Source organism: Macaca fascicularis, chromosome 4 (genome assembly GCF_037993035.2).
Source record: "Macaca fascicularis isolate 582-1 chromosome 4, T2T-MFA8v1.1".
Classification (NCBI taxonomy): Eukaryota; Metazoa; Chordata; class Mammalia; order Primates; family Cercopithecidae; genus Macaca; species Macaca fascicularis.
Window position 1 is genome coordinate 118,536,407 of NC_088378.1, and position 72,089 is coordinate 118,608,495.

A 72,089-nucleotide genomic window follows, 5' to 3' on the forward strand; every position below is an offset into this window, starting at 1 on the left:
TATTGTTATTTTAAGCCACTAAATTTTGAAGTAATTTGTTCCTCAGTAATGGCTTCTAAGTAGAGGAACTGATTCCTCCACTAACCCCATTTGGGGTTTCCTTATTGCCTCTTCAGTGTACCAGCATGAGAAAGAGCAAGATACTTTGGGCTTCTGACTCAAATGGTAAGAAAACAAAAAAAATTGAATTTCACATAACAAGAATTCAAGAAGAAGAGCATCCAGGGTAGATTAACAAAGCAGCCCAGTGATCTCACTCAGGCCCCAGATGATACTCTTCATTTCTCTGCTCACTCAGCCTGTCAGCTGAGCATTCTCTTTTTCAAAAGATGTTAGCATCATTCCAAGCATCTCATACAGACAGGACAGTGTGAATCTTCCCAGAAACCTCTTAACTGACTTACTCCCTCTGGCCAGAATTGCAGTGTATGGCCATACCTAAGACAATCACTGGTAAGTAGGCTGGGAGAAGGAGTGCATTGATTGGCTTAGACCAATTACCAATGGGAGTGCAGTGATTGGCTTAGACCAACTACCAGTGGGAGCCCAGTGATTGGCTTAGACTGGCTACCAATGGGAGCACAGTGATTGGTTTAGGCCGATGACCAGTGGGCATGCAGTGATTGGCTTAGATGGATTACCAATGGGAGTGCAGTGATTGACTTCAACTGATTACCAATGGGGGCTCAGTGATTGGCTTAGACCAATTACCAATGGGAGCACAGTGATTGGTTTAGACCAATTATCAATGGGAACACTGTGATTGGCTTCCACTGATTGCCAGTGGGAATGCAGTGATTGGCTTTGCTTAGACCGATTACCAATGGGAGAGCAGTTATTGGTTTAGACCAATTATCAATGGGAGTGCAGTGATTGGCTTCCAATTACCAATGGAAGCCTAACGATCAGTTTTTCTTTGGGGATGAAGTTTGGGAGTTCTTCACTTGATCACATAGGGCTGGGGACACCCTTGAACAAAATCCAGGTTCTGGCAACAAGGAAAACCTATGCACAAGGGTTGGGGTGATGAACGACTTAGGTACATTATATTCTATATAAACCATCAAGAAGTCAGCTGCACTAGCGAGAAAGGCAATAGAGGCCCAGAGAAGGTGTCAGGAAAGCAGAAGAAAGAGTCGGGGCAGGTAGGTCGGGGCCAGTTGGAGGGCCTTGGGCTTTACACATAGAACGAATCACCTGAATGAGTCACTCCCTAAACCACTGTTCCTTCACCCCATTCTCCCTCCTGAGGATGTGTTCTGCACCTGCTCACACATGTGACTGTTCTTTCACATCACCAGTGTGAGTCAGGGTGACATGACCCAGCTGCCTCCAGAAGCCTCCCAGCCAACGGACGCAGAGCAGGCTGTGGGCAAATCAGTCAGGTGGTGGCTGCTGATTAGAATTCATCCGCATTCTCAGGGTGGAGGGCAGCAGGAGATGTGTGCAGCCTCCTCCCCTATGGAGGGGATGCAGGATGCTATTTGTTTAAATGGTGGTTGGTTACACCAGAAACACTTGGCCTCCTTTATCTGGATATAGAATAACCCAGCACAAATAGGTCAGTTGTAGTAGTAGTACAACAGCTATAGTAGCCCAACCCTTTTATTTTGTAGATGTAGAAAACCAAGTTCATATTGAAGTGACTTGGCCAGGATCAAAAAGGCCAAGCTGGAACTAAGACTGAGTCTTAAGACTCTTGCTTTGATTCTCTCTCATCATACCTTATAGGAAGAGTTTCTATGCTAAATTCTATGCCAGATCTACAATGTCATTTTTCTGAGACACAAAACTGCTTTAGGTAAGTGATCTAATAGTTCCTCATGTTCATCTGAAATCTACTAATTATGTTTGACATGGAGACTTTTATTTTTAATGTTGTGTAATTAGACTTTCAAGTTCCGCCCTTAAAACTTTTTATCTGTTGTTTACCAAAACAGGCCAAGATTCCAGCTAATAATATTTTCAACCACTTTTGTCATTCTCCAATAAATTATATAGAAAATTGTCAAGAGTAATTCCTGGTCGGGCGTGGTGGCTCATGCCTGTAATCCCAAGACTTTGGGAGGCCAAGGCAGGCGGACCATGAGGTCAGGAGTTCGGGACCAGCCTGACCAATATGGTGATACCCCATCTCTACTAAAAATACAAAAAAAAAAAAAAAAATTAGCTGGGCGTGGTGGTGCGCGCCTGCAATCCCAGCTACTCAGGAGGCTGAGGCAGGAGAATCACTTGAACCCGGGAGGCAGAGGTTGCAGTGAGCCGAGATTGCGCCATTGCACTCCAGCCTGAGCAACAAAGTGAGACTCTGTCTCAAAAAAAAAAAAAAAGTAATTCCTTTCCAGTGATAGCAGAAATCAGAGACTTCAAGTATCCAGTTCAAGTTCACTGGACTCACTACTTCAAAGGCAGTATAATAAGCTCCCTGAGATGATCTTTCTGAAGTAACTCTTTTCTGTCTATCAGCTGACTTGCAGAACTGATTGTGTACTTGACACAGATCCACATGACTCAGTGCAATGGGAGTAGGTCAGCAGTTTTGAATTCTTAGATGATTTTCGCTCTTTGTTTCTTGGTTTGTTTGAAGAGATCAAAAGGGAGCTGTATCGTTGTGTGATAAGTGTGTCTCTATCACTGTTTTCCATAGCTTTCCCTTCCAAGATCCATTATAACTTTGGAAATGTGGTGAAATGTATCTTATAGGACTCTATTAAAAGACTAAATCTGGTAAGGTTTAGTCTAGGGATGTGTGTGTGTGTGTGTGTGCATGCGCACATGCCTGCATGTATGCTAGGAGCAGGCAGAGTGGGGAAAGGAAGTGATGTGGGGGTTGCAATTGTAGCAGTTGCAACAAAACAAGGATGTTTAGCACACATCTACAATAAACATGATCTTCATTATTTTTAGTTAGCCACATTATTGTTATACCCAGAAAAATAATTTTAAAAGCTTTCAAAGTTTAAAGAAATGATTCACAGCAGAAAATCAGAATCCAAGTTGGCAGTCTGTTCAAACCATCATTACTTCTCCCACTAATTTTCAGGTCACTATCAGTAAAACATTTTTAGTCAAGCAAACAATTTAACAATTATTTGTCCTCATCCACTTTTGCACACAGTTGAATAAGCTAATGTGGGCTGGAAACAAAATTAGAAACAAACTCTGATTAAACCATTCATTCATCAAATGTACATTCAACACTAGGTATCTGACAGGTTTTGTATTATGAGAAAAGAAACAGTAAACAGGAATCTGGGTGCAGTCGCTCAGGCCCATAATCCCAGTACTTTGGGAGGCCAAGGTAGGCGAATCACCTGAGGTCAGGAGTTCAAGATCGGCCTAACCAACATGGTGAAACCCTATCTCTACTGAAAATACAAAAATTAGCCAGGGTGTGGTGGCACATGCCTGTAACCCCAGTTACTTGGGAGGCTGAGGCAGGAGAATTGCTTGAACCAGGGAGGTGGAGGCTACAGTGAGCTGAGATCGTACCTCTGCACTCCAGCCTCGGCAACAGAGCGAGACTCTGTCTCAACAACAATAACAACAATAAGAAACAGTAAACAGGAAAAGACAAAGGGTTTCCATTCAATAGAACCCTGTGGTGGAGGCCTGGACAGCATGCATGGGCACACACTGGCGAGGCACCAGTCTTGGTGTGAGCAAGCAGACAGTGCAGGAAAGCCTCCAGGAGGAGGTGATGTCAGAATTAAATGTGGAAGGACAGGTGAGAGTAGACAGACATGGAGGTAAAGGGAACAGGAGAAAGAAAGGCTTGGAGTTGTGAGGAGGGAGCGTGCACGTCAAGGACCTCACAGTTAACATGGGGGGTGGGGTGGTGGGGTCAGCGGGGAGTAAGGGAGTGAGAAGGATGGAGGCATAGGGTGGGGGGTTCATGCGGGGCTGGGTTGGCTTTGCCAGGAGATGAGACTAAATCCTGATAGCCGTGGGAGCTATTGTAGAAATCATTTCAGGCTGATCAGATTTATTTGGGTTTACTGGAGGAGGGAGGAGGCTGTTTGTATGTATTTATTTAATCTTGTTTGGACAAGCCTTAAGCTTAGTAAAGGACAATACGAGGTCCTTAATATTGAAAGAGCCAACATATACCGTCATACATTATTGCAACTTTCTCGTTATTCACGTAGTGCATTCAGATGAATATATTCTCAACAAATATTTCCTTCATTTGTAACATCTAGGCAGAGGTGGGCAAGAGCAGATAAAAGAGATGGCAAACTTTGATGACCTTCTTTATATGCCTCAAGGCCTCACCACTGATATGTCATTGAATATTTCACACTGGCTTCCTCCGACTCTTTTTATCAAGGTCTTAACAATCATTGTGTCAACATGTGACCTTATAAACTGTACACAAGGACCCTTTTTGGGACAACGTGATCATGGGAGAGAAATCTCTCCGTTTGCCTCCCTCTCCCTACCCATCTGTGCTTCTGCCTGAAGTCATCAGCATTTCAGATATTAAAACTGTGTTCTTTAGGTCTTAGCCACCAGTTTTTATTTGCATAAGCCATACCAAGAAAATGAGAAATTCCTTTTGTGGCTTCACTACTTGGAACTTTGAAAAGAATGAACAGTAACATTCTCAGTCAGATTCAGATTTCGTATAAAACCTGCTTTAGAGAACTGAAGGATAAGATATGCTTATTTAAAACTTTTAAATTATCATCCTCTCGATAGAGACAACACCAGGATAAGTGAGAGCCAGACAGAAACTGGGCGACTCTGCCTCACCAAGGAAAAATTACTCAACGTGAGCAAAGGAGATCCTAAGAAGCCAAGAGGCAAAATGTCATCATACGCATTTTTTGTGCAAACTTGTCAGGAGGAGCATAAGAAGAAGCATCCGGATGCTTCAGTCAACTTCTCAGAGTTTTCTAAGAAGTGCCCAGAGAGGTGGAAGACCATGTCTGCTAAAGAGAAAGGAAAATTTGAAGATACAGCAAAGGCGGACAAGGCCCGTAATGAAAGAGAAATGAAAACCTATATGCCTTCTAAAGGGGAGACAAGAAAGAAGTTCAAGGATCCCGAGGCACCCAAGAGGCCTCCTTCAGCCTTTTTTCTGTTCTGTTCTGAGCGTTGCCCAAAACATCCTGGCCTGTCCATTGGTGACGCTGCGAAGAAACCAGGAGAGATGTGGAATGACACCGCTGCAGGTGACAAGCAGCCTTAGGAAAAGAAGGCTGCAAAGCTGAAGGAAAAATGCACAAAGGCTCTTGCTGCATATTGAGCTAAAGGAAAGCCTGATGCAGCAAAAAAGGGACTTGTCAAGGCTGAAAAAAAGCAAGAAAAAGAGGAGGAAGCTGAGGAAAATGAAGAGGGTGAGGAGAGGGAGATGAAGAGATGAAAATGAAGAAGACAATGATCATTAATAAGTTGGTTCTAGCTTTTTTTTCTTGTCTGTAAAGCATTTAGCCTGCCTGTACACAACTCACTCCCTTTAAAGAAAAAAAATGAAATGTAAGGCTGTGTAAAATTTGTTCTTAAACCACACGGTGTCTTCTTTTGTATAATTTAACACACTACCGAAATGTGTCTTTAGATAGCCCTGTCCTGGTGGAATTTTTTCTCTGTTTATATTTTGAGATGGAGTCTCCTCTGTCACCCAGGCTGGAGTGCAGTGGCACCATCTTGGCTCACTCCATCCTCTGCCTCCCGAGTTCAAGTGATTCTCCTGCCTTGGCCTCCTGAGTAGCTGGGATTGCAGGCGCATGCCACCACGCCTGGTGGTATTTTCAATAACCACTAACCTTGCCTGGTAAAGTATGGGGGTTGTAAATTGGCATGGAAATTTCAAACAAGTTCTTTTTGGTACACAGCACAAATTAGTTATATATGGCAATGGTAGTTTTTTTCATCTTCAGTTGTCTCTGATACAGCTTATACCAAATAATTGTTGTTCCATTAACTGAATATCACTCTGTAATTGCAAAAAAAAAAAAAAAAGTTGCAGCTGTTTTCTTGACATTCTGAATGCTTCTAAGTAAATACAATTTTTTTTCTTTTTTTTTTTTTTGAGACTGAGTTTTGCTCTTGTTGCCCAGGCTGGAGTGCAGTGGTGCGATCTCAGCTCATCACAACCTCCGCCTCCCAGTTTCAAGTGATTCTCCTGCCTCAGCCTCCTGAGTAGCTGGGACTACAGGCATGCACCACCACACCCAGCTAATTTTGTGTTTTTAGTAAAGACGGGGTTTCTCCATGTTGGTCAGGCTGGTCTCAAACTCCTGAACTCAGGTGATCCATCTGTCTCAGCCTCCCAAAATGCTGGGATTACAGGTGCGAGCCACCGCACCCGGCCTAAATACAATTATTTTTTATTAAAAAAAAAAAAAAAAGTATTATCCTGTCAAGAGCCACCCTAACCAGACTCAGTACAATGTTAAAACACATCACCCAGAAAAGATGGCACCTTCAGTTCATGCCAGAGAATCTCTCTTGCCGGTAAAAAGTTTAAAAAATAAAATAAAAAACACATCACCCAATTTGGGCAGTGTTAGCAAATGCGCCCATTTTTCATTGCAAGTTTGCAAGTTCTTTTTTTTCCCTTTTTTCCTTATTTATTTCCTTGTTGTCTTTGTTTTTTGTTTGTTTGAGACGGAGTCTTGCCCTGTCACCCAGCCTGGAGTGCAGTGGCGTGATTTCAGCTCACTGCAACCTCTGCCTCCTGGGTTCAAGCGATTATCCTGCCTCAGCCTCCCCAGTAACTGGGATTACAGGCACCTGCCACCATGCCCAGCTAATTTTTGTATTTTTAGTAGACACAGGGTTTCACCATGTTGGCCAGGCTGGTCTTGAATGCCTGACCTCAGGTGGTCTGCCCATCTTGGCCTCCCAAAGTGCTGGAATTACAGGCATGAACCACCATGTCTGGCCAATTTATTTCTTTTTTAAAGAGACAGGATCTTACTATGTTGTTCAGGTTGGTCTCAAACTCCTGGGCTCAAGCCATCCTCCAGCCTCAGCCACTGCCTCCCCTCCCCAGCCCCCAATTGCTGGGATTACAGATGTGCACCACTTAAGGTTTTGCATTTATTTTCAAACTTTTTTTTTTTTGGCTCCTTTCCTGGTCATCATAGTCACATTAAAAAAAAAAAGAAAGAAAGAAAGAAAGAATACATTTAGATAAGTCAACATTAGGAACTACTTATTACTCCCATAGAACATCTATTGTTTTAGGTGCAAATATTTCCAAAATCTAACTATTTGTATGTATTTTTCCTCTTAATTTACCTGAGAGATGCTCACAAGTGTTGAACTTAATGAAGGAAAATTATAATTTTCTCTTTGTGATTTTTTAAAGAGTAGTCAAGGGTAATTTATTATAACAAACCACGAAAGGAGATTACATTTTAACAGTATTTTGTTGATTTATAAGCCAGCAATGACTTCATCAGCCTAGTCAATGAAAGACCACAAGAGTTTTAAATAAACTCCCCACGTGCTGAGCTGTGTGCTTCCCTTATTCTATCCCCCCACCCTCTGCAGTTTAATGACATAAGGTGAGTAATGCTACAATCTGTTGAAGACTCAACAAGGTCACGCTCTGTAGACAGCACAAGAGTTAAACTGAACTTTAATAATAACTTCAGGCTAGGGTGCTGGAGGAGGGAGAGCACCAGGAAAAAGAGCTAGTGCATGTGGGGCTTAATACCTAGGCGATGGGTTGATGGGTGCAGCAAACCACCATAGCACATGCGTACCTATGTAACAAACCTGCACATCCTGCACATGTACCCTGGAACTTAACATAAAGAAAAAAAATAGGCCGGGTGCCGTGGCTCACGTCTGTAATCCCAGCACCTTGGGAGGCCGAGGTGGGCAGATCACGAGGTCGGGAGTTCAAGTCCAACCTGGCCAATATGGTGAAATCCCGTCTCTACTAAAAATACAAAAATTAGCTGGGCATGGTGGCATGCGCCTTTAGTCGCAGCTACTGTGGAGGCTGAGGCAGAAAAGTCACTTGAACCCGGGAGGCGGAGCTTGCAGTGAGCCAAGATCACGCCACTGCACTCCAGCCTGGGTGACAGAGAGAGACTCCATCTCAAAATAAATAAATAAATAATAATAATTACTCAAGGTTTATCTTACAATGCTGCCACCTCCCCCAAACAAGTCTGGAGATTGAATGGACATGATTTTAATAAGAGAGGGGTGGAGGGTAAGGGCTGCATTTGGGGAGATGGGTAGAGGAAGAGGAGGCAGGTTGAAAATAGTTTTTTAAAATCCTGGTCACTGAGTGGAAAGCATGCTCATGTTCCTAGGAGCAGAGGCGGAAAATGGGTTAAACTTGAGGGACACACTAGGAGTTAATCATTCAGGGTTCAGGGTGAATGCAAGTAAGAATTCTAAAAATAACAACTTCTCCTTCAAAACTGAAGCAGTCTGCAAGAAGCAGAATTGGAGAGCTTATTAGCTTGACTCCTTTGCCCTCTGCTGCTGATGCTCCCAGTTTAAATCCTGGCACAATCCTAAAATAAGAGTTAGCTCTGCAAAGGTAAAAAGAATTGAGGACACTGAAGAATATATATCAGGTGAGTTTAGTGGCACAAAACTAGCTCACAATTCCACATTGTGTTAGAGCAGCTCCGACCTCTGCATTCTTGCGTCCACAAAGGTAACTGAAAGGGAAGCGGCCAGGTAAGTCATCGTTGCGAGCCTTTCTCCCGTTCCACCTCTTCTCATTTTGTGGTGTCAGTTGCTTCGGAAAGAACAAGGGCAAAGGAAAGGTTGCTGAAGGAAGGCATTCCCTTGTGTGTACATGTCAGTTTCACATTCTGTGCCCTTTATGCCAAAGAGGCCCTTGCTAGATATCATTTCCTCCTAGTTTGCCACCAAGATGGACAACAGACCTTTTCAACAAACCCTGCAAACTTTTTAAATTAATACTGCTGACACCAGGACAGATGTTACAAGAGAAATCTCTTCCTCCTTTCTTCTCCTCCTTCCCTAGTCATTTCACCCTCAAACATTTTGGGGCCCTGTACTGGATACTGGAGACACAAAGGAGACTAGAACATTCTCTGTCATTGAATTATTCTCAGTCAAGTGAAGACAGAAACTGGGGTCTGAAAATTTGGAATAGTAAAGCCATTTGTGACAGAGACGCACCTCATATTGGAAGTGAAACTTACATTTCCTGGCTCATAATGAAGACCTCTATGCTCAACACCACATACAAAACATGTGCTATGTATAAAATGGGTAAATTCCATTAACAAATACATTTATCATTTTGGGATAGGCTGTGTCAAGACAGCAGACTTTCAAGTACTAACTCATCTTCCCCTTCTACCTTCTTTTTCAATGGCCTTATCTGAATGACTCTGTGCCCACTACTAGATAGGTGGTCTAAGACTTCTTGCCTTTTTTTTTTTTTTTGAGATAGAGTCTTGCTCTGTCACCCAGGCTGGAGTGCAGTGGCATGATCTCGGCTCACTGCAACCTCTGCCTCCCAGGTTCAAGTGATTCTCCTGCCTCAGCCTCCTGAGTAGCTGGGACTACAGGCGCGTGCCACCATGCCTGGCTAATTTTTGTATTTTTAGTAGAGACAGAGTTTCACTATGTTGGCCGGGCTTGTCTCGAACTCCTGACCTCGTGATCTGTCCGCCACAGCCTCTCAAAGTGCTGGGATTACAGGTGTGAGCCACCACGCCTGGCTGACTTCTTGCTTTTTTCACTGAATGGTTTGGAGCACACACAAAGGGCTCACACCTGGCACTGTCACTTATGAGCAGTATAAATTTGGGCAAGATTCTTAACTTTTCTGAACCTCGGGTTTCACATCTAGGACCCAGAGCTAATATTTGTTTCCTCATGGGATTGTTGTTGATATTAAAAATAAAATACTGGGACACAGTAAGCATGCAATAAATAGAAGCAGTTGTTACTAACAAAGAGACTGTCTACCATCTCCTCTTGTTTTAAGCCCCCTTCCTGAGAGAGGTGGAGAAAGAAGGCCTAACTAGCAAGTGTGGTTTTCCGGAGGGAGCAGGACTTGCAGCTGTTGCGACATGATACAGTAGAAGCAGAGCTTCAGCTCTACCAGGACATTCTTCCATTTCCATATGACAGAGTGTCCTGATGCAGTTGGGCTTTTGGGGGTAAGCACCCAGCAACCCCAGGAAATTGGAGTTGAAGTTGTGGGTGCCAGAGACCAGGAGAGGTTCCAGGAATCATAAGAAGTTTCTAAGTTTATAGATAAGCTGGTGACACGAAACCAGGGAATAGATCATGTTATATTTATTTATTCCCTTATGAGCAACTCACATCTTTTTGCTTTCAGATGTTGCAAATTCATCCCACCTCCCACTGCAGCTATGATTCTCAGAGAAAGTAAGTGTTCGTTGCTTGGATAAATAAATCTATTGCCTCTCAACCCTACCCTGCTTTGAGCCATTAGGCTTCTTCCCCTTTCCCCACTCTTCCTTAGAGGTCCAAAAATGCTTCTAGAAAGTATAACTTGAAAACCACTGCCATGATGAAATGTTGGGAACCTTGTTCACATGCTAAAGCTCAGTATCACCTCTACTTCAGCTGAAGATCCCTAAAGCTCAGTATCACCTCCACTCCAGCTGATCACTAAAGCTCAGTATCACCTCCACTCCAGCTGATCACTAAAGCTCAGTAGCACCTCTACTCCAGCTGAAGATCCCTAAAGCTCAGTAGCACCTCTACTCCAGCTGAAGATCACTAAAGCTCAGTATCTCCTCCACTCCAGCTGAAGATCACTAAAGCTCAATAGCACCTCTACTCCAGCTGAAGATCACTAAAGCTCAGTAGCACCTCTACTCCAGCTGAAGATCACTAAAGCTCAGTAGCACCTCTACTCCAGCTGAAGATCACTAAAGTTCAGCATCACCTCCACTCCAGCTGAAGATCACTAAAGCTCAGTATCTCCTCCACTCCAGCTGAAGATCACTAAAGCTCAGTATCTCCTCCACTCCAGCTGAAGATCACTAAAGCTCAGCATCTCCTCCACTCCAGCTGAAGATCACTAAAGCTCAGCATCACCTCCACTCCAGCTGAAGATCACTAAATCTCAGCATCACCTCCACTCCAGCTGAAGATCACTAAAGCTCAGCATCACCTCCACTCCAGCTGAAGATCACTAAAGCTCAGCATCACCTCCACTCCAGCTGAAGATCACTAAAGCTCAGCATCACCTCCACTCCAGCTGAAGATCACTAAAGCTCAGCAGCACCTCCACTCCAGCTGAAGATCACTAAAGCTCAGCATGTCCTCCACTCCAGCTGAAGATCACTAAAGCTCAGCATCTCCTCCACTCCAGCTGAAGATCACTAAAGCTCAGCATCACCTCCACTCCAGCTGAAGATCACTAAATCTCAGCATCACCTCCACTCCAGCTGAAGATCACTAAAGCTCAGCATCACCTCCACTCCAGCTGAAGATCACTAAAGCTCAGCATCACCTCCACTCCAGCTGAAGATCACTAAAGCTCAGCATCACCTTCACTCCAGCTGAAGATCACTAAATCTCAGCATCACCTCCACTCCAGCTGAAGATCACTAAAGCTCAGTAGCACCTCTACTCCAGCTGAAGATCACTAAAGCTCAGCATCACCTCCACTCCAGCTGAAGATCACTAAAGCTCAGTATCTCCTCCACTCCAGCTGAAGATCACTAAAGCTCAGTATCTCCTCCACTCCAGCTGAAGATCACTAAAGCTCAGTATCTCCTCCACTCCAGCTGAAGATCACTTCTCTCATTGCCTCTTTAATGTCTGCTTCACAACATTTTTCACAAGTTAGTTGTGTGATGAGCTGTCTTCCTCACAAGAACCTTATCTCCAGTGACAGCAGGGAATGAGGTGAGTCTGTTTAGATTTGACACTTGTGTCCCCAGTGCCTAGGCCAGTGCCTCAGGCATTGTAGGCTCTGGAAAAAATGCTTGGGACTAGGATAATCAGAGGACTGGGGGAAGTCCAGTCCCATTCTCACTCAGGGGGAGTCAGAATAACATAGTTCACATTGCATAGTTCTTTGGAGGTGAAAAGATGGGACAGTGCACCAAGCCTGTGAAATCATTCTTGTAGGCCAGGCCTGGTGGCTCACACCTATAATCCCAGCACTTTGGGAGGCCAAGGTGGGCAGATAACCTGAGGTCAGGAGTTCCAGACCAGCCTGGCCAACATGGTGAAACCCGTCTCTACTGAAAATTTAAAAATTAGCCGGACATGGTAGCAGGCGCCTGTAATCCCAGCTACTCGGGAGGCTGAGGCAGGAGAATTGTTTGAACCAGGAGGCAGAGGTTGCAGTGAGCCAAGATTGCGCCACTGCACTCCAGCCTGGGCCACAGAGTGAGACTCGTCTCAAAATAAATAAATAATCTTTCTTGATACCAAATCTCTCATTAATCATCTGGAAATCTCATACTTTCTGTCTCGTCTACTATAGAGGAAAGCACCTCGTATGTTCTGCCTAAGCACTCCACTATACTATTCAGAAGTTTCTATCGTCCATTTTTCATTTTTAATTGTGGTAAAATACATATAACATGAATTAACCATCTTAACCGTTTTGCGTGTGTGTGTTTTTGTTTGTTTTGAGACAGGGTCTCTGTCTCCCAGGCTGAAGTGCAGTGGCACCATCTCAGCTCACTGTCACATTCACCTCCCAGGTTCAAGTGATCCTCCTACCTCAGCCTCCTGAGTAGCTGGGACTACAGGCATGCACCATCATAGCCAGCTAATTTTTCTGTTTTTTGTAGAGATGATGTTTTGTCATGTTGCCCAAGCTGGTCTCAAACTCCTAGCCTCAAGCAATCCACCCGCCTCAGCCTCCCAAGGTGTTGGGATTACAGGTGAGAGCCACCATGCCCAGCCTCTTAACCGTTTTTAAATATGCAGTTCGGTAGTGTTAAGTATGTTTACATTGCCATACAACCAATCTTCAGAACTATTTCATCTCACAAAACTGAAAGTCTGTAACATTGAACAATAACTTCCTATTATCTCCTCTCCCCAGTGCCTGGCAACCACCATTCTATGTTCTGTTTATAAATTTGCTCACTTTAGATACCCCATATAAGTGGAATAATACAGTACTTTCTGTGTGACTGGTTTATTTGACTTAGCATAATGTCTTCAAGGTTCATTCATGTTATAGCATGTGACAGGATTTCCTTTTTTTTTTTTTGAGACGGAGTCTGGCTCTGTCACCCAGGCTGGAGGATTTCGTTTCTTTTTAAGGTTAAATAATATTTGGAAGTAATTATATTTCTGAACTATTTTTAAATTTTTAATTGTGAAATTAAGGGCATCTATTCTAAGGATGCCTAAGAGTGACAATGCCTAGGCATCTACCCATCCACACGAGGTAGCCTCATTCTTGAATATGACCACCAACATATTTGTAGTAGCTTCTTTAATTCACCTGAGAACTTTTAAAGTGTGTCAAAATTGATCTGTATGTGGCAGCAAAACACCCGCCTTGAAGATGAGTGCTAACCCATGCTCAGGATCAACCTCATGCAGAGCTGAGTACAAACTGAAAATGCAGGTCCCTGTGTGAGTGCACCGATTTTATGTTCTAGAAGCTAGCACTGCCTGTCTTAAAGTGCTTCTCTGGAAAAAATACTGCCTTGTAATTTCTGCCTATGTCGAAAACCTTGACTTTTTTTTTTTTTCCTACTGCTATCCTTGAAATTTATCAAAGTGGTGTCCTTATATTTTCCTATGAGGAAATCCCCCTTGAGCCCCTGCTCTTGTGAATTATATCTTACCCAGTGGGATGAAATATCACAGGGTTGGTACCTGTACCCTAGCTCCAAGAGTGCCAAGGAGAATTCCCCAAGCATGTTCTGGTTTACTTAGTTTTTTTTTGTTCTATCTGCCAGCTGCATTTACCAAGTGCCTTTTGAGATAGGGTAGCTCTTTCTCTCACCCAAAGTTGGAGTGCAGTGGCATGACCATGGCTTACTGTAGCCTTGAGCTCCTGGGCTCAAGCAATCCTCCCGCCTCAGCCTCCTGAGTAGCTGGGGCTACAGGCGCACATTACCACAACCAGCCAATTTTTTGATAGAGATGGGGTCTGGCTGTGTTGCCTAGGCTGGTCTCAAACTCCTGGGCTCACGCAGTCTTCCAGCCTCAGCTTCCCAAAGTGCTGGGATTACAGGTATGAGTCACTATGCTTGGCCTAAAAGTTTTTTACATGATAGACCTTTTGAGTCTCTTCTCTGATAAATTAGTTTATTCAAGTTATTTTATGTTTCCTCGGGACAAAATTTGAAACGTATTTTTCTAACTGGTGATTTCCTTTAGGTTTTCTCATTAGTTTCTATGAGATTAAATGTTACAGTTGCTTATAATTTCATTCATCAGTGAAGAGTGTGATTATCTCCTTTTTCATCTTAATTCTGTATTTTTGTTTCCTTCTCTCCTTTTTAAAAAAATCTAGCTCGGGAAAAGTTTCTCTTACTATTTTTTCAAAGAATCAACTTTAAAATTTTTCTTATTTTTTTTTCTACTTACATGTCATTATTTTCAGCTTTTATTTTTATTATTCCCCCCTTCATACTTTTTCAAAGAATATCTTATGAACTTTTCTAATTTATTAAGATTACTATCAGGTTTGTTTTTTATTATAGTCTTTCTTCTCTGGAAATTAATGTGTTTAAGACTAATAGAATGCTGGCCGGGTGCGGTGGCTCACTGCTGTAATCCCAGCACTTTGGGAAGCTGAGGCGGGTGGATCACGAGGTCAGCAGTTCGAGACCAGCCTGGCCAACATGGTGAAACCCCGTCTCTACTAAAAATACAAAAAAATTAGCTGGGCATGGTGGCAGGCGCCTGTAACCCCAGCAATTTGGGAGGTTGAGGCAGGAGAATCACTTGATACCAGAAGGCAAAGGTTGCAGTGAGCCAAGATTGCGCCACTGCACTCTAGCCTGGGCGATAAGAGCAAAACTCTATCTCAAAAAAAAAAAAGACTAATAGAATTCCTTCGGAATGCAACTTTTACTGTGTTCCATTCCCTCCATTTTGCATAAAGTATTTTCCTTTTTCTTGCATTCCATATGTCTAATCTGTTTTGATTTTCTCACTAATCCAAGATTTTTAGAAATATGTTTCCTTTTTTTCTTTCCTTCTTTCTTTCTTTTTTTATTTTTTATTTATTGAGACAAAGTCTTGCTCTGTCACCCAAGCTGGCATGATTATAGCTCACTGTAAACTTGAACTCCTCAAGTGATCTTCCCACCTCAGCCTCCCAAGTAGCTAGGACTACAGGAGGCACCACCATGCCTGGCTAATTTAAAAAAAAAAAAAATTTTTATTGAGACAGGGTCTCACTATGTTACTCAGGCTGATTAAAAACTCGTAGCCTCAAGCAATTCACCTGCTACAGCCTGGCAAAATGCTGGAATTACAGGCATGAGCCATCACACCCAGCCTAGAAATGTGTTAATTTATAGGTATTTAAGTCTTTTTGTTTATCCTTTTTTATACTTATTTCTAATTTTATTATGTTGTAGTCTAAGCTTTTTAAACATTTGATGTGAGATTTTCTTTAAGGCCTGCAAACTTTGTTAAAATTAAAATTTTGTTAGAAGTTTTTCTTTGAGACCAATTACCAAACAATTTTTATAAATAATCCGTGGACATATGGGAAGAAATATACATATATATGTATATATATACACACACACACACTCTCTCACACACACACATATCCTTACTTAAAAGACACAAAGACTGTATCTACTAACTTGAAATTATTGACTATATCATTCAATTTCCCAGTGTCTTTACTTATTTTTTCTTTTAAGATGGAGTCTTGCTTTGTAGTCCAGGCTGGAGTGCAGTGGCTTGATCTCGGCTGAGTGCAACCTCCATCTCCTGGGTTCAATCGATTCTCCTGCCTCAGCCTCCCGAGTAGCTGGGATTACAGGCCTGTGCCACGATGCCAGCTAATTTTTGTATTTTTAGTAGAGACAAGGTTTTACCATGTTGACCGACTGGTCTGGAACTCCTGGCCTCGAGTGGTCCACGCCTTGGCCTACCAGTGTTGGGATTACAGGCATGAGCCACCATGCCGAGCCTTTAATTACTTTTAGACTATTAAGTTTCTCTGATTCTGAAAGATGTATATGAAAATCTTCCATAAAATAAAATCTCCCAATAACAATTTTAGAAATCATTATATTTTATTACCTTTCCTTTCCTTAAATTTAGCTCCATGTTGTTTGATGCATACAGGTTTATGATGTAGTAATACCTGTATATGTTGTAAATCATACACTAACATAATGTCCACCTTTCTATTGTTTTATTTGTATTACTTCAGTGTATCAATTTGTTTTCAAAACTTTATTACCCCATTTTAAATGTCTTATAAATAATATAGAGATGGGGGTTGTTTTCTGTTATATTTTAGAATTTGTTAATAGAAAAATTAATTTACTTCATTTTTAGTAAAATTGACCTTTTAATTTTATTCTTTTTGTCATCATATTTACTATTTATTTAATTTTTCTCTTTTCTTTGTCTTTGCTTTTATGGTTTTGACAAGTTGCTCTTCATTCTCTTTTCTCCCTTCACTAACTTGAAGGTTTTCTTTTTGTTGTTGTTTTTTTTTTTGAGACGGAGTCTCGCTCTGTTGCCCAGGCTAGAGTGCAGTGGCCGGATCTCAGCTCACTGCAAGCTCTGACTCCCGGGTTTACGCCATTCTCCTGCCTCAGCCTCCCGAGTAGCTGGGACTACAGGCGCCCGCCACCTTGCCGGCAAGTTTTTTGTATTTTTTAGTAGAGACGGGGTTTCACCGTATTAGCCAGGATGGTCTCGATCTCCTGACCTCGTGATCCGCCCGTCTCGGCCTCCCAAAGTGCTGGGATTACAGACTGGAGCCACCGCGCCCAGCCATAACTTGAAGGTTTTATTGTAATTTTTTATTTCACTATTGATTACCTTTTATTTTCCCTATAGTTATATGTTTCTACAGTATAATTTTTTCTTTATAATAATAACAAATATTATATAATAAATATATTATTTTAATATAATTTTATATTTAAATAAATATAATAATGGTTATAATAAAAAATAATGACATATTTCTTTAGTATAATAATAGTTATATGGAAACAAGAGAGCACCCTTTTCCTCTTACGGAAATGCTTAATTCTCCCACTGTTTATTCTCTTCCCCTTAAGATAAGACCTTCAGAATGCTTTTAGCTCCTCACTTAGTGCAAATATTAGATCACTTTTACTTTCCCCCATCTATCCAACGTACCTCAACTCCTAGGTTGTTGTTGTTTTGTGTGTGTGTGTGTGTGACAGAATCTCGCTCTGTTGCCCAGGCTGGAGTGCAGTGGTGCAATCTTAGCTCACTGCAACCTCCACCTCCTGGGTTCAAGCGGTTCTCCTATCTCAGCCTCCCAAGTAGCTGGGATTGCAGGCATGCGCCACCACGCCTGGCTAATATTTGTACTTTTATTAGATACAGGGTTTGCCATGTTGGCCAGGCTGGTCTTGAACTCCTGACCTCTGGTGATCCGCCTGCCTTGGCCTCCCAAAGTGCTGGGATTACAGGAGTGCACTACTGTGTCCGGCCAACTCCTAGGCTTTGAAGAGATCGTTTAGTCCTTTGTGTTCCTAGCCATTAGTAGCTTTTCCCACTAATGAATTGCATCTTTTGTTTTTCAAGACACTTTATTTAATATTTAAGTTATACTTTCCTAGGTACTCTATCATTATCCTTTTAACCACATGTCAATGTGAAATAAGTCTTCTGCCACATATTAAATCTCTGTTCCAATAACTTTGTTGTTTGGCAAGAGCTCTTAGTGGCATATGCAAGTGAGAGAGTCTGTGAATTCTTGTTTGTCGGCAAATATCTTTCTTTTACTCTGGCAGGTGAATAATACTTTGGCTGAATGCTAAATCCTTGAGTTTCAGTCCTTTTCTCTCAGTAGTCTGAGGATGTTACGTGAACATATTTTTCCTTCCAGTATTGAAGGTCAGAGGTCACAAGCTAGTTTGTTTCTTTTGTTTTGTTTTGTTTTGTTTGTTTTGTTTTGTTTTGTTTTGAGTATAGTCCCGCGATCTCAGCTCACTGCAAACTCCGCCTCATGGGTTCACATCATTCTCCTGCCTCAGTCTCCTGAGTAGCTGGGACTACAGGCACCTGCCATCACGCCTGGCTAATTTCGTTTTTGTATTTTTAGTAGAGACGGGGTTTCACTGTGTATGCCAAGATGGTCTCAATCTCCTGACCTTGTGATCTGCCCGCCTCAGCCTCCCAAAGTGCTGGGATTACAGGCGTGAGCCACTGTGCCCAGCCTAATTTTTTGTATTTTTGTAGAGACGGGGTTTCACTGTGTTGCCCAGAGTGGTCTTGAACTCCTGAGCTCAGGCAATCCACTTGCCTTGGCCTCCCAAAGTGCTAGGATTATACGCGTGAGCCACCGCATCCAACCATTTGCTTCTTTTTCTTTCTGCCTAGAAATATATAAAATTTCCTCTTTATTTTTCCAGTTTAGAAATTATTTTTGATCAATCTGCCTGGAACTCAGTGTGTCTTCTTTCCCCTTCTTGATATTTCTTTTTTATTTTTCTGTAGCTCCTATTATTTGCATGGGAAGTTTCTTAGATCTGAGTCCTTTATCATTTTCTTCATGATTTTTATCTTTTTATATTTTTGCTCTGGGTTGTGATATATTTCTACCACTTTTAGACTTCCAGGCCACCATTTCAGATCTCAACAATGACCATCCCTTTTAGATTATTTACTAATGTTTCTAGCCCACAAATCAAGATTTTTGTTCCCAGAAATTTTTGTGAGGGGATCGGGGGTATTCCATGAAAGGGGCCATATATGCAAAGTGACCTCCAATGTTGAAGGAGCCAAGAAACCAAAGAATGAGGCAGACAAATTCAGTTTCTCGGCACTGGGTGATTTATAAAGGGAACTTAGAGAGAAGTGTGGTCTTGGGCAGCCAGGATGCAGGTAGAGCTCCGCCCCACAAGGCCCCAGACCCAGGGCTTATATCATGGGAAAAAAGCATAAGGACCCTGGAAAGAACGTGTAGGTGGCTTTGGGGATCACAGCATATGATTTCTGCAATGAAGGTTGTTTTGGAAGAAATGTACAACGAATAGGTGTTCCTACATAAGGAGTAATACATCAACTACATATTTTGGAGGCATTTCTGAACTCAGGCTTATTCAGGCAGATTAGCAGTTAAAATAAAGTCAGTTTTGTCCCCACATGGGGGCTACTAGAGTTCTTTTAAATGCTCTTATTGTTTTTTGGTTCAGGTTGTCATTTATTTTCTCCAACCGTTTCACTTTTGTGGGGACTGCCGACTTTGTGCTTGTTTGCCATTTCTCTGGCTATCGGGTCCCTTCGGTATTCTTTGCTGTTTTCCCTCAGTGGCTCACTGAGGCCTGGGGAGAACTTACAGTGGTAGTATCTTAGTCCATTTGGGCTACTGTAACAAAAATCCTGGCAGGACATGGTGATTCACGTCTGTAATCCCAGCACTTTGGGAGGCCAAGGCAAGAGGATGGCTTGAGCCCAGGAGTTGGAGACCAAACTCCAACTGGAGGCAAAAATTCCATTTCTACAAAAAAATACAAAAATTAGCCAAACATTGTGGAACATGCCTATAAACCCAGATAGTCAGGAAGCTGAGGTGGGAGGACCACTTGAGCCCAGGAGGTCGAGGCTGCAGTGAGAGGTGATTGTTGCGATTGTGCCACTGCACTCCAGCCTGGGTGACAAAGCAAGACCCTGTCTCATTATTAAAAAAAAAAAAAAAAAAAAAAAAATCTCAGGCCTGGCCTAGTGGTTCACGCCTGTAATCCCAACACTTTGGGAGGTTGAGGCGGTTGGATCACCTGAGGTCATGAGTTTGCAACCAGCCTGACCAATATGGTGAAACCCCATCTCTACCAAAAATACAAAAAAATTAGCCAGGCGTGGTGACATGCACCTGTAGTCCCAGCTACTCAGGAGGCTGAGACAGGAGAATAAATTGAACTTGGGAGGGGGAGGTTGCAGTGAGCTGAGATCACACCACTGCACTCCAGCCTAGGCGACAGAGCGAGACTCCGTCCCAAAAAAAAAAAAAAAAAAAAAAAATCCTAAACTAGATGGCTTATAACAGTTTATCTCTTACAGTTCTAGAGGCTGGGAATTTCAAGATCAAGATGTCAACAGATTGAGTGTATGGTGAGGACTCACTCTGTGCTTAATAGAAGGCACTTTCTATCTGTGTCTTCACGTGGCAGAAGGGGTGAATGAGCTCCCTTTGGTGTCTTTTATAAGGGCATTAATTCCATCCATGAGGGCTCCATCGCCTTCCAAGGTCCCACCTCTTAAAACAATTGCATTGGGGATTAGGTTTCAACATATGAATTTGTCAGGGACAGATACAAACATTCAGATCATAGCAGGCAGCAGTACCATGAGTGGTGGAAGGAACACTGCTCTCTCCCCACATGGTTCAGCTGCGCACCCACTGCCCAGCTAACAGAGCCTACCTGAGCACTAGGAGGAGGCGTCTCTCTCCCCAGTCTCCTCAGCTGACTGACTGTAGGCCTTGCGGGTAGAAAGAGCTCAGCTCCCTCACTCCTTGGCATGGGAGAGCAACCTCTAAGGAATTATTGAGTGGACAAGAGTAGCTCCTCCCCCAGGGATCAACAGGTCTTCCCACCTCAAACATCTAGAGTTTGGTCTGATTCTCACCCCAGGGCTTCTCCATGGCTGATCTTCAGTCCTCAGCAGACTCAAGTAAGAAAAGTAACTGTGCCTGCTTTCTCCTGTGGAGGAGGGTCCCAGGCCCCACCATCCTCTGGACTCAGAAGAAGTGCAGTGTTTGGATGGGAGATGTGGACAAAGGCAACCAGTATGAGTTCACGCTGCCATGTGCCTAGCGGCTCACAACTTCATCTATTGCCATTACCAAAACTGTTATTAAAACAGTTGCCTGGGGTCAGGCACGGTGGCTCACACCTGTAATCCCAGCATTTTGGGAGGCTGAGGCAGGCAGATCACCTGAGGTCAGGAGTTCAAGACCAGCCTGGTCAACATGGCTAAACACCGTCTCTACTAAAAACACAAAAATTAGCTAGGCATGAAATGGTGGGTGCCTGTAATCCCAGCTACTAGGGAGGCAGAGGCAGGAGAATCACTTGAACCCGGGAGGCAAAGGTTGCAGTGAGCTGAGATCATACCACTGCACTCTAGCCTGGGCAACAGGGCGAGACTCTGTCTCAAACAAACAAACATAAAAACCAGTTGCCTAAAAAATTTACTGAACTTTTAAATAAATAATAACATTAATTTAAACTTTTCAAAATACACATAAGCCTACAATTCTAACAAAAATATTTTCATTTTTCAATGTCCTTTTCTGATCTTTCTCTGTTTGCATGAGATTTTCACATTGCTGCAATCAGAGTGCATGTCCAGGTGGTCCTGCCTGTCTTTCTACGGCATCCGCTTCTCTGTGCCATTCCGTAGCAGCGTGGTAACATGCTAATGGCTGCATGAACAAGGTTTGGAAGCATTCTATGTGTCTGACAATAGAGGAATACCTAAAAAAAAGCAGTCATACATCCACTGTAGGTGATTATTTTCCAGCCTTTATTTTAACAATTTTGCAAATTTTCTTTTGAATCAACAACAATTATCCCATCCCCCACTCCATCCCACCTAGTGTTCTCATTGACTTACCTCTTTAAAGTAAGTGGGTCAGCATTCATGAGCAACTTCCCTGTTCACTAGCCCTTCTATGATAGACTTCAGAACTACCCTGAGAGCTATTTGACAGTCTCAACTCTGGCCAGGCCATGTTCTCATGATGACAGTCCCGGAGGAAAGATGCTTTAATTTAGCAGAACGAATTCCCTCACTGCATTGCTCAGCCTGGTTCCTCAACTGTGGCTCATCTGCAGCCCTGGATGATAGAAGCCTGGTATATTTTTATGCCTTGTGGAATTTCTCCCTCTACAGCTCATTGGTCTTCTTTTTCTAACTGCAGAAAGGCTGGGCACAGTGGCTCACATCTGTAATCTCAGCACTTTGGGAGGCCAAAGTGGGAGGATCGCTTGAGCCCAAAAGTTCAAGACCAGACTGGGCAATAAAGTGAGAACTCATCTCTACAAAAAAATCAAAAGCTAGCCAAGCATGGTGGCGTATGTGGTCCCAGCTACACAGGAGGCTGAAACAGGTGAAGCACTTGAGCGCAGGAGGTTCAGGCTATAGGGAGCCATGTTTACACCACTGTACTCCAGTCTGAGCAATAGTGAGACCCTGTTTCAAAGAAAACAAAAACAAAAAAAATCGTTTGTGGCTGGGCACAGTGGCGCACACCTGTAATCCCAGCACCTTGGGAGGCTGAGGTGGGTGGGATTACTTCAGGTCAGGAGTTCAAGACCAGCCTGGCCAACATGGTGAAACCCCATCTCTACTAAAAATACAAAAAAAATTAGCCAGGTGTGGTGCTCCACACCTGTAATCCCAGCTAGTCAGGTGGCTGAGACATGAGAATTGCTTGAAGCCGGGAGGCAGAGGTTGCAGTGAGCTGAGATCATGCCACTGCACAGTGGAGCCAACCTGGGCAACAGAGTAGACTCTGTCTTAAAAAAACAAAAACAAAAACAAACCAAAAAAAAAAAAAACCCGAAAAACATTCTGTGGTAGTGAGATGAGTTGCTTGCCAGCAACGTGGATCCATACAGACACCTCTGAGCAGGCTGGGCTGCCTTTCCCACAGCAGCCCTCCATCCCCACTCCACCCCACATTACCCACCCACCAAAATTCACAGCCACATCTGAGAATATCTTTGGTCTCCAGATCTAAGCCATTATCTTCACATTTTCAGGAAGAATAGATTCTTGAGGGTAGTGGAGCTCTCTTGGGCATTTCTGGTCAAAAACATATAGTTTCATCTTCTTTTCTCTATAGGAGAATTTCACCCAATATAATTAAGATTTCTCCCTTGTCAACAGCTGCAGGGTCCAGCATCCCCATCACTCTCCAAGCCTTCCCGGAATCTCTGGTCTAAGGTCTTAGGGCAGGGCAGTCTTTTCCTAGCACAGCTTCTTCAAGCACTCTCAGAACTCGGTCTTGTCTTTTCTTTTTTTTTCCGGAGGAAAGTGTGAACACAGTCCCCCATTACCACAAATTATGCAGTCGAGTTTCCCACATTTGGGGAAATCGCAGGGGTCAGCACATCCGTAGGGCAATGGATAAGCCTCACTCTGGGAAAACCACCTTCGTGATCATGGTATCTCCCCTGCCAGGTAAGTATAGAACTTGGTCTTTTCTTCTCTGGTCCTGGTGCATCTTTGCAGGAAGCAAAGAAGCTGGGTGCAATGTTCCTTCTCAGCAGCTCGAGTGTCCTAGTCCAAGTGCTGATTGTCACTATTATGAATCAAGTTATAGGCTATCTCAGAATCAGATAACATTGTCATCTGGCTGTATTTTAAAATATGGTTTGAGGGTGTGTCTAACTCATGTCAATGCTAAGTAAATTCTTCATTTATGAATCTTGAATTTCAGTCTAGGCGTGAAACTGGACTCCAACTCAAAAGAGTTGACTGTAGTTGATTTATTCACATCCTCAGTCCACTCTTACAAGGCTTTCCATGCCATCCCTCTACTAAACAGCTCTACTGAGGTCATCAGTGACCTACCTATATCTTGCCAAAGTCAATGGTCCATTCTCTGTCGTTACCTTACCTCTCTGTGGGATTTGGCAAGCTGACCACTCCATGCTTCTGGAAGCCCTTTCTTCTCTAGGCTTCAGGGAACCCTCCCTCCTGGAGTCCTGTCTTCCTGCTTTCATTCTTGCCCTCCCAGCAGCCCCTTTTCCAGATGGCAGTCTGAGTGATATTTTAAAAACATTTGCTAGGCAAGGCACAGTGGCTCACACCTATAATCCCAGCACTTTGGGAGAGCAAGGTGGGAGGATTGCTTGAGCCCAGGAGGTCAAGACTGCAGTGAGCCATGATCGTACCACTGAACTCCAGCCTGGGTGATAGAGCAAGACCCTGTCTCAAAAGAAACAAACAAACAAAAGATTTACTTAATCATATCGCTATTCCTCCAAAAGCTTCCAATTATGTGTTGGGTAATAACCCAGCCCCTACCATGATCTATGGTTTGACCCTGCCTTCTTTGCTTAGTCCTCACCCACACTCCCACTCATCTACCAGGCTGCAGCCACACTGACCTCCTTCTACCTGTCAAATTCTCCAGGAGCTTTCAAATTGTTGAGACTTCTTTTTAGAATGGTCTTCCTACGAGTCATCAGGTGGCTGCCTCCTCTTCACTTGGGTCGAAGCCAAACATCAGCTCCTCAAGAGTTTTTCCCTGTCATACTTCTTCAAGTCATTCATTTTTCTCTTCACAGCTCATATTATCTGAAATTGTCTTCATTTGCTTGTTTTCTGGAGTGTGAGTTCATGAAGGTCAGGGACTTTATCTTGTCATATTATACCTAGTACTGAAAACCCCACAGAGCAGGTCCTCAATAAATACTCATAGGCTGGGTGCAGCGGCTCATGCCTTAATCCCAGCACTTTGGGAGGCTGAGGTGGGTGGATCACTTGCAGCCAGGAGTTCGGGACCAGCCTGGCCAACATAGTGAAACCGCCATCTCTACCAAAAATGACAAAAATAACTGGATGTGGTAGTGCACCTGTAGGCCCAGCTACTTGGGAGGCTGAGGTGGGAAAATCACTTGAACCTGGGAGTTGGAGGTTGCGGTGAGCCAAGACCACACCACTGTGGTCCACTCTGGGTAACAGAGTGACACTCTGTCTCAGAATAAATACACACACACATATATACGTACTCATAGACCGGCTTTTAATTATTTTACTATCCAATGTTCAGGAGCCCATTCTGTTTATTATGTAGACACCTCAACTAGACTGCAAAAAAATATATAGCAAATCATTTGGTTTGTAGTTTTTGTTTAACAGGTATTAGAATGCCTCAAGTTTTTTAGATTTCCTACATTAGAAATACTTGCCCATAAGTGAGCTGAAAGAAAAACGTGAATATAATGGTTGGAAGTTTCTTTTTTATATAAATGCTTCTAATTTGTGGTCAATAAGAAGGTAGGTTAAAGATTCAAGAGAAGTACAAGACCTCCCCTAACTAACCTCTGTCAGTATCACTCACTTCAGCTCCCCTCCTAATGCAGGATACCTATCACGGGTCAGCCACTGGGCTAGATGATGGGAAATGAGTAAGACACAGGCTCTGACCTTGACTTTATACTCTGACTAGGGAGACAAGCACATAAATAGGTAATGTCAGCGTAATGTGGACTGTGCTGCCAGAGGGCCACCCATGAGACACGGGGTTGGTCATTTGGTCTGTCTGGAACATGCAGGGGATGTTTTCTCAAGGAGACCACCTCTGTGTTTGGCCCCTACTAAGATGTATCACATTTCCTCACTGTGTTCTTGTGTTTTATACAGTATTTATAAACCACCTATCTGCTTTCTGTTCTTTTGAAACAAGAGGAATTTCTTTAGCTATATTTCCAAAGAAGATATGTTAGTTCTTCTATATATATATGATAAGATATATATGATATATCAAGTGTCTTAGTCCACGTGGATTGCTGGAACAGAATGCCATAGATGAGTGACTTCTAAACAACAGAAATTTATTTCTGGAGTCTGGAAAGTCTAAGATCAAGGCGCTGGCAGATTCGGTGTCTGGTGAGGGCCCACTTCCTGGTTCCTAGAGGAACATCTTCTTGCTGTGTCCTCACATGGCAGAAGGGGCAGGGATCTCTCTTGGGTTATATTTAATAAGAACAAGCATCTCATTCATGAGGACTCTGCTCATGACCTCATCACCTCCCAAAGACCCCACCTCTAATACCATCACATAGAGGATTAGAATTCAACATCTGAACGTTGGTGTGACATAAATATTCAGTCTATATCATCAACATTGGTTTTTTTCTTCTTCATAGCATTGCATTTTTATCTGATATAATTAGATTTTCTGCCCAGAGGCCTTTGTGAAACTTTCTGACAGTTAATTGCTAGAATGTGTTTTAACGTTCTTACCATTGAACTTTCTGGGATGAGTCTTATATTACCCAGATCAGATATGCTCCAGGTCAGCATATTTGGAGATGAAAGTGACCCTTTTAAAATTCCACTGAACCAGTAATGAATATATCAGTCAAAATACGATTTTAATTATTAAACTAGACTAAGATCTTTTTATTAGAACCACCCAAACTGTCAGTCATCAGTGTTGTTCTGTTCCATATTTAATATGCAATATTTAACCATATTTAAATACATTTAAGTTACCTATTTAGAAAAACCTTTAGACTTTTTGTCTTTTCAATTGACACCCAGTCTCGTTTCATTTCATGGTTATTTCCTCTGTTTTAACCATTTAATTCTAGACAATATGGCTTTCTGGTTTCCATCTTTTGCTCCACAGGCCCTCATTTCTTTAAGGTTAATGAAATGCTTCCTGTCAAATAGAAATGTAACTTGTTAGTTCTTCTATAACCAAAGGACACTATGCTTGCCTGACACCGCCCTGAAAGGGGACTTGACTGTAACCATTTTCTTTGTATTGAAACTAATTTTCAGCTTCTGTGATAGTATTAATTCCTAGTTTCCTACCAAACTCACTAAATGCTTTTCAAGTGACAGAACTGTGATGCCCTTGGAGACAGGACTGGGCTAAATGTGCAAAGAAAATAAGGTAGTAGTGGTGGGGAAATTCTGAGGGAGCTGCAGCTTGCAGGAAGCTGGACAAAATGCCAAGAGAAATGAAAATTAGGATGGTTTGGATCTAAGTAATCCCCTGAAAGAGAAAATTATTATCAGGCATAATTTTAGGGAAACATATATAAACATATTCTTGGCTGCAAGACCCTACATGAATAGCTTCTCCTTACATACACACATTCAGGCTCACACAGAATCTCAGACCTCATGTCTCATGACTCATTGTTCACTCTGCTACAATCAAGACAGGCCTTGGCCCCAGTTGAGCCTTTGCTCTGGCTATTCTCTCTTCCTGGAACACCCTCCCCTACAAATACCTAGGGTGAATTCACTGTCTTTGAGTCTTTGTCCAAACACCACATTCTTAAGGAGGCTGTAAGGGAGAAAAAGTAACAACATTTTCTCACCCATCACAAAGTTCTCCCATCACAAAGACCCCTATAACAAAAGCAGACTAACAGGGGAAGCATACAAATATACTTAATGGAAGTTTAACATGGCATGAGAGACTTCAGAAATAAAGACCTAGGGAAACAGGGAAAACTGTATTTTTGTAGAGGGTCATGCAGAAGTATGATTGGAGAGCAAAAGGATATGATTTAATGGTAATTAACTGGGAGGAACTTAGCAAGCCCTATTTGTTCAGATTTTTCTCTGTGTCTTCATTTCCTCTGGGTATTGGGAGGACCCTTCTAGAATGAGGGTTTTATGACCTGCTTTAGAGGAAGATCAGATAGTTCTAATGGCCTGTTTCAGGGGAGAACACTGGGAGGAGGGCAGAGGGACCTTTCTGCTTCTGTTTTTTTCTAAATGCCAAAGTGTCATACTTTGGGGTAGCATGTCCCAAACCCTGTCAAGGCCTTCTTTGATGATTATATTTAAAACTGCGAAGTTTCCCTGTCCAATGCTGGCTTTCAAAAACTATCACAGAAATAACCTATTGATAAGACAAAGCTGACTACATTCATGCTACAATAAGACAGAGTGTGCGCTACCTTGACAGTCTTGGAGCCCACAGGGGGTGAAGTTGGAATGTTTATGAGGTATGCAAGTCAGGTTTAAGGCAGATCTTTCATTGTGGGGCCTTGCTTAGGATTGCATAAAATTACGATATAATTTAGAGTTGGTAGACAGAGCAAGGTGAAGGTTTGAAATGAACCAATATTTGAGATGAGTCAACAGTCTTTGATCAAATCATTCATTTAAGTGGGTATTTTGGGAAGTTCCTGGGATAAATGATAAGGTTATGTGCAACTTGTATCTCTTGGGCAAGAGTTTCCTGGAATAGTAAAATTATATTGATGAAGACAGAATAGAAAAGCTATGTTAGTGAAGACAGCCCAGTGGTAAGAGAATGTTAATATAGATGGGAAACTGTGAGCAGTTCTCACTTCCAGTCCCCTTTACCTTGCTCTCAGCACTTATTCACTTCTTACATACTATACAATTGAATCACTATGATTGTTTATTGGCTGTCTCCCACCATCCCCTCACAGTGTGAGTGTAAACTCCACTAAAAGTACCTGACATACATTATTAATAATAATAGCAAATACTTATAGTACCAACCATGTATTGGATGCTGTTCTAAGGGCTTTATATTTATTTCCTCACATAATCCTCACTAAAACCTTATAAGAAGGTATTAATATTGTCTGCATTTTAGAAGCATAAGCACAGAGTTACTAAATCCATTTGCCCAAGACTACACAGCTAGTAAATGTAGAATCTGGATTAGAATCCAGTGTCTGGCGTCTTTTCAACCTCATTACTAAGAGCCTTCCCTGTGGGTGGACATTTTGGTGAACATTCACACAGGAGGTGTTAAAACAATTAATTGGAGGCCATTAGGCTGAGGTGGCTCCAGCATCCTGGGTTCCTATGAAACAAACTGAAATCCTGCTCAGTATTAATAGTAAAATGAAACTTAAGCTTAACCAATCAGAAACTACCAACTAGCCTTTAGCTAGGGACTTTGCATCAGAATGATCCAAATAAGGCTTGTTCACTTCAGCCAATCAAATGTTTTATCTGCCTTGCTTCTGCCTTCACCTCATAAAAGTCTTCTTCCCTGATCCCACTTTGGTGGCACCTTTGAACCACATGCAATCTGGCACTGCCCAATTCATGCATTGCTATCTGCTCCAATAAAATCTTCAAACAGTTTTAATAAGTTTTATTTTGGCCAGGCACAGTGACTAATGCCTGTAATCCAAGCACTGTGGGAGGCTAAGGTGGGTAGATCACTTGAGGTCAGGAGTTTGAGACCAGCCTGGCCAACAGGGTGAAATCCCACCTTCACTAAAAATACAAAAATTAGCTAGACATGGTGATGGGTGCCTGTAATCCCAGCTATTTGGGAGGTTGAAGCAAGAGAATTGCTTGAACCCAGGAGGTTGCAGTGAGCCAAGATTGCGCCATTGCACTCCAGCCTGGGTGACAAGAGTAAAACTCTGTCTCAAAAAAAAAAAAGTTTTATTTTGTTTTTAATTGGCACCTTATTGTACATATTTATAGGATACAATGCAATGCTTTGATACATATATATATTGTGTAATGATCAAATCAGGATAAATAACATATTCATTACTTCAAACACTTGTCATTCCTTTGCGGTGAGAATATTCAAAATCTTCTCTGCTAAACCCACCAAATGAGAGAAAACATTTGGAAACTACACATCTGACAAAAGATTATTAACCAAAATATATAAGGAGCTCAGACAATGCAATAGAAAAAAATCTAATATTATTTTTAAATGAACAAAATATCTGAATAGACATTTCTCAAAAGAAGACATTACAAATAGTCAGTGGGTATATTAAAAATCCTCATCATTTATCATCAGAGAAATATGCAAGTCAAAACTACATGAGGTATCATCTCACTTCAGTTAAAAGAGCTTTTATCCAAAAGACAGGCAACAACAAATGCTGGTGAGGATGTGGAGAAAAGGGAACCCTTGTACACTGTTGGTGGGAATGGAAATTAGGACAGCCACTGTGGAGAACAGTATGAAGGTTTCTCAAAAAACTGAAGATGGAGCTACCATATGACCCAGCAATCCCACTGCTAGGTGTATATCCCAAAGAAAAAAAAACCAGTATATCAAAGAGATAACTGCACTCCCATGAATCAGCCTAAGTGTCCATGAGGGGATGAGCGGATAAAAAAAAATGTGGTACATATACACAATGAAATATTATTCAGCCATAAAAAAGAGATCCTGTAATTTGCAACAACATGGATGGAACTGAAGGACATTATGTTAAGTGAAGTAAACCAGGCACACAAAGACAAATTTTACACATGTGGGAGTTAAAAATTCAAACAAACTCATGGAGCGAGAGAGTAGAATAATGGTTACCAGAGTCTGGGAAGGGTAGTGGGGAAAGGGGTGGATAAAGTGGGGATGATTAATGGATACAAAATAATAGAATTAATAAGATCTAGTATTTGATAGCACAGTGGGGTAACTACAGTCAATATTTTTTTGTATATTTTTAAATAGCTGGCTTGGCACTGTAACTCACACCTATAATCCCAGCACTTTGGGAGGCCAAGGAGGGTGGATTATTTGAGGCCAGGAGTTTGAGACCAGCCTGGCCAACATGGTGAAACCCTGTCTGTAGTCCCAGCTACTCAAGTGATTCTCCCGTCTCAGACTCCTGAGTAGCTAGGACTACAGACTTGTGCCACTACACCCAGCTAATTTTTGTATTTTTGGTAGAGACAGCTTTCACCATGTTCACCAGGCTGGTCTCGAACTCCTGGCCTCAAGTGATCCGCTCACCTCAGCCTCCCAAAGTGCTGGGATTTCAAGTGTGAGCCACTGCACCTGACCATCTTCCATACTATTTTGAAGTATATTGTCATTGACTGTAGTCACCCTACTGTGCAATAGAACCCAGAACTTGTTCCTCCTCCTACTAACTGTAACTTTAAACTCTCTAAAATTTTAATGTACCTAAATTTATCTTTCAATAGCAGCAAATATTTTTTGGCACTGAACCATTTCCAAAAGCCAGACCACAAAGGATGTTCTAAAACTTCCTTGGCAACTCCTGCCTTAAGGATTAAAAGTGTGCCTGGCACCTCTCCTTCCACTGAACAGCAAACATTTACTTCTTTCACTTTTCTTTCCCTCACTGCTATTGCTGATCAAAGACCCTTTCCTTCATATTCACACATTCATTCTTCAGTTGTGTCCACGCAATTAAAAAGCTTACTTAGCAGCATCTACTGACTTTTCATATGTCTCTTATTCAGTACAGAGTTTGACTCTTCAGGGCAATAAGTCCTATTTTCCTGATTCCAAATTGGATTGAGGCCGAGCGTCATGGCTCATGCTTATAATCCCAGCACTATAGGAGGCCGAGGTGGGCAGATCACCTGAGGTCAGGAATTCAAGACCAGCTTGACCAACATAGTGAAATCCCATCTCCACTAAAAATACAAAAAGTAGCCAGGCATGGTGGAGCGTACCTGTAGTCCCAGCTACTCAAGAGGCTAAGGCAGGAGACTAGCTTAAACCCAGGAGGCAGAGGTTGCAGTGAGCTGAGATTGCACCACTGCACTGCAGCCTGGGCACAGAGGTGAGACACTGTCTCAAAAAACAAAACAAAAATACACACATTGGATTGAGGTGTGGGGGCAGTGGGTAGAGGTGGCCATTCCTGTTGTTCTCATATACTTCCTATAATATATTGTAAAGATGTTAAAAAAAAAAAATAACTTGAACTCTAGAAAATGCTTATGGTGAAAATAGCATGTTATACACAAAGTAACAGCTTCCACTTCAGTGTTTCTTGTGGTTCACGTTGGTATCTAGGTTGCACTAAACACCCCTGAGAAGCTTTCAAGTTCTCCCTAAGTTTCAGTGCATTCTGCAGTCAAACGTTTATAAATTCAAAACCTTACTAGCATGAGGTGTCATATGAGAGGCTTGACCTTATATATGTTACCCTTAGAGACATTAGAATGTAAGCTCCTTGAGGACAGGGATTCGCATTTACTTTGTTTATTGATACCTCTTGTCAGAGAAGAGGGCAACATAGTGAGACCCTGTCCCTAGAAAAATTAATTTTAAAAAATAAATTTAATTTTAAGGAAAGAATAAAAGGTAAAAGAAGTCAGTGAATTTAGGAGAACATTTGACCTCCGATGATATATATTGCCACTTGTCTCCAGATAGCATACAACAATCCAAACTTGTTCAAAAAGCAAATAAACAGAGCCTATAACAGTGTAAACATGTTTATTTAAGTAGAACTAACTTTTGCCAAGCTGGGCATGGATAGGAGAGGGAGAGTACTCAGTAGTTGTAGGCATTTTTAAGACTTGGAAAGCTTAAGTAGGAAAACCTTTAAGAACTGGGCACAGTGACTCCCACCTGTGATCCCAGCACTTTAGGAGGCTGAGGCAGGAGAATCCTTTGAGCCCAGGAGTCCAAGACCAGCCTGGTCAACATGGCAAAACCCCATCTCTACAAGAAATACAAAAATTAGCCAGGTGTGGTGGTGCATGTCTGTAGTTCCAGCTACTCAGGAGGCTGAGGTGGGAGGATTGCTTGAGCCGGGGAGATTGAGGCTGCAGTGAGAGCCATGTTCATGCCACTGTACTCTATCCTGGGTGACAGAGCAAGACATTGTCTCAATTTAAAGAAAAAGAAAAGGGCCAGGCATGGTGGCTCATGCCTGTAATCCCAGCACTTTGGGAGGCCGAGGCAGGCAGATCACGAGGTCAGGAGATCGAGACCATCCTGGCTAACACAGTGAAACCCAGACTCTACTAAAAATACAAAAAAATTAGCCAGGAGTGATGGCAGGCACCTGTAGTCACAGCTACTTAGGAGGCTGAGGCAGGAGAATGGTGTGAACCTGGGAGGCGGAGCTTGCAGTGAGCCAAGATCACACCACTGCACTCCAGCCTGGGTGACAGAGCAAGACTCTGTCTCAAGAAAAAAAAAGAGGCCAGGTGCAGTGGCTCACGCCTGTAATCCCAGCACTTTGGGAGGCTGAGGCAGGTGGATCACCTGAGGTCAGGAGTTTGAGACCAGCCTGACTAGCAAGGTGAAACCCTATCTCTACTAAAAATACAAAAATTAGCCGGGTGTGGTGGCGGGCACCTGTAGTCCCAGCTACTAGGGAAGCTGAGACAGGAGAATTGCTTGAACCCGGGAGGCGGAGCTTGCAGTGAGCCAAGATCGCAGCACTTCAGTCCAGCCTGGGCAACAGAATGAGACTCCGTCTCAAAAAAAAAAGAAAGAGAAGAAAACCTTTAAGAACTTTTAAAAGCCCTTTCTCATCCAGGGTTGGGACGAGACCTGCAGAGCATATGCTCTGGGTATTTGGTGGCCCTTCTGGTGAGCACTGGCATTCCTTGAGGTCAACCTGTGCTGAAGACAGGAAGATTTCACCCAAGTACATAACTAAGAGAAGATCACTCGCGGAAGATTTCATCCCCAAAAGCAAGAATGTGAAGGACACTTGTACCCAGACAGTGAGGGCCACTGCCTCCTGCTATGCTTTTAGCTCCCCCCATAGCTGAGCCCTCCTGACCGGAAAACCTGATGAGACCATTTTTTTCATCCCTCAGTCTCACAGAGGTCCCATAAAACTGAACCAGGCTTGATGCTGACACTGGGCCAGGGCAATGTAGGCCCACTGGAGCCGGGGGAGAGTGTGACAGAGAGTGTCAAAGTCAAAATAAAAATATAAAGACAAATCTCTAAATGTAATGTTTTTCCTTGGGAATCACAGAGTTGCAATTTGGTGCATACACACAGATGGGGTGGTCTTCGGTGTGTCCGAAGGACAAAGAGAAGGTTGGGATTTTTATTAGAAAAGGAAATATTACATATGGTTTTGAAAGAAAGCTCATTGGCACTGGAGAAGCTTTTGGGAACTGCCAAGCTCCAACTGGTGAGTGACAGTGGTCAGTAAAGCTAGTCTTAGAGTCACAGCAGGGTATTTCAGCAGCTACTGGGTAAAACTGATCTTACCTATACCAGGCCATTTCAGCAGCTGGGCTTATGGAGAATTCAGTTCTTGGATCAGTGCTATGTGCCCTGATGCTTTTCCAACCTGTCCTTCCTACTCTGATTTAGTTGGGTATCACAAGAATGACCCAATTTGCATAATCAACATTGAAAAGAAAAAGTAGCCAGCGCTGGTGCTGGTTCCAGAGGATGCTGTGTAGGCTGAGACTGGGGACATGCACACCATAATATATCTAAGCAAAATGGCCAGGTCTAGTGCTTTGGCTGCAGTGAGGAGGGTGCCGAGGGAAGGGACACATCAGTGGAAGATTGATACAGAAGTTGATACAGGTGTGAGCAGGAGACAGTCACATAGTGGTCCTCACAGAAGATGGTGGTGTCTTCCTCTGAGGCTGCTTCCAGAACAGTTACAGTGTGGTCAGGCTGCTGGAGCCCATGAATAAGACCACGATGATTGTGCAAGTGCAGCTGGACATGCCCATGGTGAAGATGGCCTCAGGAAATGGCCACTTGGTGATGCTGACAGCGGACAGTGACCTAGATGCCTTGTGGGAGCAGGGAAATCTGGGCCTTGTGCTTGAATTATGTGCCAACCGTGATGGCCAATAGGACATGATTCCTGGTCCCCCAGATATGATGCTGAAATTCAGGGGACACTGGGACCTGATGCCTTCTGTGGCACCTGTTTCACCGTTCCATCCCCTGTAAGGGGCACATACACAGAATATGGCTTTGGCCTCTTCAACAACAATCAGCTTGGAACCTCAGGCACAGAATCTTGCTTCATACCCCAGAACGTGGGATCCTTCAAGAACTCTACCAAGTCCAGGCCAGGCACGGTGTAATCCCAGCACTTTGGGAGGCTTAGGCTGGTGGATCACGAGGTTGGGAAATCGAGACCATCCTGGCTAACAAGGTGAAACCCTGTCTCTACTAAAAATACAAACAAAAAAAATTAGCCAGGCGTGGTGGCAGGCACCTGTAGTCCCAGTTACTCGGGAGGCTGAGGCAGGAGAATGGTGTGAACCCGGGAGACGGAGCTTGCAGTGAGCCGAGATCGTGCCACTGCACTCCAGCCTGGGTGACAGAGTGAGAGACTCCATCTAAAAAAAAAAAAAAAAGAACTCTACCAAGTCCAGGTAGGCTTCTCTGGTGGCCAGAACCATACAGTCTTCATGGATTCAGAAGGAAAAGCACGCAGCCTGAGCCAGGCTGAATACAGACGGTGGGCCTTCATGGGTGCTAAGGAGAAGAACATGCCCACCCTCATCTCCATGCTGGTGCCGTCTCCTCAGTGGCTTTGGGCCTCTGTAGGGCAAACTGTGATCAGTGATGGATGTGTTTTTGCCTGGGACATGGACAGCAACTCAGCCGGGCTCAGAGCAGGATGAAGATGACTGGAGCTTGGTGGAGATGACAGGCAAAGAGCTGGAGAACCAGGTGGTCCTCTATTAGTCACGGGCAAGGAGTGGAGCTGATGAAGCCTCTGAGTGACTGGTTCATGGTCCCAGGACCCTTCCACACAGAACAGGGAAGCAGTGACAGCTACAAATTCCAGCAGGCCTCCCCTAGCCCTGAGCACTCTGCCATGTGCCTTTTTCCCATCGGCATGACAGAATCCTTTTCTTCTTTGTCTTCCTCCTTTCTGGAATCATCCTGGGACCTGTAGCATGAAGTAGGGGATGAAAGAGGGGATGTCTGAAGGAGCATTGCTCACCCCACAGCTAAGTGGTTAGACCTTTCCTCCCATGTCCCTACCTTTCATGGCCCTGGCTGATTCTGGCTTTGCCTATCAAAAAATCAAAATATGGCAGGGCATGGTGTCTCATGCCTGTAATCCCAGCACTTTGGGAGGCAGAGGCGAGTGGATCGCTTGAGGTCAGTAGTTCGAGACCAGCCTGGCCAACATGGTGAAACCCATCTCTACTAAAAATACAAAAATTAGGTGTGGTGGTGTGCGCCTGTAATCCTAGCTACAGGCTGGGCAGGAGAATCGCTTGAACCTGGGAGGCGGAGGATGCAGTGAGCCGAAATCGCTCCACAGCATTCCAGCCTGGGTGGCAGAGTGAGACTCCATCTCAAAAAAAAAAAAAAAAAAAAAAAAAGGTTTACATCACCCCTGGGGGTTTGTTGTCCACGCTCTGAGGAGCTGGGGCTCGATCAAGCCGCACTCTAGTCGTGTGCCATTTGTCCTGTCCCTCACATCCACAGGCAGATATCTGGTACAATCATCAGACTCAGCTGTCATGAACCCATGCCTGGGGAAACCAGAGAAGAGGCAGAGCAACCCTGTAGTGAAAAAGAGAAAAAGCCCCTACTTCATCCTCTGAAGGTTTACTGAAAATGAACTGACAATAGGCAGATTAATAGGAGAAAAACGCATACAAAATTTATTTTAACATGCATAGCATGGGGGAATCACAAGAGAATGATTGCCCAGTGACTCAACAGGGTACAGGTGCTTACATGCCCTTCTTCACAGGGGAAGGGGAGATGGGGGGTGCAGGAGAAAATGATTTTCAGGGGGAAAGAATGGACCCAGTGCTCAGAGGATGGTAAGTAAATAGTTTTCTCCGGGGATTGAATGGGACTGGAGAACAAACAGTGGTTTAGGACAATTTTTCCGGGCTCTAAGTGTGGCACAGTCTCTTCCTCTGTGATATGAGTTTTAATCTTCTCTGATTAATGAAATTTCAAACCGGGTGCAGTGGTCACACCTGAAATTCCAGCACTTTGGGTGGCTGAGGTGGGCAGATTGCTTGAGCTCAGGAATTTGAGACCAGCCTGGGGAACATGGTGAAATGCTGCCTCTACAAAAAAATTAAAAATTAGCCAGGTGTGGTGGCGTGTGCCCATAGTACCAGCTACTTAGGATGCTAAGGTGAGAGGATTACTTGAGCCCGACAGGCCGGGGCTGCAGTGAGCCGTGATCACAGCACTGCACTCTAGCCTGTGTGATAGAGCAAGACCCTGTCTCAAAAAAAAAAAAAAAAAAAAAAAAGCAGAAGTAAAAGAAATTTCAGGAAAGGGGTTGAAGATAGTTATATTCCTCTTCAGGGACCCAGTTTCTACAATAAAGGAACTCCAGAGAATGGTCTCATCCTGCACTTTAGGAGGAGAGACAGAAGATCAGAGAGATAGGAAGGCGGCAGGCCAGACAGACCTTGAGGCTGCTGCTTTTTTAATTCTTTTAATAGTAGAGATACAGTCTCACTATGTTGCCCAGGCTGGTCTCTAACTCCTGGCCTCAAGTGATCCTCCTGTTTCAGCCTCCCAAAGTGCTGGGATTACAGGCACGAGACACGAAGCCCAGCCTGAGGCTTCCTCTTTAGTTCCATATTTTGGGGTATCAATTTCTGAGTACCAACATCATCAAACCAAATATTTGGCTCTGGGCAGGTGTCCACAGGACAAAAAGAACAATAATCCTCCACTCGACCAATACAAAAGCTAGTGAGTCGCTCCCCTAGAAGTCAAAGCATTCTCTGCCCCTCAGGCATCCATCTCTCTAGTCAGCCTCACCTGCAGCCCTGGGCCTAAAACTAGAGGAGAAGCCGCTCTGGGCAGGGCTTGCGGAAGGAGAAGAGGAGGGTTTTATAAACAATCTTATAGCAATATTGAGAGCAGAGAGAGGGGGGAAAGAGTTGGAGAGGCAGGGGCTGGTGCTGAGTAAGAAAAGGAAGCAGCAACTCATACAGTGGCTGACAAAATACACAATAGTTTTGATTTATTTTATTTTATTTTATTTTATTTTAAGACAGAGTCTTGCTCTGTTGCCCAGGCTGGAGTGCGATGGCGTAATCTCGGCTCACTGCAACCTCTGCCTCCTGGGTTCAAGCAATTTTCCTGTCTCAGCCTCCCAAGTAGCTGGGATTACAGGCGCCTGCCACCATGCCTGGCTAATTTTTGTATTTTTTAGTAGAGATGGTGTTTTACCATGTTGGTCAGGCTGGTCTCCAACTCCTGACCTCAGGTGAGCCACCCGCCTCAGCCTTCCAAAGTGTTGGGATTACAGGTGTGAGCCACCGTGCCTGGCCTAGTTTTGATTATTATTAATTGTAAAATACTTTGGAGGGGAGAGCAAAATCTTTGAACACTTTGAATAAATTCAGAGCTCTATAAAAGAAGCCGTTTGTTTTCTTCGCACTTCCTGCTTTCTTAAGGGAGCACAGGCTGTGTGCCAGGCACTGTGGGGAAGGGCAGAGGAAAGCCATGCCTGAGAACCTGGAGCCCGGTGATGATGTAAGGGATGTCAAGGCCCAAGGTGCTCGTGTGGCTAGTTCAAAGGCCTCTTCAAATCTGTACAAATCCAAGAAGAAGAGAAGAGTTGATTGAGTTATATTTGGGTATTGATGTTTCAGGAATCAATGGATTTAAAATAAAATGATGTTGCATCATAGAAGAGAAATGAAATGGATCTTTTAATATCTTAATCCCAAAACAAGATTTTTAAGTATAACACATCTCTAGAAAGGCTTACTGAGCTGCTTTTATCATTTTCAACAGCTGTCATCCTTGTATAAACATGATTAATTGCACAATAACTCTGAAGACAGCCTATATATGTGTATATTAATGTATATTATGTATATTAATTTTCATAAGCACTCAAGTAATCTAATCATATGGGACTGACCTGTCCAATATAGTGGTCACTAGCTGCATGTGGTTACTTACATTTAAATTAATTAAATTTATTTAATAATTAAACTTCCTTAGTTGAACAAGCCACATTTCAAGTACTCAGTGGTCACATGTGACCAGTGACCATGGTATTGGACTGTGCAAATATAGAAATATATAGAACAAGGCCGGGCACGGTGGCTCACACCTGTAATCCCAGCACTTTGGGAGGCCGAGGTGGGTTGATCACGAGGTCAGGAGTTCAAGACCAGCCTGGCCAAGACGGCGAAAACCCATCTCTACTCAAAATACAAAAATTAGGCAGGCGTGGTGGCAGGTGCCTGTAATCCCAGCTACTCAGGAGGCTGAGACATGAGAATCACTTGAACCCGGGAGGCAGAGGTTGCAGTGAGCCAAGATTGCACCATTGCACTCCAGCCTGGGCAACAGAGCAAGACTGTCTCAAAAAAAAACTGTATATACACACACACACACACACACACACGTATGTATATATACACATTTATATATATATATGTGTATATACATATACGTGTGTGTGTATATATATATAAAAACAAGGCTGGGCAGGTGGTTCACGGCTGTAATCCCAACACTTTGGGAGGCCAACACAGGTGGATCACTTGAAGTAAGGAGTTCAAGACCAGACTGGCCAACATGGTGAAACCCTATCTCTACTAAAAATACAAAAGTTAGCTGGGTGTAGTGGCATGCACTTGTAATCCCAGCTACTCAGGAGGCTGAGACAGGAGAGTGACTTGAACCCGGGAGGCAGAGTTTTAGTGAGCCAAGATCACACCACTGCACTCCAGCCTGGGAGACAGCGCAAGACTTTGTCTCAAAAAATAAAATAAAAATTTTAAAAAGAAATATATAGGCCAGGTGCGGTGGCTCACACCTATAATCCCAGCACTTTGGGAGGCTGAGGCGGGTGGATCACCTGAGGCTGAGAGTTCGAGACCAGCCTGACCAACATGGAGAAACTCTGTTTCTACTAAAAATACAAAATTAGCCAGGTGTGGTGTCACATGCCTGTAATCCCAGCTACTCAGGAGGCTGAGGCAGGAGAATCACTTGAACCCGGGAGGCAGAGGTTGCGGTGAGCCGAGATCTTGCCATTGCACTCCTGCCTGGGCAACAAGAGTGAAACTCCATCTTAAAAAAGAAAGAAAGAAAGAAATATATAGAACATGCAAATACAGAATATGTCCATCCTCGTAGAAATTTACAATGAACAATGGAACTGGAAAGTTTTATTAGCACCAGAAGGATTCTTCTTGGATGGCAATGACTCTTGAAAAATGAATATAATGAAAAAAAGGAACTTATAAGTGAAAGGAAAAGATTGCCCTTGTGGAGTTAAGCTAGTAGTATGCATACATATATACAAAGTGAGCTGAAAAAGAAACACTGGCTTCCAGATTGGAAAGATTATGTTCCTATAGGGCAAGGGAAAGCTTCCCCTTTACCTTCTGAAGGTTCACTGAAAATCAACTGGCAAAAGGCAGATTACAGCCAGGTACAGGGGTATGCACCTGTAGTCACAACTACTCAGGAGGTTGAGGAGGGAGGATCCCTTGGGGCCAGGAGTATGAGGCTGTAATGCACTATGATCATGCCTGTGAACAGCCAGCACACTCCAACCGGGGCAACATAGAGATACCTCATCTCTATTTTTTAAAAGGCAGATTAATAGGCGTACACATTTACTTTTTCATACTTTTATAGGACACGAGAGCCTTCAGAATGAAGACACAAAGATACAAGGGACACTGTCCATTCTTATGGTTAGGTTCAACAAAGTATCCACAGCCTTGTAGAAATATAACTGGAGAAAAAGCATGTGAGCTAATGCTAACGGGCTGAGTGGGAAAACCCAGCAAGGCCCTTTTGTTGAGATTCCTCTTGGCCTCTCTGAGCAGCATTCCTTCCTTCTGGGTGTGGGCAGGACCCTGTCTGGAACGGGGGTCTTGTCACCTACAGTCACACAAGGTGGGTCAGATGATTTCTTTATAGCCAGTTCTCATAGAGAAGGGGCAGGAGGAAGGTTAGAGCAGTATTTTTAGGTTTTGTGACCGGTTTGGGGAAAAAGAAGTTCTGGTTTCTATGGCCTTGGGGAAGAGGAATTCTGGTTTCTATGGCTGGCCCCAGGAGAGAATGAGGGGCCAGAGACAGGGGGGCAGGAGGTCAGAGAGAAACTTTTGCTTCGGGCTGCTTCTGAGGTCTCATATGGAGGTATCACTTTCTAAGCCTCAACATTTCCACAGGAACAATCTACATAAAACGGAAAGCTATCAACCAGACAGTGAGTGGACTGTCAGGTAGGGAAACAGCATTATCATCATCACTCTCTTCTTCATTTTCAAAACAACAGGTACACTAGGCCAGGTGTGAGGGCTCACGCCTGTAATCCAAGCACATTGACAGGCCAAGGCAGGCAAATCACTTGAGGTCAGGAGTTTGAGACCAGCCTGGCCAACATGGCAAAACCCTGTCTCAACTAAAAATACAAATATTAGTCAGGCGTGGTGACTCACGCCTGTAATCCCAGCTACTCAGGAGGCTGAGGCAGGACAATCACTTGAGCTTGAACCCGGGAGGTGGAGGTTGCAGTGAGCTGAGATCACAGCACTGCACGCCAGCCTGGGCAACAGACAGACTGTCTCAAAAAACAAAGAGCAACAACAACAACAACAACAACAAAATGGGTACTATTTGTTGAACTGAGATTATGGGACAAACGTTCCTTTTTTCTTTTTGAGACGGGTTTTGCTCGTTTCCCAGACTGGAGTGCAGCGGCGCAATCCCGGCTCACTGCAATCTCCGCCTGCCATATTCACGCCATTCTCCTGCCTCAGCCTCCCGCATAGCTGGGACTACAGGTGCCCACTATCATGCCCGGCTAATTTTTTGTATTTTTAGTACAGATAGGGTTTCATCGTGTTAGCCAGGATGGTCTCCTGACCTTGTGATCCGCCTGCCTTGACCTCCCAACGTGCTGGGATTACAGGCGTGAGTCACCACACCTGGCTGGGACAAATGTTCTTAATTCGCATAGCAACCTGTTGAGGGAGTTGTTATTGCACCCATTTTCTTAGAGAAGAAAATTCAGGCTCCAGGTAACTCTGTTGTCTCCAAAACCTGTCCTCCTAACTATGATGGCAAACTTTCTCTATAAAGAGTCGGACGGTAAATATGTTAGGTTTTGTATGCTGTGTGGCCTTTGCTGAAACTTCCCAACTCTGCTGTTGGAGCAAGAAAGAAGCCACACACAGACATGAGTGAAGACAGTGACTGTGTTCTGAAAACTTTATAGACACTGAAATTTGAGTTTCATACATTTTTCTTGTGTCACACACACAAAATATTCTGATTTTGTGTGATACATACACACCACAGAATATTACACAGCCAGAAAAAGAATGACACTGTGTCCTTTGCAGCAACCTGGATGTAGCTGGAGACCATTATCTTAGCAAATTAATGCAGGAACAGAAAACCAAATACCACATGTTCTCACTTATAGGTGGGAAGTAAACAATGGGTACACATACTCAAAGGTGGGAACAATAGACCCTGGGGACTATTAGAAGAAAGGGGGAGGGGGGGCATGGGGTGAAGAACTACCTATTGGGTGCTATGCTCACTACCTGGGTGACGGGATCATTTGTATCCCAAACTTCAGGATCACGTGATATACCCACGTAACAAACCTGCACATGTACCCCCTGCACCTTAAATAAAAGCGGAAAATATATGCATTCTTATTTTGATTTTTTCCAACTACTTACATATGTAATCATTTTTCTTAACTTGAAGGTTTACAGAATTGGCCAGGGAGCTATAGTTTGCAGACCTCTGACACGTCTCAAGTTTGACTAAGTAGTCAAAGACACCAAACTGGCAGCACCCATCCAAGCACATTTCTGGGGGAAGGGAATCCTACTCGGTGGACAAGAGTCTGTTGTGGAGATGGACACGTTAATGCCAACATCTAATGCATATTCAGGACCAACCACGTGCCTAAGCTCCGCACTTTAACTTAGACTATCTCATGTCATCTTCAGAGGAGCTCCATTAAGTAGTTTTCTCTGATTTCACCCCTTTATAGTTGAAGAAATCGAGCCATAATGAAGTTAACTAGCTTGTCCAAGGTCATACAACTAGTTTGTGGTTGGGTGGGGATTTGAACTGAAAGAGTCTAACATCGTGCTGAATGCCTTCCATTAAACATTTAACTGTAGTCTCCCTCTCCCCTACATTCTTACCCTCCAACCCACAGGCCTTCTCTCCATTCCTCTCAAACTCCCACTTTGATCTGCCTCTGCTTCAGCACTGCCCAGTACATTGAATGCTTTCTGCCACACACACCAGACCTTTTTCTGGATCGATTTTATTCTTCAGGTCTTAACTCAAATTTCACCTCTTTAAAGAAGCCTTCATTGATTACCCAACTGAAAGAAATAACACAGGCACGCGTAAAACACACACAAGCATATACATAAGTTCTCTGACTCTCTCCTCGTCCTATACAACATTCTGTTTTTATAGAAGTTATGTCTATTTGGAAATTTGAAATTGTCTTATTTATTCATCTATTTTATTGTCCTCTGTTAGATTGCAAGTACTTGACTTTGTCCATCTTTTACCACATTATAGTTTCCACAATGCCTGACACATTGTAGATGTTCAATATATTATTATTATTATTATTATTATTATTATTATTATTTTGAGTCAGAGACTCACTTTCTCGCCCAGGCTGGAGTGCAATGGTGTGATCTCAGCTCACTGTGACCTCTGCCTCCCTGGTTCAAGCAATTCTCATGCCTCAGTCTCCCGGGTAGCTAGGATTACAGGTGTGCTCCACCATACCCAGCTAATTTTTGTATTTTTAGTAGAGATGGGGTTTCACTATGTTGGCCAGGCTGGTCTTGAACTCCCGATCTCAGGTGATTCACCCACCTCTGCCTCCCAAAGTGCTGAGATTACAGGCGTGAGCCACCATGCCTAGCCACATCATAGATGTTCAATACATTCTAACTCTTTGTTCTGATACTGCATTTACTGAGAAGCTTTCAAACTGTATTTTAATTCCATCTATTGGGAGAGATTTGCAACTTATGAAAACTTTTGGTCCCTGTATAGGGTGGATTCTTGCAGTAGGTCAACAAATAATTATTCTGTTTAAGATGTGACTTCGAGGGCACCAACCACAGCATAATATCTAATGATGCCCTAACCTGAGAGTTACATTTTCCACTGGAAGTTCATACATCAGCATATCTGTTGCCCACTTACGTATTTTAGTTAGTCCTCATCTTCCCCAGAAAGTGTCCCTGGTCCTTGAAAATAGAAGATCATATCTAGCCATTACGCACTTAGAAGACAGATTTTTCTTCAAATAATTCCTTCCAGGATCACGCAGACATGACTGTGTTTAGCTAATTTAGGGAACTGTGTCCTTAACAGTCTCTCATCTGCCTCCCCAGTCTCTCTTTTCCTCTTATCACAACCTGTCTACACTTCTCTCTCCTCCTCCTGTCTTCCAATGCAGACCTGTCCCAGGATGTCTCTCTCCTAGTTTTATCCCCTCTCACCCTATCAGATATACCTGCCATGCCCCTTATATCCCAGTGGCCCTACTTTTAAAGACCCTTGCTAGTGAACTCTCCTCAAATGCAAATAGGATCATAGATGATATGAATGTGTGGAAGGTGTATGGCTTCCTTCCTTCCTTCCTTTCTTCCTTCCTTCCTTCCCTCCCTCACTCCTTCCTTCCCTCCATCCCTCCTTCCTTTCCCCCTCCCTCCTTCTTTCCTTCCTTCCCTTCCTCCCTCCTTCCTTCCTTTAGTATTCCAGACTTCAGCATCATGTGATATACCCATGTAACAAACCTTCCTTCCTTCCTTTCTTCCCTCCCTCTCTCCCTCCCTCATTCCTTCCTTCATTTCCTCCTTCCCTCTCCTTCCCTCTCTTTCCCTCTCCTTCCCTCCTTCTCTCCCCTCCCTCCCTCCCTCCCTCCCTCCCTCCCTCCCTTCCTTCCTTCCTTCCTTCCTTCCTTCCTTCCTTCCTTCCTTCCTTCCTTCTTCCCCAAACTTTCTGTAATTGCTTACATTATTTTATAATTTAAAGTTGATTTTTGACTGGGAACGGTGACTCACACCTGTGATCCTAGCACTTTGGGAGGCCAACGCGGGCAAATCACTTGAGGTCAGGAGTTTGAAACCAGCCTGACCAACATGTTGAAACATCATCTCTACTAAAAATACAAAAAAAAAAACAACCAGATGTGGCGTGGCGGGGGGTGCCTGTAATACCAGCTACTTGGGAAGCTGAGGCAGGAGAATGGCTTGAACCCAGGAGACAGAGGTTGCAGTGAGCCGAGATCATGCCACTGCACTCCAGCCTGTGCAACAGAGTGAAAGTCCATCTCTAAATAAGTAAATAAAGTCTATTTTTTAAAGTTAAGCCAAAATTCCGTCACAGCCTTCAGAGCCTGGACCAGAGCATACCCCATAAGAGCCATGACAACAAAGGCCGTGTGCGTGTTGGAGGCCTAAGGCCTCATGCGGGCACCATCCACTTTAAACAGAAGGAGATAGGCCAGCTGTGGTATCGGGATGCATTACAGGATTGACTCAAGGTCAGCACAGATTGCATGTCCATCAGTTTGGAGCTAATACACAAGGTTGATACGCATCTTAATCCTCTATCCAGAAAACATGGTGGCCCAAAGGATCAAGAGAGGCACGTCAGAGACCTGGGCCATGTGATTGCTGGCAAAGATGGTGTGGCCAGTGTGTCCACTGAAGATCATTCCATCATTGGCTAGAAAAGCGTGATCCAGAAGAAACAGATGCCTTGGGCAAAGCTGGCAATGAAGAAGGCACAAAGACGAGAAACACTGGAAGTCATTCAGCTTGTGGTGTCATTGAGATTGCCCAATAAACATACCCTAGAATGTGACCCAAGTGCCAATAACTCCACTGTTATCCTGCTAGCTATGAAAATGTAATGTGAGGCTGGGTGCGGTGCCTCACGCCTGTCATCCCAGCACTTTGGGAGGCCAAGGCTGGCAGATAACGAGGTCAGGAGTTCAAGACCAGCCTGAATGACATGGTAAAACCCCATCTCTACTAAAAATACAAAAATTAGCCGGGCATGGTGGTGTGAGCCTGTAATCTTAGCTACTCAGGAGGCTGAGGCAGGAGAATCGCTTGAACCCGGGAGGCAGAGGTTGCAGTGAGCCACTGCACTCCAGCCCGGGTGACAGAGGGAGACTCCATCTCAAAACAACAACAACAACAACAAAAAAAACAGGGCTGGGTACGGTGGCTCATGCCTGTAATCCCAGTACTTTGGGAGGCTGAGGCAGGTGGATCAAGAGGTCAGGAGATCGTGACCATCCTGACTAACACGGTGAAACCCCGTGTCTACTAAAAATACAAAAAATTAGCCGGGTGTGGTGGCAGGTGCCTGTAGTCCCAGCTACTCGGGAGGCTGAGGCAGGAGAATGGCGTGAACCTGGGAGGTGGAGGTTGCAGTGAGCTGAGATTGTGCCACTGCACTCCAGCCTGGGCGACAGAGCGAGACTCCATCTCAAAAAATAAAAAAATAAAAAGAAAGAAAGAAAGAAAATGTAACGTGATAAACATTAAATACTGTACTTGTAACCGCCCAAGTGGTTCACCTTGCCTGCTGCCTAGACAGAACCGATTCATCCAGACAGAGGAATTGCAATAGACAAAGAGTAATTCAGGCCTGACGCAGTGGCTCACACCTGTAATCCCGGCACTTTGGGAGGCTGAAGTAGGCGGATCACTTCAGGTCAGGAGTTCGAGACCAACCTGGCCAACATGGGCGAAACCCTGTCTCTACTAAAAATATGAAAATTAGCTGGGTGTGGTGGCATGCAACTGTAATCCCAGCTACTAGGGAGGCTGAGGCAGGGGAATCCCTGGAACCTGGGAGGCAGAGGCTGCAGTGAGCCAAGATTGCCCCACTGCCCTCCAGCCTGGGCAACACAGTGAGACTCCGTCTCAAAAATTAAGAAAAAAAGGAAAATGTATATGACATCAAATAAAATGAAAAGCATTTGTCACAAATAGAAAGTAACTTTAAATACCACAGAAATAAAACAGTATTCTTAAATCTAGTTTAATACCTTTGCCTGCTGAAGGGTGAGATCTTTTGTTAAAAGGATGATTAACAAGTGTTAGGGATCTTCTCCCAAATTTAATTAGAATGACTGGGAGAACACTGAGTCATTGTTACCTAGTACAGTTATTGTCATACCTCTTTCAGGGTCTGTTTGCACTTCAATGAAGCAATTGGACGCTTGGCTGAAGGGAAAAACCTCTCTCAAAATTGTATTTCAGGTGCTAGGGCTGGTGGGGGCAGGAAAGGTAAGGGCGCATGCCTTAGGGTTAGGTTTCGGTGATCAGGTGGTGTTCTCCTGAAGATAATACATCCTAGGGTATCCTAAAGTGTCTGGCCCCACAGGTAGAGATTCAGGTATGTGGGTGATAGACTACTCATTCCCAGGCCTGAACACAGCCCTACAGCTACTCATACAGATATTCAAGAAAGAAAAAGTATGCTTTCTCTCTCTTTATTTTTTTCTTAGTAGAGACAGGGTCTCCCTATGTTGCCCAGGCTGGTCTTGAACTCCTGGGTTCAAGGGGTCCTCCTGCTTTAGCCTTCCAAAGTGATAGGATTACAGGCGTGAGCCACCGTGCCTGACCACCCCTCCCCTCCCCTCCCCTCCCCTCCCCTCACCTCCCCTCACCTCCCCTCACCTCCTCTCTTCTCCTTTCCTTCCTACCTCCTAGATTTCTTTTCTTTCTTTGTTTCTTTTCTTTCATTTTCCTTTCTTTCATTCCTTCCTTCCTCCTTCTTTTCTTTCATTCTTTTTTTTTTTTTTTCCCTATCCTTCTGGATCTCATATCTGTTTCCCAGGCTGGAGTGCAGTGGCGTGATCTCAGCTCACTTCAGCCTCGACCTCCTGGGCTCAGTGCTTCTCCTACCTCTGCATCCCAAGTAGTCGGGACTACAGGCGTGTGCCACTGTGCTCAGCTAATTTTTTATATTTTTAGTAGAGACAGTGTTTGGCCCTGTTGCCCAGGCTGTATTTGCTTTCTTTCTACTGGAAATATTTAATAGGGAAAGGCAGAAAAAAAGACAACAACAAAACTGACAGCAAATGAACTGCTGCAGAAGTAAACTGTGCAAAACTGGCCTTGCAAGTTTTCCCCTTCTAATTTAGTCTTTGTTCATTGTTACAGTTACTGTCACTAAGTACAACCAAAGATCTAGAGAAGATCTATTACTGTCAATTTAGTCTTTGCTCAATGCTACAGTTACTGTCACTAACTGCAACCAAAGATCTAGAGAAGATACATCTATTAATGTTAATTTAGTCTTTGCTCATTGCTACAGTTACTGTCACTAATTACAACCAAAGATCTAGAGAAGATACATCTATTAATGCTATGATGTAGTCAAAAGAGCTCTGGATTTGGAAGCAGGAAATCTGAAATCTGTTCCTCCTTTAGTACTTCTTAGCTGTTATGATTACCTTGAGTAATTTCTCCCTTGCCTGCTCTTTCTCATTTTCCATTAAATCTTCCATTTTCTCCCCGCTAGGTGAACAGATTCACCTTTGAGGGCCCAGTGGGCTCCTCTTTAAGATGAGAACAACAATATTTTATTCTGTCATGGAAGACACGGGACGGGACCAGTTAATTTCTTGTACCCACCATTTCCGGGATCATAAAATCCTATGAATTAGAGAAAACCAACCGTATGCTGGTGCCAGACTCTTGAACGTGAAGCAAGTATGGGACATACCAATGTTTCAGCATGTGCCTACCCACATGACAAACTGTTGTGTACAGAGCACCAACTATGCACACAATAAAGAGGATGACAAGTCATTTTTGAGTGTTTCCTCCTCACAGCAACCCCATGAGCTAGTTTGTATCATTATCCCCACTTAAAAAATACAGAGACGGAGGCACAGGGAAGCCAAAGCATTTGTCCACAGCACAAAATCCATAAGCGGCAGAGATGATTTTGAATACAGACCATCTGATGAAACTGACTACAGAGAGGCATAGGGAATTTTGAGGGGTGATGGAAATGTTTTTTTTTTTTTTGTAATTATAAAATTACATGTCAAAGGGGGAGAACTGCTTCCCAGAGAGCAGTTTCGAAACTATTTGTAGCCAAGTTTAATTTGTTATATTTTATTTTTACTATAAAAAATTTTTTTGAGAGATGAGGCCTCCCTGTGTTGCCCAGGCTGGAGTGCAGTGGCATGATCGTAGCTTACTGCGGCCTCAAACTCCTGGGCTCAAGCCATCCTCCCGCCTCAGGCTCCCGAGTAGCTGGGACTACAGGCATGTGCCACCATACCCAGTGGGAAATGGTCTATGTCTTGATGGCAATGTTCTATGTCTGGGTGGTTATAAAACTATAGAACTGTACACCTAAAGAGGGTAAATTCACTTTAGGTAAGTTATGTTTTAACAAACCTGACATTTAGGACAAAAACAAAACAAAACAAAACAAAAAACAGAATGAAGAACAAACAGAATTTAGAACAAACAAACCAAAAAACCCAGAATGAAGCCAAGAGGTAAGGAAGAGAGGAAGGGAGGGAGGTTGGGAGGAAGGAGGGAGGACTCTGCAGAGCAGGCTGGAAGCTAGGAAGAATGCCCTGTATGCGCTGACCAGGCAAGCACAGAAGTCGCCTGGAGAGCCACGCCTCCGCTATCTGTTTCCATTGCCTCAGGGAGAAAAACAAAAAGACGATAAATTCAGCTTCTCTTTTTCCTTTGTCGGTGGCCCTCTCGCTTCACCTTCGTTTCATGATTTCACTTCAGAGGGCAGTGTCTCTTTTTCAACTCAGTTCCGGCTGCTCAAAGTGAAGGTCTAGACATTTGATCTCTTCTTGATTTGACCAGAACAGCCTGTTCGAGACAGGACAAACAGTAACACAGGGATTTTGGCAAAGAATCGGACTGTAATGATCTAAGTAAATGAATGAATACATTAGTGTTTTTACTGCCAGCAATCTGGTAAGAACTCTTAAAAACATCCAGCAAAGGTTAAGCAGGAAACAATGGTGTTCCCTTGCCAATATCCATCACGGTGTGTGGAGAATTATTTTTAAATTTTTATTTTGGATGCAGGCAGGAAAGGGGACAAGGTTCGAAAAATTATGCTCACTACTTGGATGATGGGATCATCCATATCCCAATCCTCAGCATCACACAATATACCCATGTAACAAATCTACATGTATCCCCTAAATCTAAAATAAAAGTTAAAAAAAAAAATTTAATTCCATTTTGGCAAGTGCATTTCATATTTCACTAGACTGGAGCCTCTGACCCTCTCAGGACACCCCTCAGGCAGGGGAGATTCCTCATCACAATCACAGGATGAAAAAGTTTATTTCCTCCTGAACTACAGCCCTAAATCCTTTGCTGAGCTGCCATTTTCATGCGATCAAAGTATACTTGTTAAAGACTTAAAGGTGATTAAATAGCAAAATAAACCACTTATCTTCCTATACATCTTCAACTCCCAGAGCTAGTTGTTCATTTGTGACAAGCGTTTTGGTGGCCACCAAGAAACCACACTATAAGAATTTTAGAAAAGGGTTACTTTCATTTCATCTTTAAATTGTTTGTTTGTTTATTTATTTATTTATTTATTTATTTATTTATTTATTTTTTGAGACACTCTTGTTGCCCAGGCTGGGGTGCAGTGGTGTGATCTCGACTCATTGCAACCTCCACCTCCCAGAGTCAACTGATTCTCCTGCCTCAGCCTCCCAAGTAGCAGGGATTATAGGCATGTGTCACCATGCCTGGCTAATTTTTTTTGTATTTTTAGTAGAGACAGGGTTTCACCATGTTAGCCAGGCTGGTCTCGCACTCCTAACATCAGGTGATCCACCGACCTCGACCTCCCAAAGTGCTGGGATTACAGGTGTGAGCCACCGCGCCCAGTGAAATTGTTTATTTTTTAAAATGTTTAATTCATTCCTATGTCTAAAAAAATAGGAGAAAATTACAGAGTGAAATTTCCTTCTACACTTGTCCCCGTCTACCCAGCATTCCCTTCCTAAAACAAGTTTCTTTTTTATTCTTCCAAGGATTTAAATGCATATGAATATCAATATTTATTTACCAAAGTATATACACCTAGAGGCCAGGTGCAGTGGCTCGTGCCTGTAATCCCAGCACTTTGGGAGGCTGAGGTCAGGAGTTCGAGACCAGCCTGGCCAACATGGTGAAACCTCATCTCTACTAAAAATACAAAAAAAAAAAAAAAATCAGCTCAGCGTGGTCATGGCAGACGCCTGTAATCCCAGCTACTCAAGAGGCTGAGGTAGGAGAATTGCTTGAACCCAGGCGGCAGAGGTTGCAGTGAGCCGAGATGGCACCATTGTACTCCAGCCTGGCGGATGAGCGAAACTCCGTCTCAAAAATAAAAAGACAGAAAGCTTTACCAGATTCTTTTCTCTCTCTTTCTCCCACTCTTTTAACTTTTATTTTAGGTTTAGGGTACATGTGCAGGTTTGTTAAATAGGTAAATTGTGTGTCACAGGGGCTTGGTGTACAGAAAAATTTGTCCCTCGGCAACGAACATAGTACCCAATAGGTATTTTTTTCTGATCCTCTCTCTGCTCCCACCTTCAACCTCAAGTACGCCCCAGCGCACCTGTTGTTCACCTCCCAGTATCCATGTGTTCTTGTGTGTAGCTCCCACTTATAACTGAGAACATGTAGTATTTAATTTTCTGTTCCTGCATTAGTTTGCTTATAATAATGGCCCTGGCTCCATCCATGTTGCTGTGAAAGATATGATCTCGTTCTTTTTTATGGCTGCATAGTATTCCATGATATACATGTAATTACATTTTCTATTTTTTTTTTCTTTTTTGAGACAGAGTCTTGCTCTGTTGCCCAGGCTGGAGTACAGTGGCACCATCTCGGCTCACTGCAACCTCTGCCTTCTGGGTTCAGATGATTCTTGTGCCTCAGCCTCCCTAGTAGCTGTGACTACAGGCATGTTCCACCATGCCTGGCTAATTTTTTTTTTTTTTTTAGACAGGGTTTCACTCTTGTTGCCCAGGCCTGGGAAACAGAGCAAGACTCTGTCTCAAAAAAAAAAAAAAGATAGAAAATGTGGTTACATATATACCATGGAATACTATGCAGCCATAAAGAAGAACAAGATCATTATTCTAAGCAAACTAATGCAGGAACAGAAAATTAAATACTGCATGTTCTCAGTTATAAGTGAGAGCTACACACAAGAACACATGGACACTGGGAGGTGAACAACAGGCACTGGGATGTACTTGAGGGTGGAAGGTGGGTGTCCACCTACTAGAAATATACAAAATATAATAATATACAATGTTATCAGAAGGTGATTTTAAGGGATTGGGAAGGATCCTGTGTGGCTTTGGCCAGTATTGGCCATTTTGAACATTATTGTAGTTTGTGTTAAAAATAACTAACATTTTCACAGAGGCTTAGAGTCTTAGAGTGATTCCATACTTACGTTATTCCGCCTACATTAGTGGTGGAATGAGGCAGGAATGTATTATCATTTTTATTTTACAGATGAAATGCAAAGAGATTAAGTGATTGTCCAAGAGCTAAGTAGTAAGTGGAGTTGCCAGGACTTGAATTCCAGTTGCCTGACTTGATGTCTAGCATAAAGGCAGCCAAGCAACTATATGATTTAGCTATGTAATGTAACCCTTTAGAGCCCACGCCTTGCAAGCTCTGTGCCATAGGTTTTATATTAGTTGCTTAAAACTAAAGCCAAGCTTTTCAGTGGCAGTGATTTGAGTTCCTAAATATAATCATGACTCTCAATAAAGTTGTATTTTAACTTTTAATGATCTCGTTTTGTTTTGTTGTTGTTTTTTTTTTTTTTAAGACAGGGTCTCACTCCATCATCCAGGCTGGAGTGCAGTGGTGTGATCTCAGCTCACTGCAGCCTCCACCTTCCAGGTTCAAGCAATTCTCTTGCCTCAGCCTCCCAAGTAGCTGGGATTACAAGCGTGTGACACCACGTCTGGCTAATTTTTGTATTTTTAGGAGAGACGGGGTTTCACCATTTTGGCCAGGCTGGTCTTGAACTCCTGACCTCAGGTGATCCATCTGCCTCAGCCTCCCAAAGTGCAGGGATTAAAGGCATGAGTCACCATGCCTGGCCCTAGTTTTCTAAAACTTTGAACAGGTTTTAAAAAAATATATTCTGTTGATCTACTGTGGATCAATATAAAGACATTTGCTAAGGATCTGATCCCATGTAATATCTTACACATTGGGTATAGATTAGGCTGGAACCTAGTTCTTAGATTCCTAATCAGTTATTTCACTAAATGAATACTGAATTATACTTAGTGAATATTTTACTTAATTATGCTTGCTAGGCAGAATAGTAGGAGATGTAGCTCTAACTTCTAGTGACATATTTTAATAAACAGATCATAGCCTGGGTAACAAAAGCGAGACCGTGTGTCTACAAAAAATGTAAAAAATTAGCCTGTGTGGTGGTGCATGCCTGTGGTCCTACTACTTGGGAGACCCAGGCGGAAGGATCTCTTGAGCCCAGGAGTTTCAGGCTGCAGTGAGCTGCGATCTTGCTACTGCACTCCAGCCCGGGTGACAGTGAGATTCTGTCTCTAAAACGAAAACAAAACCAAAACCAGATCAGACATACCAGTATTATGGTTCTTGGTGCTTTTGGTGGAGTTTCACCTTGGTTGGAGGAGTTCTAGAGACATCTCTTCTGCAACTGATTCCCGAACAGGGACGACAGTAATCCTCTGGCTCCCATATCCACAGGGGAGACGTTCAGAGCCTGAAAATGCCCATAGTACTGAACCTGATCACCATCAAGTGGAACACAGTTCTGTTTATGACTTCCACCCACACATTTTGATTTTTGTTTGTTTGTTTTTCTTAACTAAGCACTTATCACACACTGTTGTGAGCTTTGCAGTTTGAGATGCAACAACAAAACTAGCATGAATTTCTTTTTCTTTCTTCACGATCTCAGGGATACATGATTCCTTCTTACTGCAGATCTTAGCAACCTCAAAATACGGTGGTTTCCTCTTCTTATTAAGTTGAGAACTTTCACCTTTTCATTCAGAGGAAGCACTTCTGGCTTCTCTTTGGCTTTTTTTTTTTTTTTTTTTTTTTTGAGACAGAGTCTCGCTCTGTCCCCCAGACCGGGGTGCAGTGACGCAATCTTGGTTTACTGCAACCTCTGCCTCCCGGGTTCACGCCATTCTCCTGCCTCAGCCTCCCGAGTAGCTGGAACTACAGGAGCCCGCCACCACGCCCGGCTAGTTTTTGTATTTTTAGCAGGACGGGGTATCATCATGTTGGTCAGGCTGGTCTCCAATTCCTCACCTCGTGATCCGCCCGCCTCAGCCTCCCAAAATGCTGGGATTACAGGCGTGAGTCACCGCACCCGGCCGGCTTATTTATTTATTTATTTATGTTTATTTTTTATTTTCAGACGGAGTCTCGCTCTGCTGCCTCGGCTGGAGTGCAGTGGCGCGATCTTGGCTCACTGCAACCTCCGCCTCCCGGGTTCAAGCGATTCTCTTGCCTATAGCTGGGATTACAGAATTCCAGGTTGGAAATCACTTAAATTCTTCTTCCAAATTGGTGTATTTAACCATTTCAAGGATCCCTTCAAATGCAATTATCTTAGGCAGGTGGGGCAGTTCAGGCTAAATGGCCCTGACCCCACACCCTCCTATTCCATTGGGTTATTTAGGTGGCGGCCTCTTGTTTTTTTTTTTCTTTTTCTTTTTCTTTTTTTCTTTTAGAGATGGGGTTTCACCCTTGTTGTCCAGGCTGGAGTGCAATGGCCTGATCTCGCTTCACTGCCACCTCCACCTCCCCGGTTCAAGTGATTCTCCTGCTTCTGCCTCCCAAGTAGCTGGGATTACGGGCGTGAGCCACCATGACTGGTGAATATTTGCATCTTTAGTAGAGACGGGATTTTTTTTTTTTTTTTTTTTTTTGAGACGGAGTCTGGCTCTGTCGCCCAGGCTGGAGTGCAGTGGCCGGATCTCAGCTCACTGCAAGCTCCGCCTCCCGGGTTTATGCCATTCTCCTGCCTCAGCCTCCCGAGTAGCTGGGACTACAGGCGCCCGCCACCTCGCCCGGCTAGTTTTTTGTATTTTTTTAGTAGAGACGGGGTTTCTCCGTGTTAGCCAGGATGGTCTCGATCTCCTGACCTCGTGATCCGCCCGTCTCGGCCTCCCAAAGTGCTGGGATTACAGGCTTGAGCCACCGCGCCCGGCCGAGACGGGATTTTACCATGTTGGTCAGGCTGGTCTTGAACTCTTGACCTCAGGTGATCTGCCTGCCTCGGCCTCCCAAAGTGCTGGGATTACAGGCGTGAGCCACTGCGCCCGGCTGCCTCTTGTTTTTTCTACCTGCAACAAGTAAGCTTGGGAGGAATGAGGAAGAAATACAGGTAGAGGCTCTTGAGGTTCAGCGAAGTATCCTATCCTTTTGTACACTGCATTGTTAGAGCAATGACAGCACTTACTCAGTTCTCTGCAGCATGTGATTTAAAAATGCATCATACCAATATTGTTATACCAGTAATGCTTCTTGTATCTAATTATTAACCAACAGAGACGCTACAGTTTTTATATTCATTTTAAATGGGAAGTCATGGTGACATATAAAACTGTCCTTTTCAGGCCAGGTGCGGTGGCTCACACCTGTAATCCCAGCACTTCGGGAGTCCAAGCCGGTGGATCACCTAAGGTCAGGGGTTCAAGACCAGCCTGGCCAACATGGTGAAACCCTGTCTCTACTAAAAATATGAAAATTAGCCGGGCATGGTGCTGGGCGCCTGTAATCCCAGCTACTTGGGAGGCTGAGGCAGGAGAATTGCTTGAACCGGGGAGGCGGAGGTTGCAGTGAGCTGAGATCGTACCACTGCATTCCAGCCTGGGCCACAGAGCGAGACTCTGTCTCAAAACAACAACAAAAACAAAAACAAAACAAAACAAAAACAGGAAAACAAAAAAAACTGTCTCCTTTCCCTCTTCCCATAAATCTTGGGGCAAATTAATTAAAGCCATACCTACAAATTGGTGGGATGAGTGTATCCTTTAGCACAGCCAATTTTCAGTTTGCCAGGTTAACCAAAGGAAACCTCCTCCAAACTTTCTGATGCAAATCTGAGGGCCTTCCAGGCACAGGAATGGGAGGAGCTTGGATTTTAGGTTGACAGGTACTGGGATGAGGAGGTAATAGCTTTTCTGCTGGTTTTGTTCTGGTTTTCTATTCCAGGTAAAGATAATCTCTATTTGGACTATATAGCCTTTACTTGTCCCAAAGACAAAGGCTAAATAGTCATTAGATTTTTTTTTTTTTTTTTTTTTTTTGAGACGGAGTCTCACTCTGTTGCCCAGGCTGGAGGGCAGTGGTGCGATCTCGGCTCACTGCAACCTCTGGCTCCCTGGTTCAAGCAATTCCCCTGCCACAGCCTCCTGAGTAGCTGGGATTACAGGTGCCACAGGCGCCTCAGCCTCCCGAGTAGCTGGGATTACAGGCTCATGCCACCATGCCCAGCTAATTTTTTTGTATTTTTAGTAGAGATGGGGTTTCACCATGTTGGCCAGGCTGGTCTCAAACTCCTGACCTCAGGCGATCTGCCCGCCTTGGCCTCTCAAAGTGCTGGAATTATAGGTGTGAGCCACCATGCCTGGCAATAGTCTTTAGATTTTTTTTTTTTTTTGAGATGGAGTCTTGCTCTGTGCCCCAGGCTGGAGTGCAGTGGCACGATCTCGGCTCACTGCAAGCTCCGCCCCCCCAGGTTCACGCCATTCGCCTGCCTCAGCCTCCTGAGTAGCTGGGACTACAGGCGCCCGCCACCTCGCCTGGCTAATTTTCTTATATTTTTAGTAGAGATGGGGTTTCACCGTGTTAGCCAGGATGGTCTCAATCTCCTGACCTCGTGATCCACCCGTCTCGGCCTCCCAAAGTGCTGGGATTACAGGCTTGAGCCACCGCGCCCGGCCAATAGTCTTTAGATTTTTTAAAACAAAGGAAGATTCTCTAAGATCAGCAGCCTCTAGTGAACTAGGGAATGTCATCTGTCCAAATTATTTAGATGACTTTTTTTTTTCATCTTCCTTCACTCTTAAAAAAAAAACAAAACCCATCACTTTTCCTTGCCCAAAACCTCCAATCAGACCTCATGAAGTTCATCTGTTTTTTTTTGTTGTTGTTAGAGTCTCGCTGTGTCACCCAGGCTGGAGTGCAGTGGCATGATCTCAGCTCAGCGCAACTTCTGCCTCCCGGGTTCAAGCAATTCTCCAGTCTCAGCCTCCCAAGTAGCTGGGACTATAGGCGCCCACTACCATGCCTGGCTAATTTTTGTATTTTTAGTAGAGATGGGGTTTCAGCATATTGGTCAGGCTAGTCTCAAACTCCTGACCTAAGGTGATCCCACCCGCCTCGGCCTCCCGAAGTGCTGGGATTACAGGAGTGAGCTACTGTGCCCAGCCCATGAAATTCATCTTGATTCTTTTCAACCACAATTTCATCAAGGATATATTTAAACCTGATGAAAGTAAGTGATTTGTTGTATGTTTACTTCTTTATATATTTTTAAATGATTTCCACCTATTTAAATACTTTTAAATTTATGTTATTTAAATGTGTGAATTATTTTAAGAACAAATGCAGTTATAATTATGAGTAAGTGCCCTCTTCTAACTTTTCCTTTGCAGTTATTTTGGGAAGTTCTGCCTTGATTTACAGAAATTTGGGTGAATGAACTTGACTTTCCTTTGATTCTCACAAATACCAACGTGGGACGCAGCCACATAGAGAGCTGGAAATGACACTAGTTATGAGGTTAAAAAGAACACCTTGGTCCCCAGTTTCACTTTTCAACTTAGTAACTTGTGATTTGTGTAAGTTACTTAAACTTTTTAAAGATTACTGTCCTTGGCCGGGTGCAGTGGCTCACGCCTGTAATCCCAGCACTTTGGGAGGCCAAGGCAGGCGGATCACAAGGTCAGGAGATCGAGACCATCCTGGCTAACATGGTGAAACCCTGTCTCTACTAAAAATACAAAAATTAGCCTGGCATAGCGGTGTGCACCTGTAGTCCCAGCTGCTGGAAAGGCTGAGGCAGGAGAATGGCGTGAACCCAGGAGGTGGAGCTTGCAGTGAGCCGAGATTGTGCCACTGCACTCCAGCCTGGGTGACAGAGCGAGACTCCATCTCAAAAAAAAAAAAAAAAAAAAAGATTGCTGTCCTTATAGGCAAAATGGAACACATAACTCTCAAGGGGACTGAAAAATTAAGTAAAAACATGAAGCAGAAGTCATTTAACAAGTAGATATTCAATTCATTCATTCCACAAACATTTATTGAATGCTTTTTAGTTCCAAGCACTTGGACCAAAATAATCAAAATGAACAAAATAGATAAAAACATGTTGCCTTGTAAAGATAATGTTCTATTAAACTGCATAATAAGTAAGTATGCTGTATAATATGTTACAAGTTGATAGAGTGATGTCAAACAGTGGGTATAGCTGAGGGGTCAGAAGGCTAGGGTAGGTCACACTGAAAGGTGACATCTGAGTAGACTGTAAGGTGATAAAGAGGTGAGCCAGGCAGCTGTCTAGGGAAAAGCATTCCAGGTAGATGGAACAGCCAGCACAAAGGTCTCCAGGTAGAGACAGGCCTGTGTCCTGAGCAGCAGCGAGGCCAGTGTGCTGTGCTGAGTGAGCGAGGGAAAATGACAGGAGACAGGGCCAAAGAGGTGAGGGCTGGCGGGGCTGCCTGCCAGATCAAGCAGGGCTTTGGAAGCCATCTGAGGGACTTGGGCGTTGGCTCTGAGGGAAATGGGGAGCCACTGCAGGGTGTGGATCTGATGTCCTTTTGAAAGGATTATTCTGGCAGAGAGGAGACTATCAGACAAGGGAGGAGGCAGGGAGAACTATTAGGAAGGATTGTAGTCATTCAGCTCAGACTGATGAGGTGAGGTGAGATCAGGTGAGAAATGTCAGGTGCTGGATACATTGTGAATGCAGAGTCACAATGTCCTCACAGATGCTAGGTGGAGCCTGAGAGAAAGAGTGACCAAAGATGATGGCAAGGATGTAGGCCTGTGAGGAAGGAAGGATCGGTTGCGGCATTTGAGGGAAGGAAGACAGGTTGGGGATGAGAGGAAGCTGGACTACAGTGTTGGACTAGAATATTGCTTTGTTTTTTGGGGGGCAGTTTGAACCTTTAGTAGTTTTTAAAGTATAATTAGAAGCTTTTTTTGGGGGGGGGACAGGGTCTCACTCTGTCACCCAAGTTGCAGTGCAGTGGCGTGATCTCAGCTCACTGCAGCCTCGACCTTAGGTAATCCTCCCACCTCAGCCTCCTGAGTAGCTGGGACTACAGGCACATACCACCACACCCGGCTAATTTTTTTATTTCTTGTAGAGACAGGGTCTTACCATTCAAGACCCAGACTGGTCTTGAATTCCTGGGCTCAAACGATCCACTGGCCTTGGACTCTCAAAGTGCTGGGATTACAGGCAAGAGCCACCTCGCCCATCCAGAAACTTTCAATATAGAAATAATCCTAGCAAACCATTTAAAAATTTTGTTGTTTGACAGAAATTTCACATCAGGTCACATAGGTCCAACCCTGAGTCTTTCACCCATACCCCACAAATCCCCATTCAGGGGTGAAACACTCAATGGGACGGGCACTCTGTTGTCACCAAAATTACCCTACTACCTGGGTCTGGACATCCAGTTGCCAAAAGCCACGGAGGTTTCTATCCTGGGCTGGAAGCTCCGAGAACCTCCTCTCTTACTGCTCAAATTTGTAAGCACTCCCATACTGGCTTCACCTGAATGCTCCGAGTCAAGAACGCCTTCCCTCACACAGGAGCTCTGAGCTCTGCACACACCCCTCAGGGCCTGAAGTCAGCCTGAGAGTCATGAGGACAGAGACCCTGCTTCTGCCTCCAGCTCCCCTGGACCAGGTGGGGCTGCCTACTGGTAAGCCCTGCAGCCCCTGTCCGGCACCCACCTTCTGAGGCCCGCAGAGTTCCCTCACTCCATCCTTTACTGCAAAGTGAAGGCCTAGCACACAGAACCACAGGTTTTTGGCAGCTTGGGCAAGTGGTGAGACAGGTGAGAAGAAATCTCCAGTCTTTACTGATTAAAAATCATCCACAATGTTAACATGGAAAATCTGCAGTGTGATCTGTGGTGTGATGGTCCAATTAAGCTTTGCTTGGAAATTGCCTATGAAAGAAAATCTTAAAAATCACATCACAGGCCGGGCGCAGTGGCTCATGCCTGTAATCCGAGCACTTTGGGAGGCCGAGGCAGATGGATCACCTGAGGTCAGGAGTCTGAGACCAGCCTGGCCAACATGGCGAAACCCCGTCTCTACTAAAAATACAAAAATTAGCTGGGCTTGGTGGGGGTGCCTGTAATATCAGCTACTCAGGAGGCTGAGGCAGGAGAATCACTTGAATCCAGGAGGCAGTGAGCCGAGATCACGCCACTGCACTCCAGCCTGGGCAACAGAGTGAGACTCCATCTCAAAAAAAAAAAAAAAAAAAAAATCACATCACAGTGTTGAAATACTTTCTTTAGGGGCAGTGATCCTTTTAGGGAACAGGGGCCACAGTGTCGGGGGTGAAAGTAGAGAGTGGTAATCAAGTGCGGATGCCCCGGTTGTTCCTGGAATGGTGATTTTGAGTTGTCTGGCAGACGCTCCTGTGTTGATGCCACCTGATGTAGGGGGCTCAACAGTGAAGCAGGGAGCTCAGGAGTGAGGTCTGGGCTGCAGGCATCTATTTGGGAGTCATCAGCATGACAGAGATCATTTAAAGGGCGAGACAGAAAGAGTCTATGAAGGGGAAAGCAAGAAGAGTCTGGCAAGAGGTCCTGGAGCCCTCCTGTGATAAGAACAGAAAAAGAGGAACAAGGAAAGAGATGACAAGGAAGCATCCAGGAATGAGGAGAAAAATCAAGAGGGTGTGGCGTCTCGGAAGCAGCACGAAGAAAGTGCTTGGAAGCAGAGAGAGTGAGCCACTGTGTCACACGCCGCCTGCCCAACGGTCAGGTAAGATGAGAGGAGACCAAGAATGGCCGCGGGATTTAGCATGTGGGGGTCATTGGTAACTTAGCGAGCAGTTTTGGTAGAGTGATGGAGGATGGTTTCAGAGAAATTTGGAGAATTGTGGACCTCAAGTACAGATTATTCTTTAGGGATTTTTGCTGCCAAAAAGAGCACTCATGGATGATGGTAGGGGCAAGCCAAGGAAGAGTTTATTTTGTTTAAAGATTGGAGAAATAGGCCAGGCGTAGTGGCTCACACCTGTAATCCCAGCACTTTGTGAGGCCGAGGCAGCCGGATCACTTTAGGTCGGGAGTTCGAGACCAGACTGGCCAACATGGTGAAACTACTAAAAATTCAAAAATTAGCCAGACGTGGTGGTGCATGCCTGTAGTCCCAGCTACTTGGGAAGCTGAGGTGGGAGAATCACTTGAACCCAGGAGGCGGAGGTTGCAGTGAGCCAAGATCACACCACTGCTCTCCAGCCTGGGCAACAAAGCAACACTCTGTCTCAAAAAAAAAAAAAAAAAAAAGATTGGAGAAATAACAGCCTTTTGGTATGCTAATAATGATTTAGTAGAACAGGGAAAAATGATGACACAAGATAGGGTAGAATTAGTAGGGCAATATCCTTGAATAGTGGAGAAGGATGTGAATTACTGGCCTCGGATTGGAGCACAGAGGCTATGGCACGGATCAGCAAACTTTTTCTTTTTTAGATAGGATCTTGCTCTGTTGCCCAGGCTGGAGTGCAGTGGCGTGACTATCACGGCTCACTAGAGCCTCAACCTCTGGGGCTCAAGCGATCCTCACCTCAGTCTCCTGAGTAGCTGGGACTAGAGGTGTGCACCACCATGCCTGGCTAATTTTTAAATTTTTTGTAGAGGTGGGGTCTCTCTGTATTCCCAGGCTAGTCTCAACTCCTGGGCTCAAGAGAGCCTCCTGCCTGGGCCTCCCAAAGTGCTGGGATTATAGACGTGTGCCTCCATGCCCACCAACTTTTTCTACAAAGAACCAAATAGTAAATGATTTAGTATTTGTGAGTCATACAGTTTCTGTGGAAACTACTTCATGGTCCCAGCTCTAAAGTGATACATGGGCAATACAAAATGAATGGACATGGCTGTGTTCCAATAAAACTTTATTTAGGATTGCTGAAATTTTAATTTCATATGATTTTCACATGTCATAAAATATATTCACCTCAGGCTGGGTGCGGTAGCTCACACCTGTAATCCCAGCACTTTGAGAGGCTGAGGCAGGTGGATCATTTGAGGTCAGGAGTTCGAGACCAGCTTGGCCAACATGATGAAATCCCATCTCTACTAAAAATTCAAAACTCAACTGGATGGTAGTGGTGCGCGCCTGTAATCCCAGCTACCTGGGAGGCTGAGGCAGGAGAATGGTTTGAGCCTGAGAAGCGGAGGTTGCAGTGAGCCAAGATTGCACCACCGCACTCCAGTCTGGGTGACAGGGTGAGAACCTGTCTCAAAAAGAAAAAAAAAAAATTCTCCTCTATCTAAAAATGTAAAAACCATCCTTCGCTGGCCAGCTGTATAAACACAGGCAATGGGCTAGATTTGGCTCAGGGCCAATAGTTTGCCGACCCTGATCTATGTCATGGACAAGAAGTTAACTTAGATGGGTACAAACAAGTTGGACGAATGTGGTGAGGGGAATCAGGAAATTCTCCTGAGTGCTTCGGTTTTCTCAGTGAAGTAGGACCCTGAGGATGGGGACGAGGAAGAAAATATAGACAATTTGAGGATAGAGGCACAGGCATGAAATACAGAGTGTGAATGGAGTAGGGGAATCTAAGTAGGACGATTCACTAGGCAGCAGGAAGACCCCATTCGAGGGCTGCTGTTGTGAATTTAAAGCGAGACCTGCCCAGCAGGGTTGTGCTTCCCCCCAGCCACAGTCCGCTGCGATGAGGGAACACAGAGTGGTCAGGAAGCTGGGCTTTAACCTCAGCTGTGCTTTTGCTGAGGGAGTTTCAAGTCAGAGGGAGCCAAGGAGGTTGGGAGTTAATGTAAGGGAGTGATTATAATGATTGCAGGGTTGCCAGATGTAGCAAATAAAAATACAGAATAGTCGGGCACAGTGGCATGCACCTGTAGCCCTAACTATTCAGGAGGCTGAGTCAGGAGGATTGCCTGAGCCCATGAGTTCAAGTTCAGCCTGGGCATCACAGACCCTGTCTCTCAAAACAAAACACAACAGGATGCTTACTAAAATGTGAATTTAAGACAAACAATAATTTTTTGGTATAAAAATTAGTGTCCCATGGTTAGAAGGGAGAGAACATGAAGCAGGTGAGGGAGTGTTACGAGTTAGAGGATCCACAGATTCAAGTTTCTAGTTGGGGAAGATTTTTGAAGAGGGCTACCAGGTTACTGGAAAGGCTGATCTGAAATGATAGAAGGTGGGAGGCATGGATCGAATGCTTGACTTTGAGATTATGACCAGTTGCAGTTACTGGTCTTGATAAGGTTTAGGTTCCAACCATGAAGGTGAGTGGGAGGCACTGGGTGGAGGACAAGATCATTGGAGGTAAGGAATTCAAGGAACTGAGGGTTCAGAGGCTTCGTCTACATGGACGGTGTATTGATAATACCATAAAATGACTGAAATAACTGCATGCTTATGATATGACCAGGACTGTGTAGGAACACAAAATAAAGATTATTATTAAGAGTATTCCAATCTAGGGTGATCTGTGGAACCCATAGAGGCTTGCAAAGTCCTCTAGATTAGGGAGGCCTTTGAATGCTATGCTAAGAAATTTAGTACCACTAGTTTAATAGCACCCCCCTTCCTGTAAAGAAAATAGCAAAATTGGCCGGGTGTGGTGGCTCACACCTGTAATCCCAGCACTTTGGGAGGCCGAGGCGGGCGGATCATGGGGTCAGGAGATCAAGACCATCATGGCTAACACGGTGAAACCCCATCTCTACTAAAAATACAAAATTAGCCGGGCGTGGTGGCGGGCGCCTGTAGTCCCAGCTACTCAGAAGGCTGAGGCAGGCGAATGGCATGAACCCGGGAGGTGGAGCTTGCAGTGAGCCGAGATCAGGTCACTGCACTCCAGCCTGGGCGACAGAATGAGACTCTGTCTCAAAAAAAAAAAAAAAAAAAGGAAAACAGCAAAATCAATTAAATCAGTACATCTCCATCTCATTTGGCATACGTGAATATGAGTGTTTTAAATACTTAAAACACATTTCTCTTAGTCCCTGAGCCTTTTTATTCCAAAGTTAAAAGTAAGACATTCCAAGTGTGTGGTTCTTGGTTTTATTGCTCTGTGTAATGTAGCCTCAGGGGTTTGGAGCACGAATATACCTCTGTTTTATGTGTGTTATAGAATCATATATATTGAGATTAGAAAAATTTCGGTGAGTTTTTTTCTAGGGCTTCATAGTCTTCTGGTTGCTTTTTTTTTTTTTTTTAAAGAAATTAGGACATGTTTTTTTTTGCTTTTCCTTCTATTTATTTATTTATTGACACAGGGTCTCACTCTGTCACCCAAGCTGGAGTGCAGTGAGTGACACATCACAGCTCGCTGCAGCCTCGACCTCCTGGGACTCAAGTGATCCTCCTGCCTCAGCCTCCCTAGTGTAGCTGTGACCACAGGTACATGCCACCATACCAAGCTAATTTTAAAAAAATTATTTGTAGAGACAGTGTCTCACTGTATTGCTCAGGCTGGTCTTCAACTCCTGTCATCCTCTCACCTTGGCCTTCCAAAGTGTTGGGATTACAGGCATGAGCCACCACGCCCAGCCTTTTTTGCTTTTTCGTTTCTAAAACAAATAAGATCAGACTGAATGAAAAGGGGAAGGTTGAGCCTTAAAATATGCATCGGATAGGTGTGGTTGGTACTGTAAGGTTGTTCTAAGGAGGGCTAAGGGAGAGAGGTCAGCAAGCCCTTGGTCAGTGACCTGAACAGGGAGAGGTGTAGGTTCACGCCCCTCAGGAGAGGGAAGGAGCAAGCCAACATTTTTTACTAATTACGAACTCTGCACTGCTTAAGTGTGCACACGTCCCCCTTCCACATCGTGTATACAGGATGTGACTGGGATTTGGAAACAAACTGGAAGTCAAAGGAGGACACGGAGGGGGCTTTAGAGAAGTTAGGTTTCCAAATGACAGTTTGCTCTGCAAGATGTTAGGCTAAGATGTGTGGCCACTTAAGAAAAAGTAGGCCAGTCACGGTGGCTCATGCCTGTAATCCCAGCACTTTGGGAGGCTGAGGCGGGCAGATCATCTGAGGTCAGGAGTTCAAGACCAGCCTGGCCAAAATGGTGAGACACTCTACTGAAAATACAAAAATTAGCCAGGCGTGGTGCGTGCCTGTAATGCCAGCTACTCCGGAGGCTGAGGCAAGAGAATCGCTTGAACTCGGGAGGCAGAGGTTGCAGTGAGCCAAGACTGTGCCATTGCACTCCAGCCTGGGCAACAAAGCAGGACTCTGTCTCAAAAAAAAGAAAAAGTAATATCCATTTTGGCATCCAATCACAAATGGAAAATTATCTCTCCAACTTATTTCCATAAGTTATTTGCGTAATTATAAGATAAAATAATTTCAGGAAAAGGCTACAGACTTAGCAGAGGAGTGGAAAACCAACAGTATCTACAGACATTCTTATGGAGCCTGGAGGGGAAGCAAAGCCTTCTTGAAAGGGAACAGGTGACTGTCAAGAACTCTCCAGTCTAACCCTAGGGACTAAGTTCCCAGAGGACAGAGGAGACGTTTGTGCACAACTATGTCTTCAACTGCACAGAGCTCCTGGCACAGTTAGGAGGACTATCTATATAATAATAATAATATATATCTAAAAATATGTTTTTTTAAAATATATATATATATTTTTTGAGACAGGGTCTCACTTTGTCATCCAAGCAGGAGTGCAGTGGTGTGATCTCAGCTCACTGCAGCCTTGACCTTCTGGGCTTAAGTGATCCTACTGACTCAGCCTCCCAAGTAGCTGGGACTACAGGAGCACACGACCATGCCCTAGCTAATTTTTAAATCTTTGTAGATATAGGGCCCTCCCTATGTTGCCCAGGCTGGTCTCAAACCCCTGGGCTTCAGCAGTCCTCTCACCTCTGCCTCTCAAAGTGCTGGGATTACAGGCATGAGCCACCATGCCTGGCTAATAAATACTTTTTGAGTGAATTAATGAGTACAAAATAGTGAAAGAATACCTTAGGAATCTCCTAGGCTAGCTTTGGCCATTTACCCGGATATTGGCCTTGGGCAAGTTAATTAGCATCTCTGAACCTCAGTTTCCTCATGTGAATGAGACTAATTTGGGCCAACATCTCTTGGCCTTTTGCAAACATTAAATGACACAGCACCTAACACTTACCAGTAGTGATTGTTCTCCTTACTGATAGGAAAAGAGAAGGGGATTGCCAGATTTCACCGGTGTTCAGGGAGAGGGCCCTTCCCTACAGCCTTGGCCTTTGCTTTTAGCTCCTGGGTTTCTTCTGCTTCTCCTTTTTTTTTCTGTTTGGAGGCCTCATGTTCCTCGTCCATCCCCTTGGCTTGCTTCTTGGGTTGTTTTAGGGGCTTCTTCCCACCTTTGAGGCCGGACATGGCACCTATCACCCATTCCCCAGGCCCTGCCATTGGAAATCAGAATTTTTTTTTTAAAGGAAAACTTTGAAAACTTTTGGAAATCTTGGAACCTAGGAGAAAATTTTCCAAGTAAAGTTTATTATTTATTTTCTATTATATGTCAACTCATATGGAAGACAGTTTTATATACATTATTTCATCTGATATTAGAAAAAATCCTTGGGGATAGGCAACATCCTAAAAAAATGTAACATATGCAAAAGGCTAACCAGGGCTGGGCATGGTGGCTCATGCCTGTAATCCCAGCACTTTGGGAGGCCAAGGCAGGCAGATCACGAGGTCAGGAGATCGAGACCATCCTGGCCAACATGGTGAAACCCCGTCTCTACTAAAAATACTAAAATTAGTCGGGCATAGTGGCACTCGTCTGTAGACCCAGCTACTCAGGAGGCTGAAGCACAAGAATCGCTTGAACCCGGGAGGTGGAAGTTGCAGTGAGCCGAGATCGTGCCGCTGCACTCTAGTCTGGTGACAGAGTGAGACTGTCTAAAAGAAAAAAAAAAAAAAAACAAAGGCTAACCAGAAGCAGGCTAAGTGATGGATGGAAGAGGATTTCAAACCCAGACTGCCTGATACTAAAACCCATACTATTTCTACTATATCAAAATGTAGGCTAATATCTTAGAATATTAAAGTTAGGGTTGGCTTATGAGGTTTAATTTAACCTCCCATTCAGTGTCCAAATCTTCTCAGTAATAATTATTTCTAGATTTGGGACAATCGTTGCACCTCTTAAGACAGTCCAATTCATTTTGAATGGAGCTGGTTATTCAAAAGTTCTTCTTTCCAAAAAAATTGAAATCAGTTTCTATCAATTTCATACTTTTGACACCAGGGCTGCTCTCCGGAGCTGCACAGAGGAAACCCAGTACCAGCCCGAAGGTGAGGCTAGGTCCTAGTGATGGCTCCCCGCAGACATGTGCGAAACTTACAGCCTTGCACACAGTGGACACTCAGAAAATGCTTGCTGCATTGAATCTAGCTTTGCCCTTTCTTGCAATGATTACTAACAAACAAAATAGCTCCCATTTCAATCACACCAAGGTCACTGCTGCTGTTGTGCTATGTGAGACGCTGGCTCTGAGCCCTGACCTGAAAACCCTCTGGGAAGATTGATTTAATCTCTCATTACTTTGTTCAGTCAAGAAGTGTTTATTGAGTACCTGCTATGTACCAGGCACTGTTGTAAGTGTTGGGCCCATATTGCCAAACAAAATAGACACCTTCCCTTGCAGAGCTTATCTTCTAGTGTGAGAAAACAGAGAGCACATCATGAATATACACTCTTTTAGAAGGTGCTAAATGCTAGAGGGAGAAATAGGGTGCGAAAGAGGAATTAGGAGTGTCAGAAGGGGACGTGTAGTGGCTATCGTTTAAACTGGTTGACCATGTGAGCAAAGATGACAAGATGTGAAGAAGGCAGCTCTATGGATATTGGGGGAAAGAGCAGTGGAGACAGAGGGAACAGGCAGTGCAGTCTCAGGCATACCCCTTGGCTGGAGCAGAGTGAGCCAGGCAGAGGGTAGCTGAAGGCACGATCAGAGAGATGATCTGAGAAATGTGGTCTCTGACTGTATAGCCTGATACGGTCATCTCTGGCCACAGATGCCGCTCAGCACTTGAAATGTGGCTGGTCCAAATTGACATAGGCTGCATGATTTTTTTCCTTTCCTTTTTTCTTTTTTGAGATGGAGTCTCTCTCTGTCACCCAGGCTGGAGTGCAGTGGCATGATCTTGGTTCATTGCAACCTCCACCTCCCAGGTTCAAGCAATTCTCCTGCCTTGGCCTCCCGAGTAACTGGGACTACAGGCATGTGCCACCACACCCAGATAATTTTTGTATTTTTAATAGAGATGGGGTTTCACCATGTTGGCCGGGCTGGTTTCAAACTCCTGACTACAGGTGTGAGCCACTGGGCCTAGCCTGGCTGCATGACTAAATAATACACCATGTTTCAAAGACTTTGAATGAGAATTAGTCGTAATTTTTCTCAATTTTAGGTTTTATTCCATGTCAAAATAATGTTTTAGCGATATTGGGTTAAATGAAATACATTATTAAAGTTCATTTCATCTATTTATTTTTACTTTTTCATTGTGACTCCTGGGAAATTTAAAATGCCCCGTGTGACTTGCATTCTATTTTGATTGGACTTTGTTGGTCTAGAATCTTGCATGCCTTTCTAAGGATTTTGGCTTTTATTCTGACTAATGTGGGGAGGCCGTAGATAGTTTTGAACAAAGGAGTGACGTGGTCTGGCCTTTCTAAAAGAGATCACTCTGGATTCTCAATTGACAATAAATTGGAGGAGATGTAGGAAGACTACTTCGGAGGCTATTGAGTAATCCAGGGGAGACATATTGATGGCTTGTCCCAGAGTGGTAGTGGGTGTAGGTGGTGAGACATGGTAAGAATTCATATATATATATTTTTTCTTTTTTTTCTTTTCTTTTTCTTTTTTTTTTTTAAGATGGAATCTTGCTCTGTCCCCCAGGCTGGAGTGCAGAAGCGCGATCTTGGCTCACTGCAACCTTTGCCTCATGGGCTCAAGCAATTCTCCTGTCTCAGCGTCCTGAGTAGCTGGGATTACAGGCGCATGCCACCACGCCCGGCTAATTTTTGTATTTTTAGTAGAGATGAGGTTTCATCATATTGGTCAGGCTGTTCTCGAACTCCTGACCTCAGGTGATCCGCCCACCTCACCCTCCCAAAATGCTGGGATTACAGGCATGAGTCACGACGCCTGGCCTAATTTTTTAATTTTTAGCAGAGACAGGGATTCACCATATTGGTCAGGCAGGTCTCAAACTCCTGAACTTAAGTGATCCACCCGCTTCAGCCTCCCAAAGTGCTGGGATTACAGGCATGAGCCACCACACCCAGCCTGAATCCCAATAGATTTTGAAGGTACAGCCAGCAGGATTTCCTGAGGGAGCTGATACGGAGGGTGAGAGAAAGAAAGTGGTCACCACTGATGCCTGCAGTGATTCTGGCCTGAGAGCCTGGAAGGATGGGTAGCCATTAACTGAGACAGGAAGACTGTGGGCAGAGCAGGGGAATATCAGGATAACAGTTTGGGGGCCGATTAAATGGTCATGTAGAGAAGTTGAACAGTTGGGTGTCAGAGTATGGAGAGAAGTCTGAGCTAGAGGTATAAATAAGTGCAAGGACCATGCCTTAGAGAACTTGGTAATGATAGACTGGGGAGAAAAGGCAGACTCCACAAAGAACTAAGAGGAGAGGAGAAACCAGTTGATGGTGCCCTGGGAGTCGGTGAAGTGAGGAGCTAGCAATCAAGTGCTGTTTATAGATAAAGTGAAGATGAGGACAGGGTTGGCCAATGGATGTAAGTGATGCAGAGGTCAAGAGAAGTTCCTTTGGGATGGTCTGAACAACAGCTGATTACAGTGGGTGTAGCTCAAAATAGCAGGGAAGGCTTTGGAGTTGGTGAGTATCAGCAAGTATGGAAAACCCCAGGAATTTTACTGCAAAAAAGAACAGAAATAGGGTCATACCTGATAGAAAATTGGGGCCCAAGAGGAATGATAAATAATGATGGGAGAGATAACAGCAGGTTTCTGTGCTAATAGGAATAACCTAGTAGAGAAAGGAAAATTGATGATGTGGGGAAAAAGGTGAAAATTTTCTGGAGTCATGTTTCTGTGGAAGTGAGAAGGGGTTTTATCTAGGGCACGGGAAGGGTTTCCCTTAGGAGCCAGGACAGTTCACCTACCTTCACTAGCAGGAAGGCCGACCATACCGGTGTGGTCATGGTAGGGCACTGTGGAAGTTCCATCTATCTGCTTCGTTTTCTCAGTGAACTGGAAAGCAAGACTGTGAGCAGAGTGAGGTGTCAGAGCTCAGCTGAGTGAGTTGCAAGTGTGAAACAGTGTGAGAATGAGCAGACGGGGGGATACAGGGTAACATTCACGGACATGGGTGTAAAGTGATGACCCAGGATTGTGGTACCTGCAAAGGTGTTGAGGGTGCATTCAAGAGAGTGATCTTAATGATTGACATAGAGTCAACTCACTCAAACAAATATTTGCTGAGTGCTTATCACAGTAGCAATGCATTATAATAAAAACTGCTTTTTAGGCTGAGTTGCTACACATCTGCGTGCTCCTGCACTGCCTCCCGATGGCCCTGACAGGAACTGCGGCTGAGGCACCACCCGGGACAGGGCTGCCATCTCCCGGCCAGTCCCTGCTACTGCAAATACAGCAGGTTCACAGGCGCTGCTGGACTTTCTCAGTGCCCTGGATTGGTGACTGGTAGAAAAGAGGACCAAGCCAAAGGCTAGTCCTGTGTGGCCATTACCTCTGCCTTTGCCTACCCTTCACTTTTCCATTCTTGTTCTATTTTACTTATTTTTAAAATAAGCTTTTAATAGAAATTTCTTTTCTCATTTTATTTTATTTTATTTTATTAGAGATGGGGGCCTTGCCATGTTGCCCAGGCTGGACTTAAACTCTTGAGCTCAAGCTATCCTCCTGCTTCAGCTTCCCAAGTGACTTGGATTATGGGCACAGCTGCCATACCTGGTTCCCTTCTTATTCTCAGTTACAAGCAGGTTACCCCCTACTAAGGGGTGTTCCTTTCCTGAGAAAGTTCCCATCTCAGAAAGTTCCTTTCCTGAGAAAGTTTCCATCCCAACTCTAAATATCAGAAAACCCTCGAGAACCAATGAAATGAAACTGTCATTGAATTTCAAGCATCTGTGGAATATAAATGCAGGAAATCTTTTAGATGCAAGGGTCCACACTGCCCCCAATATCCTACCCCGTAGGTAGGGTACCACACTCAGGGTAATGAGTTTCGTGCCCTTCTGTCACAAATCCCATTAGATGTGAATTGAGAATCCATGATGCTCTAGGCTCTGGATAATGTACTCATTGCCCAGTGATTTGGTTTCAGAAAACTCAAATATTCCCCACTCTTCACACTTATTTCCTGTGTTGATTAAAATTTTTACAATTAGTCATTTTAGCATAGAAGTATTGGAGCCCTTGAAAAATTAAGTAAATTGGCCGGGCGCGGTGGCTCATGCCTGTAATCCCAGCACTTTAGGAAGCCGAGGTGGACAGATCACCTGAGGTCAGGAGTTCGAGACCAGCCTAACATGGTAAAACCTTGTCTCCACTAAAAATACAAAAATTAGCCAGGCGTAGTAGGAGGCGCCTGTAATCCCAGCTGCTCAGCAGGCTGAGACAAGAGAACTGCTTGAACTCGGGAGGCGGAGGTTGCAGTGTGCCAAGATCGTGCCTTTGCACTCCAGCCTGGGAGACAGAGTGAGACTCAGTTTCAAAAAAGAAAGAAAGGAAGGAAGGGAGGGAGGGAAGAAGGCAGGCAGGCAGGCAGGCAGGCAGGCAGGCAGGCAGGCAGGAAGGAAGGAAGGAGAAAAGAAAAGAAAAATTAAGTACATTATCTTATAGGGCTAGACAATATTATCAGGCTTTATTTTGCTAATATGTCGAATTAGTTACCTGACACTACAGTCCAAAAGAGACAGAGCTGTAAGTGGGCAAATATTTTTCATTTCTATCAAAGCAATACCTGTATATACATTCAAGTAGTGAAAAAGGCTTGTCATGAAAAACTGCAGATAGCTAACTGCCTTTTCTTTTCTGTTTTGTTTTGTTTTGTTTTTTTAGATGGAGTTTCACTTTTCTTGCCCAGGCTGGAGTACAATGACGTGATCTTGGCTCACTGCAATCTCTGCCTCCCGGGCTCAAGTGATTCTCCTGCCTCAGCCTCCTGAGTGGCTGGGATTACAGGCATGCACCACCACGCCCAGCTATTTTTTGTATTTTTAGTAGAGATGAGGTTTCACCATGTTGACCAGGCTGGTCTCGAACTCCTGAC

General features: G+C 44.0%; 1 long non-coding RNA gene, 1 other non-coding gene and 1 pseudogene across 2 annotated transcripts; 2 read left to right on the forward strand and 1 right to left on the reverse strand.

The window, feature by feature from the left end:
- The first annotated feature begins 4,705 nt into the window (after positions 1-4,705).
- On the forward strand, positions 4,706-5,563 carry LOC102140502 (high mobility group protein B1 pseudogene; annotated as a pseudogene).
- A 6,216-nt stretch (positions 5,564-11,779) lies between these two features.
- On the forward strand, positions 11,780-33,453 carry LOC135970428 (uncharacterized). The gene is made up of 3 exons (XR_010586104.2): positions 11,780-11,847; positions 12,747-12,839; positions 33,078-33,453. It is a non-coding gene; the product is annotated as an uncharacterized lncRNA (long non-coding RNA).
- LOC123573277 (U1 spliceosomal RNA) lies at positions 23,134-23,297 on the reverse strand. The gene has a single exon (XR_006697993.2). It is a non-coding gene; the product is annotated as a U1 spliceosomal RNA (small nuclear RNA).
- Positions 33,454-72,089: the final 38,636 nt, after the last annotated feature.